At 42.8% G+C, this 61,416-nt stretch overlaps 5 protein-coding genes across 10 annotated transcripts; 4 read left to right on the top strand and 1 right to left on the bottom strand.

Annotated features, from left to right (window-relative positions):
* Window positions 1-3,198: 3,198 nt before the first annotated feature.
* Window positions 3,199-15,565, top strand: RB195_017828 (uncharacterized protein; the record flags this gene model as incomplete). 3 transcript variants are annotated; one of them, XM_064184994.1, is made up of 17 exons in its annotated part: window positions 3,199-3,351; window positions 3,436-3,607; window positions 3,669-3,806; window positions 3,871-4,055; window positions 4,120-4,258; window positions 10,871-10,944; window positions 11,013-11,153; window positions 11,212-11,269; window positions 11,379-11,735; window positions 12,274-12,427; window positions 13,182-13,216; window positions 14,336-14,450; window positions 14,507-14,624; window positions 14,732-14,936; window positions 15,014-15,070; window positions 15,253-15,368; window positions 15,452-15,565. In XM_064184994.1, the coding sequence occupies 17 exons, from the start codon at window positions 3,199-3,201 to the stop codon at window positions 15,563-15,565; spliced, it is 2,331 nt and encodes a 776-aa protein (XP_064040875.1). The 3 variants fall into 3 exon arrangements, with proteins under 3 accessions (XP_064040875.1, XP_013296893.1, XP_064040876.1); XM_064184995.1 differs by lacking the exons at window positions 3,199-3,351; window positions 3,436-3,607; window positions 3,669-3,806; window positions 3,871-4,055; window positions 4,120-4,258 and adding an exon at window positions 10,807-10,810; XM_013441439.2 differs by lacking the exons at window positions 10,871-10,944; window positions 11,013-11,153; window positions 11,212-11,269; ... (7 more) ...; window positions 15,253-15,368; window positions 15,452-15,565 and having other exon boundaries at window positions 4,120-4,401.
* Window positions 15,566-20,213: 4,648 nt separating this feature from the next.
* RB195_017829 (uncharacterized protein) lies at window positions 20,214-24,304 on the top strand (the record flags this gene model as incomplete). The annotated part of the gene is made up of 10 exons (XM_064184996.1): window positions 20,214-20,294; window positions 20,364-20,448; window positions 20,629-20,694; window positions 20,755-20,919; window positions 20,979-21,115; window positions 21,979-22,110; window positions 22,167-22,363; window positions 22,480-22,595; window positions 23,984-24,132; window positions 24,200-24,304. The coding sequence occupies 10 exons, from the start codon at window positions 20,214-20,216 to the stop codon at window positions 24,302-24,304; spliced, it is 1,233 nt and encodes a 410-aa protein (XP_064040877.1).
* A 5,732-nt stretch (window positions 24,305-30,036) lies between these two features.
* On the top strand, window positions 30,037-38,540 carry RB195_017830 (uncharacterized protein; the record flags this gene model as incomplete). Of its 3 annotated transcripts, XM_064184999.1 has the most annotated exons (12): window positions 30,091-30,117; window positions 30,202-30,286; window positions 30,675-30,740; window positions 30,803-30,961; window positions 31,018-31,154; window positions 34,152-34,283; window positions 34,345-34,541; window positions 34,688-34,781; window positions 35,050-35,144; window positions 37,604-37,644; window positions 38,219-38,367; window positions 38,436-38,540. In XM_064184999.1, the coding sequence occupies 12 exons, from the start codon at window positions 30,091-30,093 to the stop codon at window positions 38,538-38,540; spliced, it is 1,287 nt and encodes a 428-aa protein (XP_064040880.1). The 3 variants fall into 3 exon arrangements, with proteins under 3 accessions (XP_064040878.1, XP_064040880.1, XP_064040879.1); XM_064184997.1 differs by lacking the exons at window positions 35,050-35,144; window positions 37,604-37,644 and having other exon boundaries at window positions 30,037-30,117; window positions 34,688-34,803; XM_064184998.1 differs by lacking the exons at window positions 35,050-35,144; window positions 37,604-37,644 and having other exon boundaries at window positions 34,688-34,803.
* Window positions 38,541-42,897: 4,357 nt separating this feature from the next.
* On the top strand, window positions 42,898-54,836 carry RB195_017831 (uncharacterized protein; the record flags this gene model as incomplete). 2 transcript variants are annotated; one of them, XM_064185001.1, is made up of 20 exons in its annotated part: window positions 42,898-43,009; window positions 43,521-43,598; window positions 46,204-46,320; window positions 47,637-47,755; window positions 47,812-48,009; window positions 48,100-48,222; window positions 48,392-48,526; window positions 48,696-48,806; window positions 49,964-50,076; window positions 50,145-50,294; window positions 51,489-51,559; window positions 51,655-51,773; window positions 51,842-51,943; window positions 52,002-52,064; window positions 53,645-53,765; window positions 53,903-53,997; window positions 54,271-54,371; window positions 54,436-54,555; window positions 54,612-54,676; window positions 54,751-54,836. In XM_064185001.1, 20 exons carry the CDS (start codon window positions 42,898-42,900, stop codon window positions 54,834-54,836), a joined length of 2,199 nt encoding a protein of 732 aa, XP_064040881.1. The 2 variants fall into 2 exon arrangements, with proteins under 2 accessions (XP_064040881.1, XP_064040882.1); XM_064185000.1 differs by lacking the exons at window positions 42,898-43,009; window positions 43,521-43,598 and adding an exon at window positions 45,068-45,158.
* Window positions 54,837-58,315: 3,479 nt separating this feature from the next.
* Window positions 58,316-60,023, bottom strand: RB195_017832 (uncharacterized protein; the record flags this gene model as incomplete). The annotated part of the gene is made up of 3 exons (XM_064185002.1): window positions 58,316-58,422; window positions 59,708-59,783; window positions 59,847-60,023. 3 exons carry the CDS (start codon window positions 60,021-60,023, stop codon window positions 58,316-58,318), a joined length of 360 nt encoding a protein of 119 aa, XP_064040883.1.
* Between the last annotated feature and the right edge of the window lie 1,393 nt (window positions 60,024-61,416).

The following is a 61,416-nucleotide window of genomic DNA, read 5'->3' on the forward strand; positions in this document are numbered from 1 at the left end:
CGAAAAAAAAAGATTCTCAATCAACAATATTATAATTCTTGAAATAAATGTGTAGACCATCGAAGGTACAACGATTTTTAAAATATACATTTAAGGCAAATGAGGTTCTCACTATGGAAGAGAAACTGGAAAACACAAAGACACTCAAAAACGCACAACTCGTTTTAATTTCGCTTCTGTTCAAAATTTCGAAGGCAGCATATCCTACAGTTGAAGATGTCGGAATCTGTGAGCAAATAGATTTGAATACAGGAGTAGTTCACAAGGATGAGCGCGTTCACGTTCGATTCTCCTAATGATCCAGAAAAAGGTATGTGAGACAGCTTTGGTTGTATACGTGTTCCTAACGATGCAACTCATTACGAACGATAAGACGCAGGAAATCCATAAGGTATCTGCCATTGTGCAGGTGAGGGAGCTTCCGTTGCTTGTTTGAGTTCGATTATGAATGTCGAATGACAACGGACCCATTCTGTTCGGACCCATTCACGAAGCATTCGAGGAGGTAAAGAACGCTGTTTCTCACGCCTTTCTTTCTTGATCATCAGGGCGGAATTAAAAGCGACCACGCTCACAGCTGTGAACTACACTTCTATCTCTATCTGCTCGTGGGGAGAGCTGAACATTGTCAATTATGTTATCTGCTGGCTTTATCTCTTACCTGGTTTTCCACGCTTTGCATTTTGTCTGCAGTAATTTAGTAAAAGCTTTGCATTTTTTCCGCAATAATTTAAGAAAAAATTTTTATTTAAAAGGTTTGATTTAAGAAATTACCACACAAGTCGTCCCTTGCAAGCCCCCGCGGCACCTCCCTGATTCTAGTCGCTAGGATGAAAGATAGAGTCCACTTCGATATTTTCATTGTCATCTGTCTATCAGATCAGTAAAGAATTCTACATCGGAAAATTACTTCAATGACAGCTTTAAAGTGTAAATACTAGTCATTTTTAATGAGAAAACTAAACTAATGGAATAAGATCTTTTCTAACCCTTGTAATGAGAGTCGTTAGTCGCTTCGCATAGACACTGAACAAAATACTAAACAGATCATGGCGGTATAGTGTATGTATGTACTTACAAATAATGCCTCATATTTTCCACCCTATTTCTAACCTCTTAAGAGAGTTTCACCACAAATCAGGATAAAAGCAGCCCAAATAGTTGTGTTTACCTCAGTGGTGGTATCACCGTGTTGTGAGAAGAGTAACGCTAAGAGGAAATGATAAGCTTGCTCCGCCGAAAATTATTACGATTACATCCTGCACATAAATGAAAGTGGCTTGCTAAATGAAAGCGTAAATGTTCGGATATGTTTGAATTTTAAGGTGTAGTCAACTTATGCAAAACAGAGACCAAGATTGTTAACAATCTATATTATGGTAATTACGCTACGCTAGTGTCGCTGGATTCGTCAGAGCTTGGAAAGGCAGGGACATTGAAAGGTTAGCTGTAATAAAGACTTTAAAAATCCTGATACGAAGTCACTTTGCCACAACAATGCACCTATTCCTGAAACTCTGTTCCGAATTATTTACCATTTACTCGCTACGAATTCAAAGTTCTGTGAATCGCAATTTGCGCGCAAAGAGCTTTCTTGTTGAGGGTGTAGCGCAGCCGGTGAGAGATTCACCTGTGACTCCCCGATCGACAGTTCGAAACCGCCTAAGCGCCAGTCTAGTACTTGATCCTTCCGAGATCGAGAAATTGGTGCCAGACTCGTTCGAAAGGATAAAAACACTGACTTGACACATCGAGTTTAAAAATCGTACAGCGCTGAACACCTCTTGGAAGAACAACTAAGGATTAAAAGCGTACACCACTGACCAAACCGACCAAACCCCACACGGATTCTTCGATCCGCTTCTTATTCTTCTGTGTTCTATTGAGAGTTAAGCAATCCCAGTGCTTCAACCAGTGAAGAGTTTGCGTTGTAGATTACAGCAACGAGCATGGCTTCGTCCATTTTCCGTACAAGAACGGTGTGAAAGACGCCGTTTTCTCCTACGAAATCAGTTGCAACGCGCCACCTTTGTTGCCGCTTCCACGAGCGAGCGGTCGAAGATTAAAGGCATCACCCTGCGAATCTGGAGTGGTACGTATTTCTGGTGGTGTATTCGTATACGGGATCGTAGATTACTGAAAGAAGAGTGATTCCGTTCATTTCTTCCTAATTGCCGTAGAAAACGGCCCAGGAGATACGGCTTCGAGCGCTTCGTTCCTTATTTTCCACAAGGAGTTCGATTGGAGCGCGCCAGACTAGTGCACGCGCGCATCTTCCGGGCCGTTTTTTACGGCAATTAGGAAGAAATGGACGGAACCACACCCCTTTCCATAATCTACTGTCCCGTATACGAATAATCCACCTGAAATCCGCACCACCTCAGATTCGTGGTAAGCTGCCTTTAATGAAGTTTCCTCGCTGACTTGCTCAATTAAAATCAATAAATACGCTGCTGAGAGGACCAGAGCGTGGACAAATGTTCTAACGCACCTCGTAGGAACAAATACAATTCCCACGCCATTATTTTTAAGGGCGGCTAAACGGAAATGAGCCAGGTGGCCACGCTCGTTTCCTTAATCTACGGCCCGAACTCTAAGTTTTCTCTGAGGTTTCGGTACCAAACAAATTTCGTGATACGCTGCCGTTAGCTACTACATATATTGTAAGATATGCATTTGCCAATCGCTACCATATCTTCACTTTTCATTTATTTATTTTTTAAGTAGCTTTTGTGCAGAATCCGACTTTAGCCGGCGTATATTCGATGCTACAACCAAAGATAGCGACTTTCGTTTCTGAGTGACCATTGCCTTCAGGGAAACTTCCGAAAACCAACAAATTTAAAAATTCCCCTCTCCTTTCAGAAGAAATCTAGAAGGACGAGAACGTAGAGCTTTTGAACGGTAATTGTTAGGTTGTACGTGCTCAAATCTAGCCAAAATAACTCCTTCACTACACACCTCATACTAAAGATTCATAAAATCATCAGTGGCGGTGTTGTCGAATGTTCGCCCATGTTTCGGCGATGATGACCCAATTTCTGCGAAATAGAAAACTTACCCAGTTCGCAAAAAACGGAACGGGTCACACACGCGAAGCACCGCCCTGCTTCCACTAATTCATTTTCCTACACGCGGTTATCCTCCCTCTCGGTTAATTTCTGACTCGGTTAATTTCTGTGAGAGTCAACTCTCAAAATGGACTGGATACCTTGTTCGCGACAAGCAACATTTGCTGCTACTGTTCTGTCAACCGTATCGCTTATTGCGGTTATTGTTGGACTACCGATTATGCACATGCATATCCAAAGAGTGACTTCTGCGATGCTTAGCGAAGTGGAATTGTGCAAAGTGAGAATCTATTACAAAAATTCGCTCTTTCTCATAAAAAAAATAATCTTTACTGTTAAAAGAACATTCATTTGATTTATTCAGGGAGAATCACGAGACATCTGGAAACAGATGTCATTTACAAAACCGGGAGATATCCGCACAAAACGTCAGTCTCCCTATGGAAACTATGGCGCAATTCCAGCTGGAGCTTGTTGTGCCTGCACTCAGGGACCACCTGGTCCTCGCGGTCCAGCTGGAGAGGATGGGCAACCTGGTAATTTTACTAGCATTTTTGCGCTTTGCACACTAAATAGCTGAGCTTCGCTCTATTGCAGGTGTTGACGGATTCCCTGGTCGAACAGGGCTGAACGGTCGAAATGGAAAGTACCTACCTGCACCACCCCCAGGAACGAATGCTTGCCAAAAATGCCCTCCAGGCCCACCAGGACCGCCAGGATTGCCAGGACAAAAAGGTACTGACACTACTTAATTACTGCTCATAGATAACGAAGGTTCTGATGGCAACAATCCACTCAGGTCCCCGCGGACCAGCAGGGAGACCAGGTACTCCAGGACGATCAGGAGAAGATAACCGACCAGGTCCTCCAGGACCGCCTGGAATTCGTGGAGAGCCCGGGCCACCCGGTGACAAGGGACCAACAGGTGATCGTGGAAAAGTTCTGAACGGTGCACCACCTGGCCCACCTGGTCCTTCTGGAAAGGTATGTTTTTCACGGATAAAATCGTCTATGTTAGCCTAATTCATACATATGTCGCGTTTTTTAGGTGGGTGCGCGTGGTCCTCCCGGAAGCAAAGGTCACGACGGAAAACCGGGATTGCCAGGCAATCAAGGTATTCGTGGGCCAGTTGGAGCAAGAGGAGATGCTGGAAATCCAGGATTGCCCGGACCTCAAGGACCGAAAGGTGAGCCAGGACTGCCGGGATCGTGCTCACATTGTGAAAAGCGTGAGGCAGAAGCTGCGAAGCCCGCACGAACCAGACCCAAACAAGGGTACCAGGAAAGCCCTCCGTCAGATCGTCAAGATTTCCTCTGGATACATAAGTAACTTTCTGAATTAGTTGAGCATGCACGAAATAAAGTTCGAGTTGCATATATACTTATCAGTTGCGTAGGACTGACAAACCTCCACCACATTCTTTTTTAAATTTTCAGTTCTTTTCACGATAACAATGTAGCAACATATCAAAGGTGTCAAAGGCCCACCAAATATATTTGAAGTCCTAATCGGTTTTCAAACGTCTCTGCGGTCGAAAAGGCAAAATCGACGACATGTGAATTCTCCTCAACATCATTTATTCGTTAACTACATGCTCAGATGGGCGGGTGTGGTGTAGCGGTTAGAGGTTCCGCTTCCTGCACGATCGATCGGAGGTTCGAATCCGCCCTAGCGCTCACCAAGCCTTTCATCCCTCCGGGGTCGATAAATTGGTACCAGACTTGTCTGGGAGGATAAAAGCACTGACTTGACACATCGGCTAGCCACCGCAAGTCATTGTATAGGCCAGATACACGTTCGTAAACCTCAAACGATTCTGAATTGAAGTGAACGTGGGGGCGCATCCCAAGCGGATTGATTAACGCCAGAAACTTTATCCTTTATCCTTTACATGCTCAGAATGACAACCTCATTCTTAGGAATCAGGATCAGAAACATGCGCCACCTCTTCTCCAAAGGCGCATGTGCGACGAACAATTTCTATTTGATTTTCATTAGTTAATGACTTCTTACCTGCTTTAAAGGCACCACTGAGGTGGTACGGATTTCAGGTAGAGTATTCGTATACAGCATAGTACATTATGGGGAGAAGAGTGATTCCGTCCATTTCTTCCTAACTGCCGTAAAAGACGGCCAGGAAAATACGGCTTCGGGCATTCTGGCGCACTTTTTTCTACAAGGAGTTCGACTGGAGCGAGCCAGCCTTGTGCGGCACCGCATCGCCGTTTTTTACGGCAATTAGGAAGAAACGAACGGAATCACCCTCCTTTCCATAATCTACTATCCCTTATAAGAATTCTCCACCTGAAATTTGCACCACCTCGGAGTCGTTGAGTGATGCCTTCAAAAGCACCATACCATCAGAAAAAATTTCCAATTCCTGTCGCATTTATATCACGTTCAAGTTAACTTCTTTAAGTTGTCTGAAACGAGGCTTACCCACAACGTTCGGTGCTTCTGATTTCCACATTTTGACGGTAGTGGTATGTATCCGTTTAGATTACTATAAAGGTGAGAAGCGCTAAAACAAACCGCAAGAAATTTCCGATAGGAGAAGGACCCTTAGTATAAAGTGTCCTGCGTGTAAAGTTGGAAATGAAAATTTATCATCTATACTTGAATCACCTCACATCAAAAGGTCAAAAATTCGAGACCTCCCTTCTGCTTCACTCACTGCAACAGCCTCATATTCGTCCATGCGTGCTTAAGTACTATGCGGATTTTACACCATAAATCAAAACGTCTTGTTCTGATTGCAACTGCGAAAATCTGGTGGTGGACAAGCACGGTGAGAAAGTATGGGTTGAAGGCACGCGCAGAAAGGGAAGGACGTGCTAGATCAGGCAACGATAAAAAGGTGAGAGTATGGATCGACGGGAGGAGGACTGTATCCTGATGAACGTGAGAATGTGTAACAAAAAGCAAAAGTTAATGAGAGCTAAGAAAGAACCACGGAAAGACACTTGTGGTTGGACACCACGAACACAGATGAGTAGTAACGACCTCTCCACAAATTGTTAACCATGAGAAATACAATCAAAATAGTTTGGAAAGTTGTAGCGAGAAGAAGTGAGAAAAAGGCTCGGTTTATATATCTAATATATTATAATACGACCTTTCTGATAGCATAGTAGTACAGAATATGCTTCAGTTCGTGTAGTAGCTGGTGGATCCATCAGCTAAACGCAACCATTGTTGAACTACTTATTTGCAAGTATGACTGTCGTAAGCTACACAGGTTTGAAGAGATTTTCCAGAGATAACATCTTGGATCTTAGGGTCAAAAATTGGGTTAACTTATGTGAGTGGGTGACTAGAGACTTAGGGATTTTATCACCCTAGTTGAACAGACCAAAAGCGGTGGTTCAGTGGAATGTGTTTATTATATGAATATAGGTGAGCAACAGGGGGAACGGTCAAGAGGTACCCGTATGATGTGCCGCCGCGTATCCAGGAGGCTAATGAGCGTCGTTAATTGCACCGCGCGTCTCCTGATACCGTCATAATCGCTACAGTGGCCTGACTGCTCCTCTTGTGCTACGTCTTCAAGATGCCCCGCCCACGCCTCCCTCCCCTCCCATTTCGCCGCGTCTACCGCTCTTACGACGATTTTTTGTCGCCGCACCTACAGCTCTTATGATGCGCTTTTAAAATCGAATGGAAAGGAAAGAACATGATATTGATGTTGTTCGAAGGTCTACATAAAGTGTGCTTGCAAGTTAATATAAAAGAAGGAAAGAATGAAATAGATTTGTATAAGTGATATGCGATTTGAAAATGCGAGAGAAATCGAAATTATCCAGTTTCGAATTGTTAGGTGGAAAATACTCATTCATCTCTGGGAATGCAAGAGATGTTTCAAAAAATGTCCCACTGATCGGTGTTATGCTATCATTTTTACTTTTTTCTTCGCTTTCTAAGGATTTCTTTTTGTTCATCTAGCTGGGTAAAATTGACGTCCAACGATCAACGAGGCGCGAATAATGCCTCACAGACATACACTGTACCTAAAGGTATATCTCGAAGATACAAAGGTCTCTGTTCGCCACTAATATACCTAACCTGTCATATCGATTTTATACAGAGAATAGATAGAAATGAAGCGATAAAACGCTGTTGAAAGAAGTTTGAAGAACCATACAATTTCAAATTTCTATTATATAAAACTGTACAAAACGTACAAGCATGTATTGAAATATTTGGCATGTGCTGTATATAAACATTATATCTATGTAAAATTTTGAAAAGGTAAAATGTAGAAAGGAGTTTAAAGAATGTATACAAAGTAATAAGCGCATAAATTTACTGTTATTATAGCTGCTGCAGTTGAAGCTGAACACGAATTCGCTGAATGGCATCGTGACAAACAAATACTTATGCACTGCTAGTTTATATCGAAGACATAGGGCATGAAATGTGTTAAATTATGAGATGTGTGGAAGTATATGCATGTTATTCTTTTCCCTGGAGCATCTTTTTGAGATAATTTCTACTTATGTAAAGTTACATTGGATAGAAGGATCTACTTCTTCTCTTTTATTCCCAATAATATGCGCTTAGTTTACTATATCCGTACATCAGAATTCGCTGCCTCAATTCGTTCTTCACTCCCTCTCCAAAATTCGCACTATCTACCGCTTCGTCGCGGCGCGAACGTCGCGCGCGGCGTTGATCAGAGAGCAATAGGTAGGCAGGGTGTAGGTGATCTCAGGCGGTCGTGGAGAATGTATAGCTGGCGGAGCGGCAGTCGTAATTACGCGACGCGGAGGAGCGCGGTGCTGAAGGGAGGACAGGAGCGGTCAGCCGGTTTTCACGGGTACCGCTTGTCCCGCACCCGAGCAACAGTTGCCAGCAATATGATCGAATGAAAGAGTGGGCAGAGCGTTGCCTGCCGCACTCTTGGACGGTACAAGTGGTTATGTGCGCAAATAACCATAACAGCGAACGGTACTTTATACCACGCTCCTTATCCATCATCGGGATCGATGATATAACTCGCACCACAATCCTAACTCACTAGGGCGCTTCCTGAAGAGACGTGTGATATTTCGAGAACCTGATGGAGATCTACGCCGCACATGTTCCAAACGTCTTCGAACCAATTTGGAAAAAAACAAGTGGAAATGAGTAAGCTATGAGATTACAATTACTACATTATAGATTTAACAATAATCAGACTAAAAAAAGGTCGATATTAGCGTTAGCACACTTAATACGCAGTGCACACCAGTGAAATGACCTACAGACACCTTCACCTATAAGAAGCATAGAGAGAAAAGTCACATCTAAATTACCTCAGGTAGCTCCAAAGGAATGAGAACCATAGTTAGTTCGCACCTAACAGAGCTGCAGTTACTTCCAAGAACCAACATGTTTTTGCTCTGGTCCGATGGAGCAAGACCCTTATAAAACAAGGTCTCCGTGGAAGTTTAAATGCATACTGAATATGGGTACTGCTAGGGTTCCAAAGCATTAGTTTTTGACGTTCCATGATGTGTAGGCTAAACCTGCAAAAACTTTAAACAATAGTACTTCCAGCTCTATCTTCTTTTTTTTCCTTCAATAGCTTTAGCCTACATATCACAGATCTTCAAGGAGTAATGCTTAGGTTTTAGCACCCTGACTGACTCAGCCATTCACTTTCAGTGATGAATTTTCGATTGATGAACTACCGGCTTTGAGTGCTTCCTCCTGGCGAAGGGATCCTCATCACTTGAGCCTCACCCCATGAGCTAGACCCCCTTCACCTGAGGATGGTCTGTCCTTCCTATCGCACCTATGTTCACCTTTGTTCATCAGACATAAATACCACAGTTGGGACAGAACGACCTGTCCTCGGGTGCAATTGCGTAAAGGAGGTGGGACACTCGTTATGTCGATCTGAAATGCGGAGCAGAGAACGGTCACATCGCACCACTTTCGCTAGAAACAGTTTATGCGGCTGCAACATAAGTAGGTCGCTTTTTCTTTTACTGGTGGAAGTGCTCCTGGACCGAATGATTAGGTGGGATTGAGAGTGATCGTGCTCAGACTCGTCAACTAAAAACGCTAACCTAATAACGTCCCCACATCTGGCAGCAAGCGGACAGTCAGTGAGCTGCCGACCCTCTCTCGCTGGAATCCAACATCTGATCCTGTCTCTCCTACTACGCCTCGACCCTATCTATTCTTTGGGTAACCCAACCCACTATCAATTTCGAGGTGTGTTACCCTTAAGTTGGTGAGAAAGCTCTGGGTAACAGCTCTTGAAGTATTTATTTCGGCCCGCTTGTGTTGTGACTTCTGTTTCGATCCGCTAACCTCTTGTTCCATTTTGTTTCAGTTGAATTGCGTTTCTACCGGTTTCCTTATGTCTGTTTGTTGATTGATTGTTATTCGCGCCTCTTCTTCCAATAGAAAAAGTTAAAAGCATTACCACACGAATCTGGGGTGGTGCGGGTTTCAGGTGCGGTTACGCCTATACGGGGTCGCAGATTATGGCGAGGAGGGTGATTCCGTCCATTTCTTCCTAGTTGCCGTAAAAAACGGGCCGGAAGCGTGTGTACAAGGCTGGAGCGCTCCAATCGAACTCGTTATAGAAGATAGCGCCCTGGAACGCTCGAAGCCGCATCTTCCTTTTTTTTAGAGCAATTAAGGGGAAATGGACAGAATCACCTTCCTCCCCATAATCTATGACTACGTATAGGTATAACCCACCTGAAACCCGCACCACCCCAGATTCGTGGGGTGATGCCTTAAGCATCACGAAAATAACTTGATGAAGTTACCCAGTCACATTAACTACATTCTCCAGTTATATAGAATCTGCTTCAGATCACATCTATTTCATAGTTTGAAAGATCGAATATCAAAAAGAACCATGAAAATTTATGGAATGCTCTCATAAGTGGCAGAACAAGTACGAAGAACAACGAGCTTGTCAAAAAAGCTAAAGAAAAAGCACGCCTAAAAACTGATATATTCGCTCAGGGACACGCTCAGCAGCTCCTCCATCTTGTTAGAAACTGTAGAATGTGAAGAATTCTCTTACAACATCGTCATATTCGAAGATATCGAGGAGGGTGATCATAACCAATGAATTGACAAGCTCCAACATTTGTTGTTAGAAGAAAGGAAATATGCATGATGGTTGTATGAGGATGCGACATTCAGCAGCATAACCATCCAATAGACCTGGACCTGATCTGTAAGTGATGGATAGCAGGACATACATCCACCTGAAAACACCCAAGTTGCACATCCTTCCGCCGAAGTCAAGACAAAGGAAGAACTAGCAGCATCCACGCGACGCGCAGCAAAGCACCGTATCTCCCAGAGCATTTCTAGCGACACTGTGACTACTTCTTGCTCACTTTTTCCTTGCATAACACAAGATCTTCCGTCTACGGATGGACCTACTTTAAACCCAACAAGCATCAATCCGCGAACAAGAACCCAACCCGCGGTGGCTACGTATCGAACGGCGGCCGTTGCCGCCACATGATGTTCGGTCCTGCAACGATTAATGCGCGCAGCACGGCGCCGACCCGCGTATCGACTCATTTCAGCGTCCTCCCTCCTTCATTGTGGTTGTATTGCTCTTTATGTATATGTGGCTTTAGTTTTTCATTGAAATATTTGTTATTTTTTGCGCCAAAGCCTATCGTGTTTCTACGGTCTTAATTGTTGCTCGTGTAAAGTCGAGAGGTCTTTCAGGAATAGTTGCCATCAGGAAGTATTAAACGTGGAGTCAGAATGGGTAGGTTCTCTTCTCCGGAGAATAGGTCTCTCGGCATTGTTAGTATTGTTGTTTTTGCAGCATACAACGGTTCGTACGCAGATCCCAATGCTGCTGCTGCGGGTGGAGATGCCTATGCTCAAGCTGACCCTCAAGTGTGTATTTTGCATTGTCTCCTTTTTCTAAGATAAGTGAGGATCTTTTGATTAATTTCCTGTTTCAGGCTCTAAAGGAGTACGAAGCTGCATGGGCTCAGTACTACGCGTCTCTGGGGCAAACCGTCCCCGCAGCTCCAACCGCAGCTCCTGCCTCGGCACCTGCTCCCGCTCCCGCTGAAGGACCTGGGAATGGAGCTGGCGCTGATGTGAGTGATTTGAGCAATGGAAGACAATGTAGATAACGAAAATATCGTTTGTTTTCAGTATAGCGGGTATTACGCCAACGGGGCCCCTCCGCCTTCTGGTCCTCCAGATGTAAAAGGTACTTCTTTGAAATATTTCTCATGGGTCTCTAGCCTCATTATCTTTAACAGTAGCAGTGAAATCCCAAGATATTTGTGTGTGCCATGAACAAATTTTGTTCTTTTCAGCTGGACGTGGTGGTCGTGGTGGTGGACCTGATGGATATAGCACTCGTGGGGGATATGAAGGTGGTCGTGGAGGATATGATGGAGGAGGACGTGGCGGGGGATTTGATGGTGGCCGAGGAGGCTTCGGCGGTGGTCGTGGTGGCTACGAAGGTGGTCGCGGTGGTTATGATGGCGGCAGAGGCGGATACGATGGTGGTGGTCGTGGAGGATATGATGGAGGCCGTGGAGGATTTGGCGGTAGCAGAGGAGGCTATGGTGGAGGTGGCGGTGGCGGTGGCGGTTACGATGATGGAGGACGTGGAGGTTTCGGTGGAAGAGGAGGTGGACGCGGAGGACGAGGAGATTTTGGTGGAAGAGGTATGCTACTTTCCTTTTTCAAGAAAAGAGGGTCATTCCTCATTAGGATTTTGTGAGTTTTTTTTTGGAGGGGGACTGAATGTAATTTACTTTGGCATCGACATGGTGGTGTCGTACAGAATGCTTTCAGCGGCGTTTCACTGATCTTAAAAATAGCGTAAAAGGCTCGCTTGACATAGATATGGTTGAATAAATGAAGTCACCCAAAAACCGCCATTATCTATTTTCAATATTGAGGCTAGAACAAGACTGAGCAGATGTGCGCTTTGTGTTGCACTTGCATATATAAGTTTCATTCGGATTTTTCCCTGTTTTCTCGTGAGAATCCATACGACTAGAACGACTCGGTATGATATTAAACACGCACATTCTGGGCTCATTTTTAAGTCATTGTCTTCGATGCTCAAGGTGGGGCGAAAAGTACACAAAGCAAATGAAACCAGTATCTTCGTGTTCATGCTTTCGTCCGATTTTCAAGTTGGTACATCGTATTATTCAATCCTAAAGCCTAGATGCAGGCACAATATTTTGTTTGTAGGTGGCCGTGATGGCGGATTTGGCGGCGGCCGCGGAGGTGGCGGCTTCGGTGGAGGACGTGACGGTGGTTTCGGTGGTGGCGGTGAGCGCCGTGGACCCAGTCGCTGGGATGATGGAGGACGCGGAGGTGGCAGTCGAGGCAGCTTCCGTGGCGGGTAAGGAGACTTTTATTTATTGGTACGACGTCGCAACCTCGATTATCTTGTGTGCTTTCAATGTTGGTACAGCCGAGTAACTGCTAGAAAGGAACTTCATGTGGTGATGTAAAACTTTGTTCGTGGTTAAAACTAATGTTATAGAGTTTAAGTGTTCTGGCCAACTGGGCCACTGATTGCAGACGGTTATTATGAGTTACGGTGTTTGGTGAATTGGTGATGCGGTAAGTTTTTATGGACAAAGTGGAGGTGACTGTTTTTCACTTTGTAACTGAATGCTAAAAAATTTTGGTCGGGCAGTTCAAGTATGGCGGGTCGACGAAGAAATGTAATCAAATCAGATATCCATCTTTTTTCTCTACGAATGATTCTTCTCGACCCCTTCTTACTTTGTGTCCGTTGTATAACTTTTGATGGTATTAGCAATAATTTATGTTGAAAATCCCGAATGGGATGTATGAGGTAAACGAGTATGCTTTAGAGTTCCAGGATAGGCTCAGTGAAGCTCAACATCACCACCACCGTAAACTCGAAAATGTCTGACGAATTGTGAAAATCGAGTCTGAAGATTCTGCGCGTCTTCTCATGCGGAAATTGCAAGCCCTTCTCCGCTATTTGTCCGAAATCCAAAATTTCATGTTGATCATTTGCGGAGAGGGATTTGCAATGTCTGGGGCACAGCGCAGTCCTGCATGGACCATCTGGTCCAGCTGCGACTGCGTTCGTTGCCCTAGACTGACATCTTGTGTTTCAGCCCGGGAGGTCCCGGTGGAAGAGGAGGTTTTCAAGGTATTCTCATAGAAATAAGTGTTATTACTGTCATTCTTTAAAAAAGGGAGAATTTAAACGAAAACGGGAGTATTGTGTCTTAGTGTATGGATCTCTGATCCTGTGTTTAAGTCCTGTTCATTGGTTTACTGGGGAAAACAGCTAGGTTAAAATGCAGTCGGCTTCAACGACCAAGCGTGATGTGTAGTTGCGGACTTTTTGAGAATAACAGAATGGTGCAAAGTTTAGTTTTTGTTCGTGTTTTTCTCATAACCCTTAACATAGGTGCGATAGGGAGGAGCCGAATACTCCTCATGGGTGCAGCGTAATTGATCCCTTCGAAAACCGTCCAGAAGTGAAGGAGGTCGGAGCACCGGCTCCGACTATCGCACATAGGATTCTTAAAGTTTGGCAATTGTGCCTACGGAATGCTCCTGTGTCAGATTAAAAAGGAAGAAGACAGCACAGTGCTTGTCATGATTGTCAATCAGTTTCTATAGTCTCAAACATCGGCATTCTCTTATGCTACATTACCATGGCTGTTCTCCAAAGTGAGGTCCATTCTTAACTCGAATAACGTGTATGTGATTATTTGATTGAAGTCAGTTACAGCAGAGTGTCAAACAGTGTGCAAATGCAGATGTTCCATATTCGAGAGTACTCATTCGCGCCATGATAATGTTCCCGATAAAGGTTTAAAAAAATCAGTTATGCGAGAAAAACTAAAGAAAGTCTATAGGTTTGAAAATTTCAAGGATGAAGTATTCGTATTTGGAAAAGAAATAGAGTATTGATACTACTTCATGAATTGAATCAGTAGCAAACTTCTAACGACCTGCATTCTTTTAAAACAATGGACGAAAGTGTTACCGTAAAATTATGCATGTATACGAGCGTATAAGGTGGTATTGAACAAATATGATTTACTTCGACAGAAATAAAGAGGATCCGTTTGGTTTTACCACTGTCAGAATCGTCTATTTCACATATGGTAGCGAAAAATCTGAGCAAAGGAAACAAATATTCGGTTAAAATTTAAGACATGTATTGTGTCCGCAGTTACACATCATTTATCTTGAACGTTGACGTTGATAAATCCAACTGTATTAGTTCGCTTTATATCAGTTTTCAAATATTTAGACCGTGGAGGCCGTGGTGGATTCACAGGAGATAGAGGAGATGGTGGAGGATTCAATCGCCATGATGATCGCGTCGAACTAAAAGAAACAGTATTCGTACAAGGAGTTCCTGTCACGTAAGTGTTAAGGGTGCTTCATGTCGTATTTTCTCGAAAATTGTCGGGCATTTTAGTGCAAATGAAACGTACATAGCAGACGTCTTCAGCACTGTCGGTGACATAGCTAAGAATGATAGAACTGGAGCACCTCGGATAAAGATCTATACGGATAGAGGAACCGGAGAACCAAAGGTCAGTTTGTTTGGTAAGAAAATTTTTGCACAAGTCTTTCGCAAAACGACTTGGCGCCCCATGGAATGCCACTGGATGCCCCTAGTACAATAGTTGTAATTTTCTAGGGAGAGTGTATGATTACCTTTGCTACCGCCGAAGTAGCTCAGCGTTGCATTGAAATGTACAATGGGCAACCGTTTCCGGGTGGTGACCGTCCAATGACCATTTCCATTGCCAAATTCAAGCCTATGGATCCTAGTGCTCGTGGTGGTGGTGCTGGTGGTGGTTTCCGCGGTGGCAGAGGAGGTGGCGGCGGCAGAGGCGGTTTTGGTCAGTAGTTTTTTTTTTTTGATAGAAACTTTGATTTTTGCTGCTCGAAGTTTTCCCCTGAATGTTTCTATCTTCAGATGGTGGATTTGGTGGTCGCGGAGGAGGAGGAGGCGGTGGAGATCGTGGTTTCCGCGGTAAATTTTCCATTTTCTCGAACTTTGCGGCAGTTTTTTTGCGGAAGTTTCACTATTTTTCTCATGAGGATTTATTTTGAAGAGAAATGTCTTTTGTTAATGTCATAATTCTTTGCCAGTGTAGCTGTACGCAATTTCAAATATAAATATAAGAAGTCGTCAGTGTTACACTAGTCTTTAAGGTGGTGGACGTGGCAGAGGAGGCTTCGGACGAGGCGCAGGAAATGCGAATATGGAACAGCGCAGCAGCGACTGGCCTTGCGAGTCTTGCGGAAACAATAATTTCGCCTTCCGTCAAGTGAGTTCCTTAACTGTGTGCTGCTTTTGACGCCGTACGTTTTGCAACCCACTTCTGATCATTCGTTCTGAACCTTACTTCAGGCGTGTAATCAGTGTGGAGCTCCTAGAGGAGGTGGTGGCGGTGGAGGTGGCGGAGGCGGAGCCATGCGTGGAGGGCGGGGAGGATTTGGTGGTGATAGGCATAAGCCGTACTGATTTGTGAACGCCCACCACTAATAACCTGTTTCCTCATTGTAGAAAAGAAGCATCGTAAGATGGTTTTTCAACTAATTCGATGATCTGTGTTGTCTGAGACATTAACGTCGCAGAATTGTGTTGTTTGTGGAATCTGTTCGCGTTTTGACCTATTTACTATATGCTAATGCTATCTCATTTGTTGAGCACAGTCGTCTATTGTTATTGCTACGGTTCTAATTTTTATTTCCATGTTTATTTAACTCCAAGTCAGTCAATGAAATGTTGTGCGGTATTAACCAGCAGTACTAAACGTTAACAAAGGTTGCAAACTATATAAGCTGTAGATTAGTTGAAGGGCCTATGCATTCTTGAGAATTAGAAAAACTCTGGATTTTGTGAAAATGACTATAGTCACCTGGCACACATGAAGTTGCCAAAACAAATTGTACAGCGGAAATTGGATTGAGGAAGACTCACGCTTTCTCCCCTATGAGACACTCGAAGTTTGCAAAACATCGGGGAACATCAACTAACTCTGTGCAAAGGTGGAAAAAACTAACTGTTTCGCTGCTAGTATTAAGAATCTCCCAAATTCGAAATATGAAAGTTACGAACCAGTAGACTAGGCGCTTCGATGGGAACGGAACCACAGTCTAGTCGGGTAAGAATGACATGGAGCAGACAGCTGTGGTGGGGAAAGGCTGCCCGCAGAGTTCAAAGCTGTGTGATCTGGCGGCTCTGTAGTTTTGATGGTTATTGAACGCTACTGTGAGTAGTCAATTGCCAACAGAGCCGCCAAACCGCGAGCCCGCGCAACTCTGCGAGCAGCCTAACTGCATCGTGCTTTATGTCCTTTTTTGACCCTATTATACAACAGAAATGTGTGCCGCTGCAGCTACTGCATTTCACTGATTCAAAAACAAAATTAGAAGAAAAACACAGGAAGACATTGACTTAGATTACGAACAGACATTATCCGTTTCCTTTTGGATATTTCATGCAACAGATCCTTTTTTTTTCGAAAAATCCTCCGTTCCCTGAGATCTCTTCCTTGCTGAAAGATTTTTCAAACGACACGTTATCTAAATGATCTTCGAGAACTAGATAGGGTCTAAGTTACAAGCTTTCCAAAGAACAACACAATAAGGATGTATTCTGGAAGAATTTATCTAGGATAGGATAAGAAATAAGAAATGACGAGGTGGGACTCGTGGTGCAAACTTCAATCAGTTCAACTGAGAATTGGCATGGCAATGTTTCGCAAGAAGCTTGAATTTTACCTCTATACGAAACTCATGGTGCGCCAAATGAAGAAAGAAAAAATTTGTACATTCATTAAAAACCTGAACATGAGCCCAATGAACTTTCCTAACTATAGATCGGGATAGAAACAGGGTTGATCATGAAGTACAACACAACAACAACAACAGCCGACAGCGTCGAAACTCACATCTGTTATTTTGCTATGCTGAAGCCTAGTTCAGTTGTAACGGTTGGGAACTGAGAGAATCCGACTAGAACTACGATATAACATGTAAACACAATATTTTATAGCGTTGAAGGGTGGTGTTGCGAAATGATAGGAGATTTCCAAAATCCTGAACTGAACCCAAATGTGTCGGCACGTCCAAGAAATATCCAAGAATCGCAAGCCAGTTTACCCTTTATTCTTTCACGCGGAAATGTTCAGAAGAAGAACAATAAGAACAACTACCTGCGAGACATTTGTTTATCAGTTGTTTACATGTGGTTGTGACCCCGCTCCGCCCGGAGAATTATCACGAGACTACAGCGTAGGCATCGATCGATCAACCACTTCTCAGTGTGATACATTGTACCCTATCAGAATGTATGCACTTCGTTTAAATTTCATTTGTGGTTACTCGATTACTTTATCTATTTCTTTTCCAAATTGTTATATTTTTTAGATCTCCCAATTTTCCAAATGTTATTAACTCTTAAGTCTGATCTACACTCTCTTTCTTTTCTGCAGATCTGATATTATCTTAGAGAATAGATCTGCACTCCCGATTCGTTCTTAGTGAATCCATTTCATGTTGCTCATTTGGCACCTCTTCTTCCATTGTTAAGTATTCGTCTATCCACATCTTTCCACATGAATTCTCCATTTGTTGTGCGATACATATAGGAAGACACAAAAAAAAAAACAACGCAACGCGTTTGCAATAGAGACGAACTTGTGTAAATTATTGTGTTGTAGTCGGGTCAAAACGACGTGAAGTACTGTGCATCATCATGAACTGTATCGACGACTGGTGCTCGTAGAGGTTCCTCCTTGACCCTAACTGCTACCTTCCATCGTGCCACTTACCGCAGCCGCTTACGCAACTGCTCGAATGTCGTGTTGACTCGACCATATACTCGCTTTTAGTCCGCTATTTCGTCGGTGTTTTGGAGAACATTTTGTTTTTTTTTTGTACTGTTAGTCCTTCTTTTCTGAGGTGTTTTTTGTGCACCCCAGAAATTGCTTGCAACCCTCTGGGAAAATTCTACCATGCCAACATTTGCATTTGTCTGGCCCGCCACTGCAGAAATCCGAGGCGGTCGTTAGATACCAACAGCCGATTACGTGCAGCCGAATAAGTGCCTACAGAAGAGGCTGCCGGTGGCCCAGAGTAGGCATATCTTAGGCTAGCATGCGTCCACCCATCACCACTTCACTCAGGTCATGCGCTGTGTTTGTATCGTAATTACGTGATAGAGTTGGTTTCTAGGAGAGTTCAAAGAACAAAAAGGTAACAACGTAGTAACGTGGAAAGTGAAAATGTAAAAGAACGAAAATGCTGGAAATGAAGCGAAAATTTCTCCAAGAACAAAACAATATCAAAAAACATGAAGCAGATAACTTTCCAAAAGAACTTTGCAATGGTTGTTGCGTAACAGCTGTAGTAGTCGGAAATTTTGTGAATATTTAATCAGAATATCACCATATTGACCTGCGGCTCCGAAACAAACAAGTCTGGGACTTTCTAATGCTAACTCGGTCTTTGGTCATCTTTCTCTTCTTCTTCCTTCCGAAACATTCTCTTCTTTTTTAAAGAACTAATCTGACGGAATCCAAAGTGATGCGTTTGTCAAAATGCGAATCTTATAGTCAAACACGAAACTCTTTGAACCAGTAGCGCACTATGGCACATTCGAAAGCATTTTCAGCATCTCACACTCTGATTAAACTTTGAATTGGAGCTGTTTGTGCTTTGTGGGCAAACTTGAATTCATCAAGCAACAACTGTTCGAATTTCGTGCTTTGAGAGCATTTATACGGATTCTCTGAAATCCAATAAAATAAAGTCTCACGAAATATGTTGGTTTTAATTGTTTGTATTGCATGCATTATCTTCCTGAAACGTAAGATTTTCGATTTGTTTGTTTTACACAAATAAAATACACTATTACTTTCTATTTCTGGCATTTCGTGTGCAATCGTTTGACATATCTCTACACTTAAAGGCAGCATATCACGAATCTGAGGTGGTGTGGATTTCAAGTGGAGTATTTGTACACGAGATAGTAGATTATGGAGAGGGGTGTGATTCCGTACATTTTTTCCTAACTGCTGTAGAAACGGCCCGGAAGGTGCACTACAAGGCTGGCGCGCTCCAATCGAACTCCTTGTGGAAAATAGTGCGCGAGAACGCTCGAAGCAGTATCTTCAGGGCCGTTTTCTACAACAATTAGGAAGAAATGGACGGAATCATCCTTCTCTCAATAATCTACGATCCCGTATACGAATACTCCACCGGAAATTCGCACCACTCCAGATTTGTGGGGTGATGCGTTTAAACGATCGATACTCCGTAGCGAAGCAGTAGCAGAGATAGCGTGCTCCTGCGAGGCATATTTCACACCTTACTGGATGAGGGACCTTAATGGACTTCGTGATGGGCGTGGCATAAGGCGAACGCAACGCACTGCTCTGCCGATGCCGTTAACTGCGACACCGCGCAATTAACGATCGCCGTTGCCAGTCATTTTCCTTAAGGATAAGTTGTGGGTACCTAACGATACGCACCCCAGAAATTCCCCTGCGTTCCATTCAGCTTTCAGGACAGCTGGCTGCCATAGTGTCCCCTCTTTGGTTTCAGCCCTCCACCTTGCACACTCGCTCCTGGTTTATCTCGTTTTTCTCATCCCTATCTACCATAGATGAGAAAAGCGAAATATTTTCGGAAGAGATTGCTCGAAATAATCTGTATGTAGTTGAAAGCGCAGGCGTTAGTAGTTGTATGCATCTGAAAAGGAGATCTGGGAAGCGTAAATATCTAGTAGTTAATAAATAATAATTAGTAATTGACTTAATTAAACAATTATTCATGAAAAAAGATACCATGTTGTCTTTTGTTCTAACTCATTCACATTTTGATAACTTTCATTTTCTTTTCGTTCATTACACCAACTACTATAGTCAGGTCGAAACGACATGAAGTTCGGTGCAGTTGCGTAAGCGAATACGAATACTTCACCTGAAATCCGTACCACCTCAGATTCGTGAAGTGGTGCCTTTAAGTAGAGAAAGGGCATTCGCTGCGGCAACATCGCGCACTCGCTTGGTTGAACACATTCGACAGAGGCTGTTTTACATAGTCGCTAATTCTAATAGTTGCGTTTTCAGTTATAAGCTAACCGGATCTGCGGAACGCATGAGATGAAATCCCACAAACTAACATGTGAGATTTGTGAGTCACCCACGGCAAGATCAGTACATTTTGGTGCCCGTTCATGCAAAGTCGGTATTTTTCCATTTACAAATTCCAGCTACAGTTTTATAGCCGATTTTATATTTGCGTGTTTCAAGGCGTGTGCCGCGTTTTTTCGCCGAACTGTGGCACTCAATGTTGTCTACGAGTGCAAGGAACCAGCGCCTTGTAGAATTCACTACGGTGAGTTGTAGAACACCGCACAGGGTTTACTTCTCTCCAGGTTAAACGTGCAAGGAAGTGGATGTGTATACATTGAGTTTTTGACATCGGTAACTCTTTTTCTGTTAAAATGATGTAGGCAACTTCTGAATGGATGTTGTTGAACACATCTTGTCGTCTTACAAAGGTTAACTGTTCCAGAAAAGCGTATGGCCTGTAAGAAATGTCGTTATGACAAATGTATTGCAGCCAACATGAGTCGTGAATGTAAGCTTGTTTGTTATCAAATATTATTACTTCAACAACTATAGTGCGGATTCCTTGTAGTGGTGAGATCTACAGGAGGCGCTGAAAGGATTTCGCCTGCTAGGAGGGAAAGTACATCAAAAACTCAGGAGACTGCATTCGAATTTGCGGAATTTACTGAGAGTACAGCTGCGGGGGACTCGCTAGGACCAACTGAATATCCGGAAGTATTGCGTATTCCTATAGGTAGGCACGACTTTAAGGTTAGTTCTGATGTCTCAGTAACTGATGATTTTTGTTTTAAGCCCCAGAACAAGGGAAGGAAAGCCGCCGGTGGGTCATTGATCACTACAAACGGATAGAAGGTACTCTAAACAACCGACGAAGAATAATGTACACTGATGCGAAGATGATTAATGTTTTCTCGACAATGTGCGAATGTGTGAGTAATTTATGTATCGATGTATGCATACACTCCAACTCCTCTTTATATTCCGAGAAAAAATATTCAATTTAATTTATTTTAAGAAAATGAAAGTAGGCAGGACGGGAAAGTATGGTAGGGTCAAAAGGACATGAAGCACGTACGCGATTGCGTATGTGTCTTCTCTCGATAGTAGCGTGGTGAAACCCTTGCTGATATTACCCGTCGCTGCAGTTTGCGACGTTCCTACCTCGGTTCCAATTGCTGCTCCCATCGCTGTGTTTCAAGCGCGTACGCAAATGCACCGCAACTTCACTCGTGATTCATATCGTTTTGACCCGACTATAGTACTTGGAGGACGGTCATAGTGCCACTATCAGAAACTAGTTTTTAGCAGTGCGCTTTTGTGACGTCAAAATCATTTTCGTTTTTTTTTTTACGGAGAGAGGTCTTTTTTAAGTACAACTTTCCTTGTAGTCCTTTAAAACATCACAATAAGGTTGGAATTCGATGGCAGAAGTGTGCAGCTCTATGCAGCTCTTCTATGCAGCTGTGTTCGAATTTAGAAATCATTCTGCACATCTATTGACAGAAGAAGAAGATGCAACCCTATGTGGTGTATGTACGTACAATTTGAAACTAGTAGCAATAGTCGTGAATTTTCTGACCTATCTTGTTTTTTCCTTTTCTTCATTTCTTCTTCCTTTTCGCTCCGGAGCTTACATTTATCCAGTTATTCTTCTGATATGCAGATTTGGTTCTTAGACCCTTTTCAATAACTGGTGAAAAAAGAGATGTTGAAATACTGTCATTGTGATATTTCTGATTTATGATTTGCTCGTACCAAAAATGTTTGGAAAAGTGTAATTGTAATTGTTCAGCCGTACGAGAAACGACATCTGAAGCCTCTGAACTACAGAGAGTACATTGGCAACAATAGGTCAGACTTCATAATGTTATACGATTATGCTATCGCTTTCCTCCAGTTTGATGACCTAGAACCATTTGAAAAGGTATAGAGAACTTGCTTATAATTTTGGCTACCCACATTTTCACACAATAGTTCCAGCATGCTCTTTATCGATACGTTTGCGGTGTTGATTCATTATTAAACTCGGCTTATTTCACTTGCTGTCTTTCTTACGAAGACAACTGGATGGTGTTAAATTCTTGTGAGTACATTTGTGTTGACCCGATGCCGATGACCGGTGATGAACCGTGGGCTCAACATTTGTTCGCCAGTAAAGAAGACGAGGCCAAGTACAAGTATGTTGTTGTGTTGCAGAATTCGCACTTTTGAGGAGAAGTGCGGGATCAATTGTTTTTTCGTCAAACTGCGGTGTTCAGAATGTGAATTGTAGACAGCTGAAGTTCCTGTTCAGATCAATCGTACCGCGGAAAGCATCGCTGTGGCACAGTTTGGTAGTGCCATTTCATCGGCTCAATCTTAAGTTCGATGAGTTTTGCCTTCTAAAGGCACTCATTTGCTGGCATATTGGTGAGTTTCACCTCCTTAGTTATTGCTCTTGTATATGTTACCTTATTCATTTCAAGGCTAGTTGACATGTCTTCCTCGTTGCGACTGTAAGTGAAGGTTGACTCGTTTGCAGACTTGGCTTCACCCTCCTACCTCCTAAAATGGACTTCGAAAATTTGGAGACTTTTGATTCACTCAATTTTGTTCTTCTGTACCGCTAATATTCCTTAAGCTTCTTACCCCAATTACTGTTTTCCAACGTTCTTCACAACGTTTTCATCTTTGTCCTCTATGAGAAGAAATTTTTGGTACCGCGGCTACTTCTCGTTCATCGGCATATGTCCCATTTGGCGAATTTCCCGGCAGAGATGTGACGAGAAGTATGTGAACTGCTGTTTTCCATTGTCATATACTCGCTCAGGATGGATGCCAGCCAGTTGCATGTGCAGCATGTCAGCATGCATGGTAGTGTGTGTTCAATGACGGCGAGTTTCGAGTGTCTTTTTGGCTGCATTTCACTGCTCTTCCGCAAGATTATCTCGACTTATCACTCTTCTCGTTATCATTCGTTTTAGGACTGATTTATTTTCTCGATTGGTATCCACAGAATTGACTCTGGCGGATTTGACTAACAGGAATTGATTAATGAGAAGTTCTTTCTGTTGTTGATCTGTTGAAATGCTCTCGAAATAGTTAACTAGTCGCTTCAACACATTCCTTCATCGGTCTGAAGGTTTCTACGTTCGTGACTGTGGCGAGAGGATTTTCTAACACCCTTGGTCTGGTGGTGGGGAAAGCTCGCTAGTTGGTAGATGAGACCTTCATCATCTCCCGTGTCAAACCCTTTATAGACGTCATAGTAGTGAGCGGCTTTCGTTATTGCCACCGTCTTTTTCGCCTTCCCACAGTCTTATTGTTGACGAATGCTTAGAAAAGGCATTTCTTCCTCTCAATCTTCACTTTCGCATTTTCTGTTTAAATTCACGTCTTTTCCCCCATCCTCTGACGACAGTGCCGTGTTGTATGTAGCACGGAGAGAGCTGCTTCAACCACTTGATTGGCGAGCCGCCAGGTATCTTCGAAAATAAGGACGGGCGAATGTCAGTTGCATAAGATAGCTTCTACTTTTTTCCTTTTCACACATAAGTTAAGGCAGAACTGCAATGACATCAGTAGTCCATTTCCGTTCGGCGGTTTTCTCATAGATCACTTCAGAGAACTCGTCTTTGATTTGAGTTGAGCTGCTCATCTAGCAGACATGCGACGTCAAAGACTGAAGTCGTGTTTCGATGGTAGTGACAGTGATTAGTCCCATCAAACGATCGTTGATGCGAATCCCCGTTTTTAGTGTATGCACTGTCGCTGCATAACATTTTGAAACTATGGGCGTAGTATTTAACTCATTTAAGGTCATTATAAATTTGGCGACAATGGGCGAAGAATATGTTGCAAACAACGTAATTTGCTTATAAAGTGCCTCAACGACCTTGCTGTTGAAAGAACGAATTGTCCAGAAGAGCGAATCGGGGACTTGATCTTGTTCATATCGTGCGTTTTTGTGAGTTTACCATGTAACGTAAATAATATTTTGAAGAACACCATCATGCATATTTCCTTTCTTTTAGCAACAAATGTTGGAGCTTGTCAATTCATTGGTTATGATCACATTCTTCGATATCTTCGAATATGACGATGTTATGAGAGAGTTCTTCACATTCGACAGTTTTTAACAAAATGGAAGAGGTGCTGAGCGTGTCCCTGAGCGAGTATATCAGTTTTTTAGGCGTGTCATTTTTTTTAGCTTTTTTTTTGGCAAGCTCGTTGTTCTTCGTACTTGTTCTGCCACTTTTGAGAGCATTCCATAAATTTTCATGGTTCTTTTTGATATTCGATCTTTCAAACTATGAGAGAGATGTTGATTTGAAGCAGATTCTATATAACTGGAGAAATTAGTTAATGTGACTGGATAACTTCATCAAGTTATTTTCGTGATGCTTAAGGCATCACCCCACAAATCTGGGGTGGTGCGGGTTTCGGGTGGGCTATGCCTATACATAGTCGTAGATAATAGGGAGGAGAGTGATTCCGTCCATTTTTTGTGAACCATCACCATATTGATTTAAAGGCATAAGCCCACGAATCTCACGTGGTATCGATCTCCGATGGTCAAAGACTCTACGGGATCGTAGATTGCAGAAACGGGTGGGATCCCACTCATTTCTCCCTAATTGCCGCAAAAAACCTCCCAGAAGATGAGGCTTCGAAGAAGAGCGTTCTGAGGCGCTATTTTCTAACAACGAATTCGATTGGAGCATGCCAGCCTTGTGCGCATGCCGCATCTTCCGGGCCATTTTTTACAGCAATTAGGAAGAAATCAACGGAATCCTCCTCCCCATAATCTACGACCTCGTACAGGCATAACCTACTTGAAACCCGCACCACTCCAGATTAGTGGGGTGATGCCTTTAACTGTTCAGCAGCATTTGGGGACTCTTGATAATTACTTGTCTGAACTGCTTGCAGCGTCTTTGCGCACTTACCGTTGTAGCTAGACCAGTTGGGGACCAGCTGACCGTAGGAGTATCTAGGGCCAACCTTTTGCTTACCACGGCCATAATATCCGGTTGCAATGCGATTTCTAGTGATGCACAACTTGTTGAGTACGAATTTGTTTCTTCTTTCACAAACCATAACTTGGAGTTCATATGAAACTCGTTCTCGGAAATACTGGCTAGAAAAAGCACAAGGAGGAAATTCACGCTTTTCTGCGTCTTTTGAAAATAGAGGATCTTTCCACTTTTACCTTGATTTGATTGTACTCTGGTTGGCCCATGCTTCAAGGATTTATTCCGAATGATATCTGACTTCAGGAGAAGGAAAGCTATTGCTTCAAAATTTTCCTATCTGAGATTCTAAATATCGGATGTGAATATGCAAAATGAAGGAAAATGAAATTGCTAACTTATCTATCTACCTTAAAATGGATGCAAAGTTCATGGTGGCATCAGATAAAGGAAATGCAAGAGGAATTACAAGGCTGCTGTGGCAATAACCACGCCGTCTGGATCTGTGCAGCGCAATCTTCGACGTAACCACCCGAGGTACGTGGCGGCACATCAGACGGATATCTCTAGATGCGCATACACAAAGAAATCGCAGAATAATCGGCATGCTAGAGCGTAGTTTAACGATCACCAATTTATGATGTGATATATTATATCCTAGAACTACATATACGGTTAGCATTTCTTTTAAATTCCGCCACTAGTTGCCGTATCGTTAGTGGTAATTCAATTTTAATTCTGTAAGTCATTTTCAAAAGGTTTTTGGACTGCTCGTTTTTTTCTATCACTTAGATTGGAGTCTGATCTACACTTCATGCAAAACACTCAATTTTTCTGAAGATTTGTGGTAATCTTCCTAAAGAACTAGTCTGTACTTCAATTTTTTTTTTGTCAGTAATTCCTTTTTAGGCTGTTCAGTTGTCACCTCCTGACATTGTGAATTACTCGTCTCACCACATCTCATTCCAGTTCGTGAATTCTCCATTTCTTTTTTTTTTACTATGGTGCAGTTCACAGGGAGGGAATACAGACAAGAATGCAACATTCCGAGAAATGCGCGTTTTGCTTTAGTCGGATCAAAATGACATGAAGAATTTGTGTTGGTGCATTTGTGTGAGGGGTTAAGTCAGCGGTTGGGATCGAGATGGGGCCGTCGCGAACTGCAGCGATGAGAGATGCTGTTAAGGGTTCCACCTCGACCGTAGCTGCTATGCTCCACCGCTTCTACCGCAGCAGCTTACGCAACTGCATTGAGCTTCATGTCGTTGTGGCCCGACTATGGACTAGTGGTTTATGCTTGATTCGGTTCTAATTCTGTAGTCCATTTTTATAAGTTTGTTAGACAGTTTTTTTGTCTGCTAGATTTATCTTTAATTTCATTGATTGGATTTTCTTTCTTGCAATCCCCTACACATTTTTCACAACATTTGAGAGAAATTTTCGTGAGGAAACAGCTACTCGTCAATTTCTATGGTTTGAGAAATCCGAAAGAAGAACAAAAACATGTCCTTATGTATGTATGTATAGCATATGAGGTACAGTTGGCGCCGTATGTGTGGAGATACTTTTTCCTTGATGCGCTCTGCCTGGCCAGACCAAAATCCTTTTCTGTCGTATTGTATTTGTACCTGCCCCTGCAGGTCAGCGATCACATACCCGGCAAAAGGTGTGTTTAGTGAATTGATGGTGCAACGTCGCTATAATGCGCTCTTTTTCTCCTCTCGACATATACTCACCTCACCTTTCCCCAATCGAAAGCGCACTGTGGTGACCCAGTTGTACGCGTCGTTCGCCATCAACTATATTCTACTCACTGGCATCTAAGTTTGAGTATTTCATCATTGTGCATTTCTCCATGTGAGTACACATACGGATAACACTACTGACGAATAATCACGCACGGACCTTTTGCTTCGTTTGTCTTGACAGAAGCTCTCTGCATTCTTTGGTTATAACGGGTAAAGTGTCGGTTGGGGGGGGGGGGGGGGGGGAGGGTGCACTTAGTGGCGCTCTTATTTTATGTTAGTGGGTGACTAGAGACTTAGGGATTTTATCACCCTAGTTGAACAGACCAAAAGCGGTGGTTCAGTGGAATGTGTTTATTATACGAATATAGGTGAGCAACAGTTGCCAGCAATATGATCGAATGAAAAAGTGGACAGAGCGTTGCCTGCCGCGCTCTTGGACGGTACAAGTCGTTGTGTGCGAAAATAACCAAAACAGCGAACGGTACTTTATACCACGCCCCTTATCTGTCATCGGGGTCGATGATATATTTCTCGAAGTAAATAACCAAATCAATTGGGCCAGTTAAGGCCAGTTTAGAGGTTCCATGACATGTAAACTTAAGTTACTAAGAGAAAAAAGTAAGTTAGAGCTTCGGGAAATAAGGGCGCCACTGAGTGCGCCTCTGGAAAATTGTACTTAAGTGACAAGTGGCTTTCGGGTTTAAAAAGGTTCCGCAGGTGGGGTAAAGTCGCTCCTTCTACAGCAATTCACGATCAGCGAGCCATTGGCCGATTTCTTCCTTCGACTTCGATGCAAGCTCCGGCCAAATGGTAATCAGTAACCTGAGTGAAGTCACGAAGAGTCAGGAAGTTAGAGGCACCCATTATGCAAATGGAATGGTTTAACGACGGGAACGGTTAACGTGTTCTATGGACATCTTTGCGCCTGTTGTGCTCCATTACCTTTTTCGCGCTCTGGGTGCAGGTATAGTACTGGCACAGTGGAAGTTCCCCCCATGAATCACCTCAAATAATTGCACAAAATACAGTAGGAAAGTAGTTCGACTTGGGTGCGTCGGAGTGTCTCCCCCCCAAAACTACATTTTACCCTGCCTATACGGGGTCGTAGATTATGGGGAAGAGGGTGTCTCCGTCCATTTGTTCCTAATTGCCGTAAAAAAAACGGTCCGGATTATGCGACGCGTGCAAAAGGCTGGCGCACTCCAATAGAACTCGTTGTAGAAAATACCGCCTCGGAACGCTCGAAGCCGCATCTTCCGGGCCGTTTTTTACGGCGATTGGGAAGAAATGAGTGGGATCCCACTATAGTCTTTGACCATCGGAATCGATATCATGTAAGATTCGTGGGCTGATGCCTTTAAATCAATATGATGATGGTGTTCACAATATTCTACGTCGATGCGAATTAGATAAATTGGTAGCAGACTTGTCTAAGAGGACAAAAACAATGACTTGACACATCGGCTAGCCACCGCAGGTCACTATAGGCCAGTTCCACGTTCGTAAACTTCAATCGATTCTGAATTGAAATGAACGTGGGGGCGCCTCCCAAGTGGATTGATTTACGGAAGACAATTTTATCCTTTATCCAATTGTGTGAGTGACTTTTCGAATGGCCTAAATAATTGAATGCCAGATAATTTCGAATAGTTGTTTCGTTACAATAAAACTCTATGAGTATAACTAGTTATGGTTGGTCAAAGGTGTAACTAAGCGGCTTCACTCAAAGGAACACGGTTAAGCAGGTGGGTGCGATAGTGGGACCAAACCTAGCTCCGAAGTTCGAGTGGAATTATGAGTTGTGCTACCAAGGGTCTGTCATCGATGCCAACCGCCAGGATCCACTGCGCCGCATCGGTCGCAGACGCTTACACAACTGCGGCAATCTTCAGGTCGTTTTGGCCTGACCATAAAATCTGAGATGCTGGTTCAATTTTCAATTTAGTTGTGTCCTGGGCTACTTCGTCTTGTAGAGATTTTTTTGGCAGGTTCTCGCTCTTTCGGTCACTCTCCTTTCGAAGTTGTCGTTGGTTTTGGGTTAGATTTAGAAAACGCGCTATAAGCATATAGCAGGGTCAAAACGACATGAAACACGATGCTATACAGTCTGCGTAAAACGTAACTGTAAGGACTTGACAGCCGCGCTCTCGGTGAGCGCATGCACTGCGCTCTATCCAAACTACGCGGGAATGTTAACTATGTACATTTACACAAAGAGTGGGGTACGAGACCAATTCCTGCAAACTGAGATCTTTGAAAAGATCCCCTCTGATCGGGAAAAATAGTGAGCGAAGGGAGGCTTCCTTAATATTACGACTAAGAAAGATACCAATCGTGTACAATTACACAGAAAAATGGAAAGAAATCAACACCCTTACAAGCTGGAATTATAGACACATTTTCGGAGCAAAACAAACGATGAAACTAATTTAAAATGACTTCACTACGACTATTTAGTCCTGCTCATCCACTATTACATAAAAAGTGAAGAAAAAAAATATACAAGCAAAGGAATAGGTACGGAGAGTTTTCCGCAAACTGGAGAGAGATCAGTGCACGTTCTCACGGAGGACCCGTGATGACGCTTCGCGTCAACTCGTAGCAACATGCTCTACGTGCACTGTAGCCACCGTCGAACGTGGTCAGTCGGATGAACGTTATTGAGTAGGACACAGGGGAGAAGTGTGTTGGTAGAGGAAGGGCATGCATTGCGTGCTCGCTCTGAAGCATTTGGGAGTGACCATATACATGACGCTTTACGACTTTGACGTGCTGCGGAACCCACTGCGAAGGCGTAGAGTTTGGTAATCAACTGCGAGCGGTCGAAGGTGATGTCTCCTTCACCAACCTATTCAAGCGAAACTAATGATTAGCCTACTAATGAGGGGACAGGAACGTGTTCATGTAAGCGCGTTCTAACGTTCCTCGTAGGAACTAAAGCGGTTCCCGCGCCGTTTTTTTACGACTTAGGGAGAGATGAGAGGAACCATGCTGGGTTCCGCAATGTACTACTCGAACTCTACCCTTTCGCATTGTGTTCCGGCCCACGTCAAAATCGTGATACGCTGCCTTTAATTACTATCTGTGACAGTTATCTTTTCTGTTGTAGTTTAACCGAATATACTGCTACTGGAGACTGCAGCGCGTAAGATGAGATCTCACAAACTAACATGTGAGATTTGTAAATCGCCCACGGCAAGATCGATGCATTTTGGAGCTCGTTCGTGCAAAGTCTGTATTTAACTTATTCTTCTTACTTTTTTTTACAAATTCCTGTTTCGATCCGATGTCAGGCTTTATTATTCATATTTCAAGGCGTGTGCGGCGTTCTTCCGTCGAACAGTAGCATTTAATGTTGTTTATGAGTGCGAAGCACCAGCACCTTGCGGAGTTCACTATGGTGAGTTATTGAACAGTGCACAGACTTAGTTTCACCCTGGAAACTGGAAGGATATCAAGCGTAGTGGAGTAGAGTGTAGTTTGGGGGAAGGGGAATGGACCGTGCTCTTATCTCTGGAAGTGAATAGCTAAATTAGTGGATGCTGCAAAATCTAATTGCTAGTCTTAGAGGATCTATCACATGTAGGCTAAAGCTACTAAGAGAAAAAAGAAGGTAGAGCATCCAGAAATAAGAGCGCGGTTGAGTGCCTCCCCCTCACTTCCTAACTACATTTTCCCCGTGTAGTGTATGTAAAACTTGCGAGGAGGCATGGATTGTATAAATTGGTTGTTTGGCGTCCGTTGTTGATGACGTCTTCATATTGGATTACTGACGGTAATTGTTCCAGAAAAGCGCATGATTTGCAAGAAATGTCGTTATGATAAATGTATTGCAGCCAATATGAATCGGGAATGTAAGCTTTTTGTGTTTTCAAATGTTTATTATTCCAACAGCTATAGTGCGGATTCCTTGTAGTGGTGAGATCCACAAGAGGCGCTGACAGGAGTGCACCTGCTGCAAATGAAACTTCATCAAAAGTCCCGGACATTGCATTCGTCGCTACTAGCAAGGACACAACTGCAAGGGACTCGCTACTACTCACTGGATATTCCGAAGTACTGGGTATTCCGGTAGGTAAGTGCGACTTTGAGGCATTTGGTGTTTTATTTACTGATAACCTTTGTCTTAAGCACCAAATCAAGGCAGGGAAAGCCGCCGATGGGTCATTTACCACTGTAAACGAATGGAAGCTACTTTAAATAACCGGCGAAGGATAATGTACACTAATGAGAAAATGATCAGTGTTTTTACGAAAATGCACGAATGTGTGAGTAGCTTATGAGTGGTTCACAATTGTTGCACTTCATAGCAAGTCTAGTAGGCGTCGCTCAGTAGAAGTACGAGTCTCTCCCATCGAGAGTATCCTTGTGCTGCTCTGGCTGGCGTGGCGGTGTCCGGTGGCTAGGACCCTCCTCATGCGCTCCGAGCGTGGGCTCTTATGAGTCCAGTCGCGAGGTCACTCCGTCTTCATCGCTCAGTCTCACTTACAGTCTACAGAAGTTCCTATTTTTTTTCTTCCTATGTGTAATTTAGTTATTGAATCCTGGTATGCTCTTCTCTTCTCTTTCTTTTGTGACAGCTGTCCAAGGTACATCCTCTGAATAAGCACAAGTTGATATTGAAATTCTTCCCTCGCCATGAGTGATCGCTTTTCGGTTCTCCTTGATTTATGCACAGCCGCTCAAAACGGCCTGAAGCTCGATGCGCGACCGGCTGTGCTCGGAACGGCGCGATGGAACCAACGGTTGAACTACAGAGGCAGTGATGATCCCACCTCGATCACAACTGCTGGATCCATAGCGCCCTTTCGAACACAGCCGCTTACACAACTGCGCCAAGCTTCAGTCCGCTCCACTGCCTATAGTAGGGTCAAAGCCACATGAAGCACTGTGCACTTGCGTAAGCGGCTGCGCTTGAAACAGGGCATTGAACCGTAACGGTTAGGATTGCTTGAGGATCCTTGCTAACACCATCCACAGCTGTAGTTCGCGATAATCCCTTGTCGATTCCAGCCATCTCCACCACGCCGCTTATACAACTGCACTGTACAAGAGTACTTCACTTCGTTTTGACCCAACTACACATGCATTCCAATGCCTTCTCTTCCACGCAAAATCGTCGAATCACTGCCTAAGTGTCAATCAACACCAGGATCTAGCGTGGTGATGGGATAGGGTCTTCACGAATACGACTTTTCCTCCTCCTCCTCCTTCTTCTTCTTCTTCTTCATTTCAATATATTCAAAATTACGTATGCTTCGAAAAGGGAAAATCGAAAATTAGCCGAGAAACAAATGGCAATCTGAAATTCGGTAGCTGACAAAAGGGAGGAAATACCATATAGTAGAAGCAAATCTGCTGAAATGTTATTGAAAACTGTATTCCCATCTAAATTCAAAAGCAACTAGAAGGTTGCAGAAGACAGCGGCATGACAATCTTGTAACGCGAACCTTCCTCTATAAAAAGCGACCTAAAATATTCCTCTAGGTCCTCTTATCACGATGTTATTTGCGATCTTACAGACCTAACAATTTCACAGAATCTGAGCTACTTTGGGCTTTGAATTCTACATGATCCACGTCTAAAATGCTGAGAACTACTTGTAGTTAAATTCTTCACCTTTTAGGAGTAGTTTAAAGCTTCTATCTCTTTTGCAAAAATGTGGCTTGATGAGGTGTGGTTCTGTTGTCACATTGTAACCTTGTAGATCTTCAAAACAAAATGATGCTTCCATGTTACTGTCCTACCCCTAAAATTTAATATAATATTTTGTAATCCATGTAATTGCTTAATATTACGTAATTCTTTGTCCTCGTTATCATGCTATCTTCCATTCACTACCGCCCACTGCACTCCACACTCGTTTATGACCCCTTCCTCTTCGAAGAGGAGCAGCGGGTGAATTGGACCGAGCCGACTGCCCGGATCCTGAGGGACTCGCGCTGTGCTACCCACCAGATGGTGGCCTAGCCACTCCAAATCCTGCCGGCTCGCGCCCAGGGTGCTATCCCTCTGCCCTGCTTCCCTTTCGAGCTGCTCCTCCTCCTATTTCTCTTTGCCAAACACAAGTGGTACGTATTATAAAGTGGTATAACATTAGGCAGTACATGAGTGATTTGCAAATACGGTTTATGCTTAAGACGCCAATACAATGGCAACAACATGTATTATGCACGACACAACAGATGGCAAACGGTATAGATCGGGCTATGTCATAGCGGTTATGCGGATAGTGGTTCTTGCCTTATAAATGGTAGATGGGAAGCGGTTCGGGCCCCAGCAGTGTTGATGCGGTTGAAAGTGGTAGATGGTATGCGCTGGAACACGGGAACATGGCATTACCAAAACACGACGCACACCAAAAAGGTAGGAAAGAAACTACCGCGAGTATTGGGAGCCAGCCCTTAAATACTGCGGTCGGCACGGGAAAGCTACCGTAATTCTTTGCCGCGCTCCTCGCTGGCTGAGAAAGTCATGCAGGGCACGCAAGATATGACCCCCTCCCCCCTTCACAATGGGAAATCCCATCACACGCTTTACCCTGATCAACATTTTTTTGTAAATTCAAATTTCAAAGCATTGTTAGTTTTTCGACTTAATTTTATCTCGTAAAATGAAGAAAAAAGAAAGTAGATACAGGCAAGATGCGACTTGGAGGGTGAGAGATTACTACTATGTTGCTTTCCTCATAATTGCCGTTCTGAGGAGCGTATACAGACTCATTGTCATTACTCTATGAATTCTCTCGTCCTTTCTAAAATCCACCTTTTCCAAAGTACTTCTTCTCTGACGTTCTTGAAAGGACCACAACAGGTCAGAATTTCTTCGCACATCAACCAGCATCAAAGGACAGGGGAATGCAACAGAACCATGTTCAAGTTTATCGCTCGCCAAAGAAATCTACTAACACAGCGTCAGAAAGCTATAACTTTGGACGTAACACGTGCTCACAATTTGAAGTCAGTCGGCAGCAGAGCAGTCAGGCCCATCACCTCGTTTGTTTTTTCGCCACATTTCAAATCCTTCTCCCTTCTGCTCTGTGCCGTTTTTGTTTTCTCTATTTGTTCTGTGTATAGGCAGATTTATGTTATGGCTAGTCCCTAAGACCTTATCAGAAGACAAGGGTTTTGATGAGAGAAAGATGCTACTAGACCACAACATTTCAAGACTTATGCCGTTTGAACCAATTTTTGAACTCACAGAAAATTACCGTAAAAGCGTTCCAGTAAAACCACTCCTGTGTTTTATGGTTTAATTTTTTCAGCCTTACGAGAAACGACATTTGAAGCCTTTGAACTACAGAGAATATGTTGGCAACACCAGGTCAGACTTTATCATGTTGTACGATTTCACCATCGCTTTCCTGCAATTTGCTGAGCTAGAAGCATTTGAAAAGGTATAGCTAACTGATATTTCGATAATCTTTGCTGCACACAATTTTGCACAATTTCTTCCAGAATTTTTTCTATCGAAGTGTTTGTGGTGTTGATTCACTATTGAACTTAGCATATTTTACTTGCTGTCTTTCCTACGAAGACAACTGGATGGTGGTAAACTCTTGTGAGTACATCTGTATTGACCCCATGCCAATGACCGGTGACGAACCATGGGCGCAAGATCTGTTCGCCACCAAGAAGGACAAAGCTAAGTATAAGTATGTTGATTTACGGGAGATTTAAGGTGAAACTACAAATGTATTATTTCTCTTTTGTATCTCAAAATTTCTCTTTTGTTTTCTCTGGCGTTGAGAACGTGACTTGTAGATTTCTACATACGGTTCACGTATCCATCTCTGTTCAGATCAATCGTTCCACGACTAGCAGCGTATTGGCATACTTTAGTAGTGCCATTTCATCGGCTGAATCTTCAGTTTGATGAGTTTTGCCTCTTAAAGGTACTTGTTTGCTGGCATATAAGTGAGTATCACCTCTTTATTTCTGCTGATTGAATGATTATATAGTAATAATACTACAAGAATTCAATTATGTTGTACAGGCGTGTTCTAACCCGGCGATGTGAGGCGTCCTCGGAAAAGGTGGCAGTTAGTTAGTGCACAGTTACGCAATAGTGGAGGACCCGATTCCTGCATAGCGGATTGCGTAGCATAGCTTAGCGGATTGCGGTCGTTAGGTACCCACAGCCGATTATGTGCAGCCATATAGGTGCCTGCAGAAGAAGCTGACGGTAGTGAGGAGCAGGCAAATCCTGGGCTAGCCGAGGTCATTGAGCCACGCTCTCTCTCCATCACATCACTGAGGTCGTGCGCCGTGTTGGTATTGCAATTACGTGATAGAGTTGGCTTCTAGGAGGTTTCAGAGTGTGAAAAGGTAACAGCGTAGCTATGCAGAAAGTGAAAACTGTAGGTGATGAAAATGAAGCAAAAATGTAGAAAATTTCTAGAAAAACAAAACATCATCGAACAAAAAAACATAAAGCTGACAACGTCCCAAAATTTTTGGCTTCACAATGGTTACTGTGTAACAGTTGTAGTAGTCGGAATTTTTGCGATAGATTTTGTCAAGACATCACCATTTTGAATTGCGCCTCTGAAACAGAGGGTGAAATCTGACATTTTCTATTGTTAACCTAAATTAAGTTTACTTCAGACCACCATTTATACGTTATCTTCATTGTGGCCTCTTCTCACACCTCGTCATACCACATTTATTTTATCTATCCTCTTTTTAGTCTGCTCCTGTGAACACGGCTTCTATTTATATATAAATCTGCACCATAATAATGAGACTGAACTCTTTCATCACGGCTCCAAAGATGTGTATTTTCTGCAGATCAAAAACCCACATACGCATAAAACGGAACATCCTTTGATCAAATTTTGTACTCGATCTGTATGTGTGCTGTGAGCAAACCTTAATTCATCAAGAAACAACTGTTCGAATTTTGACAATTTTGACCTTGACAACATTCGTACGGATTCTTTCAAATCAAACTAAAAAGTCTAACAAAATAAGTTGGTATTAATCGATAGGATTTTTCGTTTTGTCTTCTTGAGCCTTGAGTCTTAAAAGTTTTGATTTGTTCTTTACACAAATAAATTACACAACTACTTCCTACTTCTGGCACTTCATGTGTAACCGTCTGATATACTCAATACATAAACGATCGAGACTCCGTATAGAGGCCATAGCCGTGGTAGCATGCCATATTTCATAGCCATATTTTGCACATTATTAGACAACAAGTCTGATCGTCCGGCTTACGCCGGACTCTCAGACTTTGTGTGGTGTTCGCTTCGCTCACTTTCATCAACTAACCAAAATATACTTTTAAATTGAAATTCAAAAATTAGTGGTAGTGATATTTTCTGTAAATAATAAGAGTTCTGTTTTCATGTTGTTTTGTTATTTTCTTCTTTCTTTTTTAATGTATATAAAGACAAAAAATTTCATAGTTTTTTCTAAACGCGTCAGTTCTACATTTTGAGAATATTCAAACTTTAGCTTCAAACACTACTTCGGTTCGAATATAATATATACACAATTTTAAAGCATTACGCGAAGAATGGGTGTTCTCCCTATTTTCCTCAACAGCTATCAAGGAATGATGTTTAACATAAAATAATGTGAAGATCATCGTACTGATAAAGGTAACGTTCTTTGTCAAATTATGTAAGCTGTTAGCTACTATTTAAGCAGCCGGTTTCATTGGTGTTTCCACTTTCTGAGGAGCACAATACCAAGCTGAGGCAAACGTGCAAGGAAACAAACGCACGGAGGAGTCATAGAGGTGATGAACAACGCGCGCAGTAGCCACGGGTATCAAACGGCTGCAACGTGCCATTTAACTTCTGCGACACGCAAAAAAAATTACTCCAAAATAATACTGTACAACAGTTCCACGCTGTCCGTCGCACCCAATTTTACAGCTTTCGGGTTTTCAATGTGCTCCCCTCGCTTGCACAACTCTTCTTACTGCTGAACAGCACTTCTACTGAAATTACTCTGACCCTAAAGGTTACTTTTAGCTCAAAACACTCATTCGTTTTCGTTCCCTACACAGTGTAGACACGATTTGAAAGTGGTATTCGAAGAATGGGTTTTCCTGTTGTTTCTCCCTAACAGTTACGGCAGAATAATGTTTAACATGAAATGACATGGACAACATCATTGTACTGATAAAGATAGCGTTCCACGTCAGATCACATAAACAGCGTGCTACTATTTAAGCAGCTGTTTGAACGTGTATATCCAGTTTCTGAGGAACAGCGGAGCCGAGTAGGTGGAGCGCAACGCCGAAAGTGGTTACAACTATAAAACTTTTACAACGTCCCTAGCTTTACGACGCCGGCACACCAACTCGACGCCATTGGACCCGTCATACCCCCTAAAGGTATCTATCATCGGCACAACCGACGCATTGGACCCGTCGCACCTCCTATAGGTATCCGACGTCGTGGGACCCGTCGCCCCCTTCTATAGGTATCCGACGCGGTGGACCCGTCGCACCCCCTTCTAAGGCTATCTGGCGCCGATGGACCCGTCGCACCCCCTTCTAAGGTATCCGGCGCCGATGGACCCGTCGCACCCCCTTCTATAGGTATCCGACGCCGATGGACCCGTCGCACCCCCTTCTAAGGCTACCTGGCGCCGATGGACCCGTCGCACCCCCTTCTATAGGTATCCGACGCCGATGGACCCGTCGCACCCCCTTCTAAGGCTATCTGGCGCCGATGGACCCGTCGCACCCCCTTTTAAGGCTATCTGGCGCCGATAGACCCGTCGCATCCCCTTCTATAGGTATCCGACGTCTTGGACCCGTCGTACCCCCTTCTATAGGTATTTGGTGCCGGTGGACCCCTTCACACCTCATTTTATAGCTTCCTAGCTTCGAGGCATTAACTCGACGCCGGTGGACCCGTCGCACCCCTCATTTTGAATTTCGTGACTGACACACACACACACACAGACACACAGACACACGTGACAGAATAAGCCCGTTATTATATAGTAGATGACGTTAATGGACGTTTCTTGGTTGGGACATGAGGCGAGGGGAGCGCAATTTCCTGCTGATGCTGCTGACCCAATGTCATTCCGCCTAGGGATAGTTTGTCGCCGGAGCTGTGGGTACCTAACGATACTCACCTTTTGTCTAGGATCTGGAAGTTTTTGGTTGACTTATTCATAGTTTTTTCATTGTTGTAGACATCTTGCATCAATCAGTTAATCTTACCTCTTACTTCACTCATCAATTTCTCTCTCAATTTTTTTTTCGCTGCGCCCCTCTTTGAAGCCAATCTTTGCTAAGTCCGCTTTCACCAAGTGATATAGAATGAACACAGAGATGTATCATTCAGTTAACTACTTTGAGGTTATCATAAATTTGGTGAGAATGGACGTCGAATATGTGTCAAACAACGTAATTTGCTTATAAATTGCCTCAATGACCTCGTTGTTGAAAGAACGAACTGTCCAGAAGTACGCATCGGAGACTTGATCTTATTCATATCCTGTGTGTTTGTAAGTTTTCCACCAATTTTCCAAACATATTTTGAGGAACACCGTTATGTGTATTTCCTTTCTTTTAGCAACGAATGTTGGAGCTTGTCAATTCATTGGTTATGATCACCTTCTTCGATATCTTCGAATATGACGACGTTTTAAGAGAGTTCTTCACATTCGATAGCTCCTGAAAAAGAGAAGTTCCAGATGTGAATGGATGCAGATGTACTGAATATATCAGTTTTTTGGACGTGTTAGTTACTGACTTTTTTGAAAATCCCTTTACTTCTTGCTCATACTTTGTTAATTTTGAGGTCGTTCTATAAATTTTCATAAATCTTCTTGATAATTCGATATTCCAAATTACGAAATGAATGTAATTCAGAGGCAGCATACAAAATTGACGATATTTGAATCTCTCAAACAAAGACAGAGTTATCGCTGTAAATCATGCGGACGATTCGATCACGTTCACTATCCCTAACTGCTCTGAAAACGGCGTGGGAAACGGCCCTGTCGATTGAATTTTCTTACGAGCGGAGGACACAGTGTCAGCAGCCCATTGGTTGCCCGCGTGTTAACAAACGTGGGGCGTATGCCTGCAGTCGCATATGTGATACGTTGTTAGGTGACACGTTGTTAGGTCGTGAAAAAATTCGATCAACTAAGCCGATTTTCCCCCACGTCTTTCAAGAGAAGAAATTTAGAAGTAGAGCGCTCGTACTCCTGGTCTAATAACCTGCCATTTCGTGGATTAGTCCCCAAATCGTCGTCGTTCCGCGGTATGCTGTCTTCAATGCAGACTCGTTGACTGGGAGGGGTTTTTACTAAGGCAGGCCGACCTCGTCAGTTATTCAGTGCCTGGAACTGGAATCGTTCTGTCGAGTACAAGAAAATAAGTTGAGCTCAGGAAGAATTTTTCTCAGCGGTTTCGTACAAGGTACCGTAGTGAGACAACACAAGTCATTTCAATTTCATCATTTCTTGTTTTATTACTCAGAATGGGATCTTCACTCTTACAGAACAGAGGAACAGAATTAAGGTCTATCTTTTTTTTACCGTAGCTGTTAACACCCGATAAAACCGAGCAACGGAACGAACGAGAAGACAATTCATGGGATCTATTCACAATTCACACCAGCAGTTACCATTACCTAGTCGATCAAAATGTTAGTGTTTGTGTTCAGATCTCTAGCTCAGTCTCCCTTATTGAGGTGGCAGGCCCCTAGGTATAGTCGGGTCAAAACGACTTGTAATATATTATGCACGTGAGGAGGAACGAACATATTTATTTGTGAAATCTGTCAAATAGCATCGTATCCAATCAGCTCTTAGGCGGTTCCAGACTTGTCAAGGAGTACAATGACACTTCTTTAATGCATCGATTAGCCCAAGTATTTCACTATATGAGGTGGTTACAGTTTTATGATTATGGTTCGTAAACCTCAAACGATTCTGATTTGAAGTGAAGGTGGTGGCGCATCCCAAGCGGATTAATTGACGCCAGACGCTATCCTTCATTCTTTTATCCAATCCTCGCCGGTGCCACAACATAGCCGGATTCAGAGCGAGCGGTGCCTCTGGTGTTCTCCATTGAATCCTTGATGTTCTTATACGTTCCTGCAGCCGCTCGTTTCTCCTGCGCAGAGGCTAGGTTGTTTTTTTACGTTCATTCTCGACTTATTTATACGTAAAAACGGACATATTAGATATGCATTCTGATATGTTCGTTTCCGCGTATATCTGGGGATCCAAGGCTCAACAACGCTTCTCATGAATATTGTCTTTCGCACATTCAGCTGGAAACCGATTTCTCCTGACGTTTGGTCGAATTCGGACAACATTCGTTTTGCTTCGCTGTTGTTAGATAGTACCAGAATGTTGTCATCAGCGATGCGCAGGTGGTGTTACTGCCGACTCTCGTCCTATTCCAACTTTTGCCATGGGTTCTTGAAAATTGCCGTGAATATTTTACATTAGATTGTATCACCCTGTCAGACCTCTTCACACCGATGATGAAAATTTTGTAGAATGGAGAAAAAAATCCGTGAAGCCGTGAAGTTGCTGTACAACTCTTGAAGCGCCTTTTTCTATTGAGTAGGGAGTGAGTACTGAGTGCCTTGGTTGTTGCAGGTTTCCAGGACCGCTTCATCTGGGTCGAATGCCTTTTACCCGATGAAGGTGAAACACATTCTGTGTCTGAGCGGGATTTTCTACTCTCGCGATACCTCGGTGAGTTTTGAAATAGTGTGAATGTGGTCAATGGTCTTGAAAGCTTTTCGAAACACTGTTTGCTTGCACGGCATCCTTCATCTAATTTTTCAATCCTGTTAAGGACCACTCGTGAAAAGAGACTATAAGACGGGCAGTGGGCAGATTGGGTGTTGATGCCATGTGCATGCTCCATCTTATGCATCAATATAGTCTTGCTGGTATTCCGCGGGTTAGGAGCCTTGCGTTTGCGCAGGTAACGCGCTGGTAAGGTCTGGGGAAAGATTCTACAGATGTTCAGGTCTTATTCTCTCGAGACCGATTGCCGTACCATTTCTTATCGAAATCATAGCATCTCGTAATTCGGACGTAAGCTCATGGTCGGCTGCGGCTCATACAGCTCAACGTTGACGCATTAACAACCTCTTAATCCTTTTTTAAAACCTCGGCATTGTGAACAGTGTTTATGTTTTCTTATTATGCCAGAGATTTTGAAAACTTTATTATTGGCCTGACGTTTCGACAACTTCGTTTTTATCAAATACCTGACAATGGTTCGACGTCTTTGATGCTGCGCATATCACATCAAACTGTTCCTCTCTCCTTGCCAAGCCTCGTTGTCATTCTAAATACACTACACAAGAACTCCAAAACGAAAGCAAACTGACTGGTCTCACCGACTAGCGGGTCTTGTGAACCACCGCGTTCTTACAGATTGTCACCCAAGGCGAATGAGATCTACGCACTGTACTCTCAAGTATCCTCAAGTACTGAGTACTCAAATACTAAAGTAACGTTAAGAAACTGCATGTGGGACTATTGTTATTATTATACAATTAAAATTACTATGGACAGCTGACGTATTAGTTGAAAAGCTTCTGAAGAAAGGCGCCTCTTGATGGTTTTGAAACATTCAGTCTTCCTCTTACAGTTTGGTGAAGGTGTTCAGTGGCGAAGCGAGCGAGAAGTCCCAGTCGTTGGTGATCTCGAGACTTTCAGTGCAAAGAAAAATCTTCTTTGGTAGAGACTGTAGTAAGATTCCGTGTAAGATTTGGTGCCATAGCGACATCCGCGAAGAGAAACCCCTAACTGACAATGATGTTTTCTATTTCGTTATAGGCCTTGATAATACAAACCAGACCCTGCACAGTAGAGACAGGGAGCCCTATCTGGATCCAGCTCAGTTTCAGGGCAGAAACAACAACAAGTCGATATTGACTGATTAGCCCCACGGAAAGCACCACACTCTCGCGACTAATCGAACGCTATCGTGTGTTATAGTGTGGCGTACCTGTGGGACTCTAGATCCCTGCTACTAGAAAGGATTTGACATTAGGAAAATCCATTTACCTACCTTTAAAAAAAACTACCTTTAAATCAACATTTTACTGAAGCTGATTCCGAATACCAGAATTTAATAAACTAAATTAATTTTTAATTGATTTATTCGGGTTAGATAAGTGTATATGCAGCTAGCTCTAGATACGAAAATGCGCCCGGGTGTAAGTTTGCATCTTAAAGGCATCATCCCGAGGTGGTACGGATTTTAGGTGGAGTATTCTTATACGGCATAGTAGACTATGGAGAGGGGGGTGATTTCGTCCATTTCTTCCTAATTGCCGTAAAAAAACGGTCCGGAAGATGCGACACAAGGCTGGCGCGTTCCAATCGAACTCGTTGTAGAAAATAGCGCACCCTAAGGCTCAAAGCCGTATCTTCCGGGCCGTTTTTCACGACAAATAGGAAGAAATGGACGGAATCACCCCCCTCTCCATAATCTACGATCCCGTATACGAATACCCCACCTGAAGTCCGTACTACGTCAGATCCGTGGGGTGATGCCTTTAACGAAAACGACAAATGACTCTTCAGGAGTAACCGTGTATCATTGATCCAATCATGAAAATGCACTGTTTATTTTATTTGTTTTTCTATAATTTTCATATGGCTACAGCACTTGAAAATCAGGACGTAATGATTTTTTTTTGATTTGTCGTGGTAACTTTTAGTAAAAGGAGGTTGCTTGTATACCAAGGAGTCCTTTGTTATGGGGACTGCAATTTCTTTGGCTTTTTCTGCAGAATTCAATAAAATTTTGGAAATTAAATTTCCAATCTAATATTTTCCAGATCACACTTTATTTTTCTATAGCAGCTTTTTTCGAAGGGCATGTGGACGGATGCACCCACTCGTTCTACTTCAATTCGGAACCATTTGAGGTTTATGAATGGGAATGCAACTTTACTTTGCGAATGAATTGCCCGGCAAAGCGATGCATCAAGTCAATGTTTTGATCCTTCTCATCTAAGTCTGATACTAATTATCGACCCCGGATTGATGAAAGACTTTGTTGGCTCTGGTGCTGTTCCCATCGTCGGTCGTGCCGTCACTAAACCTCTTCGGTGTAGCGCATTCGTGAAGAAGTTCGGCAGTGAATGCACGATAGACGGTTCGAAACCGGTCTGCGCCATGCCATTTCATGCCAATGAAACAATGCTGTGATGGGCAAATTGGTACCAGACTTGTCTGGAAAGATGAAAACGATAAAACGATGACTTGATACATTTTCTCACCTCCGAAAGCCATTGTATATTAGGCTAGACACGCGTTCGTAAATCTCATACAACTCTAAATTGAAGTCGAACGCGTCGAATCCCAAAGGGATTGATCAAAGGAGTGGGCCTTACTCTTTTCACTTTTATGGTGAAAAATCACATTAAATTCGTTTCCTCCACACAAATACTTCGTTGTTTTAAAGCTTGTTTGGCTTTGACACTCAACAACGCAGTGCCATTTTTTCCGAGCAGATGTTATTTTTCGTATAAAAACACAAACAAAAGGAATACCCTTAGAGGCATCGCACAACCTTCAGCGTTCAATTTCTGATTATATATGAACTGCTGTTCGCTAGTATGTTCTCTAGCATATCTCGACCACCTCGCTCGAGCATTTTTGACCAGAATCAATCAAATCCACCACACTGGAGGTAATCATTCTTTCGCTGCAACCATCACTTTGTCTCAGTTCCACTCGTAACGGTTAGAATTTTGTTGTATTCTGCTTATCCATTCAAAACTTTTTCTCAGTACTGTGATGTAAGCTCATTATTTTATTTTAATGAACAATTTTAACGTTTAGCTCTCAGTGTGATAGATAAATGCAGCTATGATCAAAATAGTATGCTGCTTTTGTTGAGTAGCTTTTGCTTATCGAAATCAGTTGAAGGTCCTGATATGAGGTCACTTGCACATAATTTAAAAACGGTTTTTCATTTTTAGTCTTTCTTTTCATTGGCTTCGACTTGCTCATTATTTCTACAATCTTGGAAACACATCTAGATTGAAGGCATTGTGCTTGATTTTGATGCACTGGTTACTTTATTGAAACCTTCTATGTTAGATTTACCAACTGAAAGAAGCAGTTTGCAACCACACGCTACATACACATTTTTCTAGGAATCCTTCGCAATTCTTTGTTATCTGCCTGAACTTAACTGCATGTACGTATTTGTTCCGCTTTGCCACCCCTCGGTAGAGCTAAAAACTTTCTTACTATCTAGTAAATTCAGTCCTTTCACATCAATTTCTCAAACAAGATACACATGCTACTAGTTAGTGTAGTTAATTCCACCTTTTCAAGGATCAAGCCCTTTGGCACAGTAGACAGTTGTCACTAAGCAATTGTCCGATATCGAGACAAAGCACTTGATTCAACACGCGGCGACGCTTTGAGATTCAATCCATCATTGAAAAAAACATAGCAGATTGACTCAAAGCTCATTTTAATCGGACATGAATGCTCGAGTCTTCTGAGTAATCCGTAGAACTCTTTAAAACCTCTACCTGGCGTCTACTTTCGAAGCCGACAGTAAAGAGTTGTCCTTACGCGTGTAGATCAGAGAAGTGAACAGAGAAGTGCCCACGATATTAGTGACAGGAGTATGCCAAACCGTCAAATGTTAGTAGATTCGATTTATCGGCTAGATGATGGGGGTTAAACCTCTAATAGCTTTGGATTTTCGCCTAACATCTATTAAAAGGGACTTCTTCTTTGCAGAAGGTTCGCGATTCTGGATGACGTGATGTTTTGAGTGGTGGAATAGGGATCGTCATCGGTAATGGCTATCTGTAGTTGACATTTCTAGTGGAGATGTAAGTATGCGGGAGAGCCGACTGCAGCTCTTCAGCCTAATTGCCTGTCTCTGACAGCAGCAGCTCACTTCGTTCGCTCACCGTACCGCCATAGCTCCCAACAGCTCCCAACAGCTACAACTTTATTCATTTTTGAAAATGGTTCAAAAATTTATCACTAACGTCATCCTATTATACTAACTCTATTTTTAGCAAGCATTATTTGTGCACGTGTTAGAACCAGCCTTGTGCAAGGATTTATCGAATTCTGAGAGCAGTCGTAGTAATTCAGAATATGGGATCGTTTGCAGAGAATCATAGGTGCATATCATAAATCATGTGATAAATCCAGCTTTAGCCTCTTACCTGTTTACTCAATGGTTTATGGGCTCACTAACGCCTTGAAAAACCTTAACACTTATTGTCAAGAAAAGTCTACTAGAATCCGAGACTCGCTATCACCTGCACGTAAGTTTATATTGCTCACTTATCTTTGTATCACAGCGTCATGAGAAACTTATGGTTCAGTGAAACTCCATATGATAAGCTTAGCTGGCATATTTTCTAAGCTTTAGAGGGTGATTACATTGGCAGTCTATGTTCCCCAATAATAGAATTTGGTTCACTTAGAGAAGGTCAGATTTGAATTCCATTTGTTCTTTGTCTCATTCGCTACTATTCAGTCTCTTCGAAGACACTGGATCAACTTCAAAAATTCAGCGAATTTCAAGTTACTAGCATGTTAGACTGATATATATCTTTCGCTAATTTTCCTTGTAATAAGATATACGATCGATTTTACCAGTGTATTGAAGTCTGCTACCGAGAATGAATCCATCCTTTTCGTGGTGAACCCACTTGAGATATCTGGGAACATCTGTCTTCCAAATTCTGAAAATCTTTAATGTGAGGTGAAAGGAGGATTTTACGAGTATTACTTCCATAGTTTCTTTTTTTGACAATACAATATTAGGGTCAAAACGACATGAAGTTCGGGGAAATACGTAAGCGGCTGCCCTCGTAACGTCGCACTGAAGCGTCGCAGCTGGGATCGTGGTAGGATCATAGCGAATGAGTGCTGCTAGAAAGAGTCCTCCCTCGATCCTAACCGCTATCCAAAATTTATGCAAGAACAACTCGTCATTGCAAGTTGTTGGAATCCTGGTCGTTTCGTCCTTGTTCGGTTGTGACTCGAGCACCATGCCGCTTTTGAGGTGGTTTAATCTTTGACTGTACACTAGTCGGGATTGCTGGAAGTGTATTTGAATGTCTTTTTCTTTTAAATTGCGAGTTCTGAGTTTCGCAGTGAACCCTAAATATTATACCGATAATTTCGCGAAGATTTCCGGTCTAAAAGTGATGTGCTGAACAGCTGCCAAAACAGGAGGAGCACAGATATTACTTGTACTATTATAAACGTTACATCCTTACAACAATTTAAGAGTTTATATACGAGGATTTTTTTAGATGATCCATTTATCTGCTTCCTTCTGTAATTTAACTATGTTTCTAGGACAGCCTTCTGTTTCCTCCACCCCCACGATGATTCCGTCACCACCATCAATGCCAAGTAATAACACCGCCGAGACTCCTATCGAGGATCCTGTCCCGATGCCAGAAGGTAATAAAGGTGAGTTATTCTTTTAGCATCATTTTCTGTTGGGGAAAAATGGCATAGGATTGCAAAGAAATGTTGACGCTACGGTTGAAAAAAAATTCTTAGATTCTCATATCTACTTTGAAACCGAGGAGGAGAGGTAGCAGTCCCTTGGCCTAGGCATTTCACCGAAGTTATTGGTAATTGAAGAGATATTTAGTCGAGCCAAATGCACTTAGAACGCAGTCTTTCTTCTCAGTGCTCTCCCCTTCCGCATCCTGATCGAATGGGGTTTCGTGGCCAGCCGGTTGAACCAACTTGGCGGAGACTATATATTTTGATTTGAGTCCATTGCTCTAACTCGAAAAGTTGAGGGTCTACAGAACCAAAGAGTCGAACTTCCTAGACGTGCATATTTACTGTGGCATATTTATATTTACTACTTGGCAAACTCAGATTTTTTTTCAGGCGGCCAAATTTTCAGAAGAACTCGAGAACTCTTTTCCACATAATCAGATGATTTGAATTTAAGGAAGTTATTCAAATGTTCATTTGAACGCAGAGATCAATCCAAAGTGTTGTGAATACAGTATGATGGAAAACTTCTATCAGCGAATTATGAACAAATCCTTCATATTAAATTCTTGCTGTACTGATGGCGTTAAGTCGTGAATTTCTAAACAGAGACATATCCAACGGAGATCTTTTTCTTATAAATATCTATTTAAAAGTCAGTCGTCGAGGCAGGACGACAGGAAGCACAATGTAGTTGCGTAAGCGGCCGTGTTTGAAGCGGCGCGGTGGAGTGTAGGGTTTGTGATCGAGGAGGGACCGATGCTAGCACAGCTAATCCTTGCAGTTCGCGTCCAACTGCCATCTCCTCCGCGCCGCTTCAAGGACAGCGGCCTATGCGACTGCGCCACGCTTCATGTTGTTTTGACTTTCTTAAGAATTCGCGAGGTTTCTCGATCGGCACGGGAAGTTGTGAAGCGCAGCACGCACGTGCGAAATTTTACGATCAGAATAGATTATCGCCTTGGAATCCCTCATCATGGTGCTCTTGTTAAAAGATGTGAAGAGCTAGAATGATTTTTTAAAACCTTTAGTAATATTGGACCTTAGTAGTTCGCGGTGCCTTGGATCTTGATAGCATGTTGTCTTCCGTGGATTCTGTTCCTGTATCCGGAACCGAGATTTGTAATCACATTTGTTTCGAGCGGTCATTTTCTGCTCCATTATATAATAGAATCCTACTTTCTATAATAGAACAGAAAATGACGTTTCTCACTTTTTTTCGGCAGAAAATCAGAATCAAATGTTTTATGTTATTTACCACATTGAACTTTCAGGAATGAGTCGAGCTCAATTTCGGAGATATGGCAAAGAGACTGTGGATTACATAGCTGACTACTTGGAAACCATTCACAAAAGACGTGTGGTGCCTGCGATCGAGCCCGGTTATCTGAAGGTGGACACAGAACACATGGGATTATTCTAAAGCATAACCCAATACGTTGGTCTTAGAATCTGATCCCCGCTGAAGCTCCAACTCGAGCAGAATCGTGGGAGACAGTTATGGAGGACTTTGAGAAATTGATTATGCCTGGAGTTACACATTGGCAACATCCACGATTCCATGCTTATTTCCCTGCTGGAAACTCTTATCCGTCGATTCTCGCCGATATGATTAACGATGCGCTGGGGTGCGTGGGATTTAGCTGGGTTAGTGTTTCTGACGTTTCTATTTCTGTAACATTTCCGCTTTTCAATATTTCATTACCTTTTCAACCGCTAATTGGATAAGATTTGCAGGCAGCTTGTCCAGCTATGACGGAATTAGAAATGATCATGTTGAACTGGTTTGGAAAGATGATTGGGCTTCCCAAGGAGTTTCTTCCGCTAACTGAAGGCGGCAAAGGAGGAGGTGTGATTCAGGTAAGTGAATTGTGGTAAACGGCGCAGACTCCAAAGTGAATGATAAAGGAAATGAAATTGGAACCATCTCCTGCAGGAGATGAACAAAACCCTAATAAAATCGTAGAGTTTGGCGAGCAAACTATTCTTAGCTGACCGTTTCTATTAGCTGCAGTTCACAGGATTTCAGGGTTCTGCATCTGAGTGCAACTTCGTCTCTTTATTAGCAGCTCGATTTGAAGTGATGAAAGAACTTCGCCAACGGTTCCCATTTGTTGAGGAAGGGCTACTGCTTTCGAAGCTGATCGCTTATTGTTCCAAAGAGGTGATTAAGTTTTCGAAGTGACTTCTATAAGATAAAAGCGCAAACGCTTTGGAGCTCCAGCCGCCATGTGCCGTATTTGAAGGGTTTGTCTGCAATTTTTGCAAATTGAATCTTGGCAAATAGTTCTCAAGCATATTCCCGACTCAACTTCTCAATGCAAGTTTTTCAGGCACACTCGTCTGTAGAGAAGGCCTGCATGATCGGTATGGTGAAGTTGCGAATCCTCGAAACAGACTCCAAGTTCCGCCTCCGGGGAGAAATCCTCCGAAATGCAATTCAGGTAATTCCTATTAAATTGACTCATTTGCTTTTGTATAGAGAAGTAGTAGTGAAATTCCTTCTAAGGTATAAACAACTATGAAAAATGCTCCCTTCTGAAGTTACATGACTTCCATCGTAGGAGATGCAATCGACGCTGAATATGTTAAATCCGATGAGAAAACAGAGAAGAGATGGTATGCATGTGAAGCAGAGAAAGGATGTGTGTTGTTGGTATCCGCTTGACCACATATGGTGCCGAATATGTGACCCACCCATTGATTTTTCTTGGTCTGCTTGACTGAATCACCTGGAGGCAACATACAGCGAAGTGGTTCCGCTCACCTCTCCCTAATCTTCGTGAAAAAACGGCGTGAGAGATGACGCTTTTTACGAGGATTTCAGCTGCAAACCACAACACAAATCTCTTCTCAGCAGCCTGTTCAGGTGAAACCAGGTTGCTGTGAACATATACATGGAGAAGCGTTCTGACGTAGATCTTAGGAAAAAACGATTGTAAAGAATCGTAAAGCTGTTCCCACGCCGTGTTTTACAGCGATCAGAGAGAGATGAGCGGAGCCGCCCTGGATCCACAATCTACAGCCTCGTCTCCAGCTTTACCAGCGGACTACCACGTCAGATTCGTAAAATGTTGTAGTTAAAGGCATCATCCTACGAATAAAAACGGGTGATTCCGTTCATCTCCCTCTGTATCGGTGCAAACGGGCGACCCCGAAACCGTTTCATACGACGGCTTCTTTTTCAATGCGCAATCCCCGCCTGCGATTCGTCCGAATGAGTTTTCGACGAATCGCAGGCGGGGGCAGGACCTCTTCCTCACAATCTACGACCCCGTATACGCATTACTCTCTTTAAACCCGTACCACCCCAGATTCGTGGAGTGATGCTTTCAAGTAACAGCTTTGGAAACGTTGGATTTTGACCGGTTCAGCAGAAGTGTTGTATGGTTCGGAAGAAATCTGCTACTTTACTTGACGACGCTTTCCACCTCTGGATGGACCTACGAATCCTGACAACCTGGTATACTCTTTCGCTCAACGAGATTGTTTCCCTCTGTCGCAGGATTTTCTCTGGGATTGCGCCCAAACATAATGAAAACATTGTTTTGTGGTTTTAGAAATTTTGCCAGGAGAATTAATCCGACGTACACATTTTCAGGAAGATCGAAATCTCGGGCTCATCCCATTTTTTGTATCCACCACACTCGGCACAACATCGTGTTGTTCATTCGATGTGTTAAGTGAGATTGGTCCAGTTTGTGAAGAGAATGAGTTCGTACTTTTTTCTGTTCAATCTCTCTTAGATTTTCGCTTCTAGCAAACATTGAAAGAAATTCCAGACTGTGGCTCCACGTTGACGCAGCATACGCTGGATCTGCAATGATCTGTCCGGAATTCCGTCACCTTATGAATGGTATCGAATATGCAATGTCGTTCAATACTAACCCAAATAAATGGATGCTTGTGAATTTCGATTGCAGCACAATGTGGTAAGTGCCGCGATTTTCCTCCTCGTCAAACTTCTCTCAATAACAGCTGGCGAGAAAATATAGCTGGCGTCGGAAGTATTCAGCCAGAGGGTCGCGACGCATCCATAGCATTTCTTTTCCAACTCTTTTTCAAGTGACTCATACCCGCTCTTTTCCTTTTCTTGTCGCTGTCGAACACACCTTGCGTTTACCAAGTCAAACTGATTCGGCGCTGTCTACAAGAGATTTCACACATAACCGACTACCTCAAATAGTCCCCTTCGCAAGTTAAGTAAGAAAGAGTTAAGTAAATCAAGTTCCGCAAGCTTCGTGTTATTTAATTACTTGGGATAAATGGAGGGTTGATGTTGTTTCTGAACAATACTGTTAAAATAAAATCACGTAGCATTAGGTGGTCATAGGGTGCAGCACCGCTGCGGGACCGATTTTGTCATAAGGATCACTACCTGAACGCCAAATTGCCGTGCGCAACTTTTTGTACTCGTTTCGTATCCACGCCAAGAAACCAAAAATGAATTGAGAGGAGGAATAAGCGTGGCCTCACTCAACTTATTCCTCTTATCGTCTTTAAAAAGTAGCACGGGAAGCGGTGTTCGTTCCCACTAGGGGCGCCGCTTCTGTGCACTCGCCGAGAGCGAGCGGTTGAAGACCAATGAGTTCTCCTCACCAGCCTATTCGAGCAAAACCGATAGATAGGCTGTTGAGGGCGCCTTAGTTTGTACAACGAGGGGTTGTAAAGTGCCTCGTAAGAGAAAAACGCCGTTCCGAGGCCATTTTTAAGGACTATTAGGGAGAATTCGACACGCTCCTATCCATGATTTGCTCCGCAACCTCTGTGTTTTCCATCACCTTTCCACACTTCACCAATTTCGTGATGCGCTGCTTCTAAGGTTCGGTTTGCACCTCCACGTCTAACTAAATAGTCTCGAATAAGGATTGGGATTTTCTTTGGAGGGCGCATAAAACCTCTGTCCGTACAAATCACTTTTGATTCCACCACCAGCTTAAGGCTCGTAATGAAGGCGAACTCCCCCTTTAGACGAGAATAGAGATTGTAACAACCTCGAATGCGGCTCAACCCAAAGAAATGTATATTGAAATGCTGAAAGATCAGTCCTGTAGCTGCTATGACCAGGAGATCCTCACAACTCTCGACGATTGCATCTCAAACTTTCCGCTAGTATTGATTTTTAGGGTGAAAGATCGTTTCAAATTAACCCAAGCGCTCGTCGTTGATCCACTCTATCTCCAACACAGTTGGATGGGTTCGTTAACATTTTCCATATCACCTTCGCTGTTGAATTTCAACAGTGAGAGTTCACAGTTCCTCAAACAGCAGAATAGTTTTTCTTTCTTAAAGATAAATCTATTGACTACCGTCACTGGGGAATTCCGCTGAGCAGACGTTTCCGTTCATTGAAATTGTGGTTCGTCATCCGATGTTATGGCGTAGAAGGACTTCAGAACTACATTCGTGAGGTTCATCAACTCTGACCTTGTCGCTCAAGCACTGCGCCGCAATGAAAAAAGAAAGGAGTTTTATTCAGCATGTTCGACTAGCAAAAAGGATGGAAACACTGCTACGAGCCGATCCCGTTTTTGAAATTATCGGTGATGTTATCATGGGACTTGTATGCTTTAGGATGCGGGTATGTGGTCCTATGATTTTGATGTTAAGAGTCAACAGTTATAACCTAGTGCTCATAGGGTAACGACGAGCGTAATCAGCAACTGCTAACTCGCCTTAACAGTTCAGGAAGGATTCATATGGTGAGTTCTGCTGGCTGAACTCTTCGCCCGACGATTGTTATGGATGTAGATGCTAACATTGCTAAGCTCTTACAAATTGAGAAACTACAAGTGGACATTGCAATCGTCCACAACGTGATTGCACTGAGGTGACAGAGGGACCACAAGGGGCCACCACATCTTTACTTTGTCTATAGTCAAAAAGAGTTTCGGTGCATCTTCTTCATGATAACGCGAGTCTAGGAGATCCATCCGAAAATCGAAGGGCTATGGCGGGTCACAGCACCCTACATCGCTATTCTCCTGACATAGGCCACTCTGGATTTTTACTTACCTTATTCGGACCCTGAAGGCTTTTTTGGCAAGGAACGCTTTTTTGACAGATTTTCATTGTATACTGTAAAAAAAATAAGATGTATAAAAATAAAAGGGAAAAAAATTGAAAAACTTGCAAGATTTTCTTATCAAGCTAATACCTTCGTAATGCCAGAAGTGAATACGATACGGTGATAGTACCTGGGATCTCCTCTGCTTCCAAGAAGCCAGTACCGGAGTTTTCCCCCAAAACAACAACAAATTACGGCCGTTTCATTCTTTTCTTTGGGAGACGTTGCCAAGCGGGTGTCGTTGCCTTGAAACAACGAATCAAGCGATTAGGTTGAACTATGAAATTTTTGAATGGAACGTTAAAAAGGCCTTCCACAGTTTGAAAGAAAGTTTTTGACAGAGTTGCAAAATTTCCATCCCAGTGATAAGTACATACTGTAACATGCATCCAGGAGTGGAATTTGGCATTTGATTCTTAACGGTAATTTCGGACGAGATGCAGTGTAATGTGGAGCTAAACAACAGTGGTTTCAATTTCAAACTTTTTTTTCATATGCTAAGAAAATGCTTTTTATATCCATACTATTGGCATTCATGTGAAAAATATTCTCAGAAATGTTTCTGTCTCAGCTTCTTGGAAAATTTGCACATTGTTAATCCAGGGCACAAGCGGACTCAAATGAAGCGATAATATGAAAAAAGTATAAAGAGGGGCTAGTGTTCAGCTTGATGCCGCGTATATAAAGGATAAGGTCCATGGTGTTGCTCAATGTCTACGGATATATGACAACGTGTTAGACTTCAGTTCAGAATCGTTTGAGGTTTATTTGGGCGCGTGCAGCCTTACAATGACTAGTGGGGGCTAGCCGATGTGTCAGGTCATTGTTTTTCTCCTCCTAGAGAAGTCCCAGATACTAATTTATCGATCCCAAAGGGATGAAAGGCTTAGTTGGCTGAGGGGTGGTTTCGAACCAACAATCGACCGCGCATTCTCATTCTCGCATTCTCTCACCAACTGCGCTTTAGTAATTGGGCCCACCCAATTACTAAAGAAGACGTGTGGGATTTGGTGGATTCTATCAAGCCAGTACAGTCTCAAAAAGGTGGTATCAACGTGATACTGATGAATAATTCAGGTCATGCCATGTGGCGAGTAAATCAAAACCTTCCCTTTCTCTGGACAGTAAGATGCCCGTTGGCTGCATGATTGCCGACTTTTATCCTAAACACTTGTCCACCTGGTGGAAACGTCCACCAATCATTTTTGTTTCCAGGTACCTGCTTCTTTGAATGATCGCTTTGTTATTCGATTCTGCGTGTGTGCTGAAAATGCAACCGACCAGGACATTGAAACTGCTTACGCTATCATCAGCCAAACTGCTCAGCATATTCTTCGTAAGCTCTTTTCTATATATTTGTAGTCAAACCCTAATGCACTGTACAACAGCTGTCACCGGTCACCTCTCATATTTTTCCATCTGATGCAGTTCAAGGGGAATCCTTCCTCGTCTTTACGTATTTTTTTCCTGCAGATGAAGGGACATCACTTCCGATCGTCGAGGATGCGGAGGCGGAACATCTTGAAGAAGCAGGATACGACGTCGAACTTGCGCCAGTCTCGAATGTGGTTTGTTTTTAGTCGTTTACTTTTGAATTTCAATTAACTTGTCGGTCGCTTCTTTATAATTTGACGCTTCGAAAAAATAGTTGCCATGTGTTAGGGCATCACTGCGTGCCCAAATTAAAACACAGCTACCTCAATGTATCACAGAAACTTTTGCAAATACTGTTTTTTTAATGGAAAACGTGGCTGCGTGTAAAATCCGTCCTAATTTATTAATAGTTCCTTTACCAGTATAGAGGTGTCTGATAGTAGCAGCTTCCACTACTGCTGTTTTAGACCGTCGTGGATGAAACTAACGACGCTCCGTTTAACGAAGGACAACTGACAAAAGAGGAGCTTATCGCGAAGAAACAGAAGGAAAGTCTGGCCAAAAGAAGGTCAGATTCCGACACGCCTGCTCCGTTCCTGTCGAATGAGAATGCGAAAAAATGGTTTTTCCAGATCGTTCCTTGTGCGAATGGTATCGGATCCTAAATGCTACAATCCAAAGATCGTTCGCCACTTGAACATGGCGAATCATCGGAAGATGAGCCAAGATCTCTATCGCGATAGGACCTTAATGCAAGTGCTGTTAGGCTCAGTGAAAAAGATCGCTCAGTTGTTCTGTACCAGTTCAGGCAAACTATCTCCCATAGCCAGCGTCCCTGTCGGTTGTCTCAGTCGCCTGGATCAGGCAGCTCTTGTGAGTTACTTGCTTTAGGAGAGACGATCGGGTGGATGTTGCACTATTGTCGTATTAAACCTATGCGTTTGCAGCCATAAACACAAAATTCAACTTTGAAGAAGAAGACGAGGGAACGCGCATCGCCTTCTCGCAGACCGGACTGCAAACTCCCATCTAACCCGTAACTGAAGTTGTTTTCAAAAAAGTTGCATGAGATGTAGAGAACAGTTTAGTGCTGTGATATGGTTCTAGTTTTGAAGCTATTTTTTCTTATAACAAAATTAATTATACGCGAGACGTTGAAGTACACATCTTACATTCTAATATACTTTTGTAATGATTCTTTACATAATTGATGCAAAAGAAGATTTTGAAGATAATTTTAATCAGTGCTGGACAAACGTGGACGAATTGAGGATTTCTTTGTAGGATCTCTTTTGTTTTAAACTAAAAAACAAACAAGTAGCAACTTTGCGTAGCCTCTCGAGCATTATTCTATGTTTCACTGCAATCAAGAGAAAAAATTGGAGGACTCTGAAATTTCCCCACTTTTGTCCAATGCCGCACAATTTTACTCACAGGTATTGAGATATTCCAATGTATTCTGCACCTCAGTTGCGGTCAAGGAGTTTCTTGCATCGAAAGTTCTGACATATCGAAACTACTCCGTAGTTTTACTTTGATTTTTCACTTTTTCATCGCTGGGATCATCGAGAAAGAAACAACCTATTGTATTTTTGTTATTTCAAAGGAAGTTGTGCCTCTTCGCCTTCTAAGCGTTCTGAATAGATAAAGTAGTGATGAGAATGCAGATATTCGCTTGAATTCTAAGACTATTGGTGTGGACGGAAACTCAGTGATAGCAGCTTCTGTGGAGAATATTCCGATGTAACAATGTAACGTACTAGTTGGCCGGCACAGCTAGTTTCTGCTATTTTGACACCACGTTTATGGTAAAAATCTGTGTTGTGTGCATGTGCATGTGCTATTGTTTGGTATTTTCCTTGTGAAATGAATTGATGTAATAATAAAGCCTTTTTTATGGTTATTGTGTTGTACACAAGGACAAACAGTGAAAATACCATAATATGAACCAATTCTGAGCAAAAGTTTCGTTTTTTCCATTCAAAAAGTTTCATTCGTTACACCATTATCTCCCGAAAATGCTATGTAGATTATTACATTAACTACAGAGTGATAGAGGAAGATAGTGTAGCTAATTGGAACCCTGGCATGATTTTTGACGACGCTGCATTACAAACACCTCCAAATTCCCGCTGAGCAGCAGTCGCACTATCAGCATTTCTCTAAAATGACTTCACAGCAAATGCGCTTTGTATACCGATCCACTGGTCCATGGTTACTCAATAGCAATTTGTTATACTGAACGATGTAATTGCCACCAACTCCTGAGGGCTGCTAACACTACGTCAGAAATTCCCCGTTCTCCTGTGTCACCTCGTATATCCGGCACTTGCATATTTGGACGCTAACAAAGCAAAAAATGGCGAGTCCTCTTTTTTTATTGTTGTTTTGCGCCAGGTGTAACTGTAACTCACACAGACATTTTCTTTCTCACTCTCTCTATCGAAGGTGTTTTATATCTTTTGAGATCCTCTGTGCCTTTTGGTTCACCCGTAATGGATCTTTATAACCTGACCCGTCTTTATATAACCTTCAATATGTATTCCGCTGGATTGAAAAGACGGAATATTCTCTCTTAAAGGCATTAAAAAATTCGTATACAGGGTCGAAGATTATGGAGAAGAGGAGATTCCGTCCATTTCTTCCTAATAGCCCGGTAAAAAGCGGCCCGGAAGATACGGCTTCAGCGTTCCGGTGCGCTATTTTCTACAACGAGTCCGATTGGAGCGTGGCAGCCTTGTGGATGCGCCGCATCTTTCGGGCCGTTTTTTTACAGCAGTTAAGAAGGAATGGACGGAATCACCCCACTCTCCAAAATCTACTATCCCGTATAAGAATACTCCACCTAAAATCCGTACCACCTCAGATTCGTGGGGTGATCTTTAAGTCAAAACCACAAACTACGCGCTTTTTGCGCCCATAAAAAAGAACACATTTTGAACGATCTTCGGATGGTAAGTCTTTTTGAATGTGGCAGAGATGTTCTCCCCTCATAGAAACCACATCTCATTTGAACATGGGGTTTTTCTCAGTTGCATGCTTATTGGAATCAGGGGTTGGCTCAAGTTTTGGTTGTTATTTGGATTTTCATTTGCTGTAATGACACATTGTAGAAGTACGTATTGGTCGGGGCCTGCAGAAAAAGGCTCAGATCTAACCATCAGGTTTATCAAAAAGTCTTGCACCGAAGGAAAAGTTTCACAGCGTTATTTAAACCATCAGTTAAGATTCAACAATATATTCACAATAGACATTTATAACCGTAGCTCATGTGTTGGAGAAGGCATTGATGCCTTTGCACAGAACTCGGGTGGCCGCGCCCCCAGGACGAGTGTAGTGTAGCGGTTAGAGGTTCCGCTTCCTGCACGATCGATCGGACGTTCGAATCCGCCCCTGTGCTCACCAAGCCTTTCATCCCTCCGGGGTCGATAAATTGGTACCAAACTTGTCTGAGAGGAGAAAAACACTGACGTGACACGTCGGCTAACCACCGCAAGTTATTGTATATGCCAGTTACACGTTCGTAAACCTCAAACGATTCTGAATTGAAGTGAACGTGGGGGCGCATCCCAAGCAGATTGATTGACGCCAGAAACCTTATCCTTCTATGCTTTATCGCGGCCTCCCGATTTGCAAACCACAAACTGCGCTTTTGTGGTCGTCCTATTTGTCGAACTTCCTCCCGTGTGGTTCATGTTTCAGCGGCCGGAACAAGAAGGGATCTAGCGGCGCAAAGTCCGGCGAAAACGGCGGGTGGACAGCTGGGCGCCAGCCGAACTGTGCAATTTTTGCACTGCCGCGCGTTGTCATGAAGCGAATAGATAGTTTATCCTCGCTCTCACCCTCCCAACTTGTTGTTGCTGTCTGCCGCTGCTCTACTCACGTTGAGCTCTTAAAGTTTACACTCAAAGTTGTTCATCATTTATGATGATTCCTAAACTGACAAAAGTCCCCACGCGCACTGTTATATATCATATTCATATCATTGTACTCGTGAAGGGTTATTTAAATAAAATCTTTTACAAATGTGGTCATGATATATCATATGGAAGGTTTTTCTTCCTCGATTAGTTGATGCTGTTGTCTTTTTTCATATAGTTGGTTTCATATTTGGAAGAACGTCATATTTGTAGATGTTGTCGAAGCAAGAAATTCGCGTAATTTTACTGCCCAAGTTCAAACTTGGACATAATCCGGAATGCTAAAGAATGCTAGAGTATTCTATTTGATGCAAGATTTTCAAAACAACCTGATATTTCGGTGTTAACCGAGTCGACTAAGTGGAAATTTCCATTTCTACGGATATTTAAAAAGATTATCACGTACAGTACCCTATTATATATGTGTAGTTGTGTCATATATGTGGTTCCAAGGGGAATTTTCAGAAAGAAAAAAAAAAAGAAATTTACGTCAAGGCTCCCTAAATCGATATGGATGTGTATAATTGTGCTCATTTAGATAGAAAGAGAACAGATCAGATCTTTTGATCATAATTCTTGTCGTGGAAAAGATTTATGGAGCTATACATGTACATCTTGCACTTGATGCTATCCCTTCGTAGCCGTATCTGTCGAAGTGGTACACTTCGTATCCATCCAAGCCAAATGCACGATGACTTCCTGAAAAAGCCGCTATTTGTGTACAAGCTTTCGTGAAGTATACGCTAAAAAGGCAAATGTCGTGATTTTCGGTAGAACGGATTTGAGGTGGTTTGTGAAGTATCAATGGGAGGTATTCTCCATCCAATGTTAAGCCCCCGTGGATTCCACTTATGTAGGCTTTAGACGCTACCACATTGAGAATCAGCAACGCGTTCGCGGGAGAGGGTCGAGAAGTAACTGTCTGATGTGTCGCCGTCTGCCTAAATCTTGATAGTTGCTCCTAACAGCTTAGTTACTGTCACAACCGTTTTGTCGTTCCCCTTGTCCTCTGTCAGGATGACTCCTCTCCTCTCCCTCATTCATCGCAACCAGCTCCGTGGAAGAAAAAGACGTTCGTAGGGAAAATCACATGTGCTTGTTTCTCAAAATTAGACAGAGGAAGTTTTTTTTAACATGTTCGTAACCAAGAAGCAACTCAGAACGTTTTCCTACCCAACGTCATCTGTGGATTCGAGAGTTCCACTGTTTTCGGAAATTGAAGAAAGTGCCGCATCGGAAGTAAATAGAAAAGTTCACATTCTAACCTGTGAAAAAATTACGGGGAAAAATTTCTTCGTGAATCTGTTCTTGACAACAGGTCAAATTGTAATCTTTTTATTCCGTAAAGTATATTAATATTCAAATATGGTGGTGTCTTTGTGGCGCGAAATCGCTAGAGAAATCGCCTAGCGGAAGTGTGGGATGCCCGGCGGACAATGCCTGGGTAAGAATGTACACTTCTCTATTAACTTTCAATGCGGCACTTTCGTCGCTTTCCGAAGAAAATAGAAGTCTCGAATTCACGTATGCTGTGGGATACAAAAACCTTAAATGACCTCAGGATTATGAATGTGCTGAACCTTCTGCTGAATTTCGAGGAACAGGCGCAACTCCTACAAACACCTTTTCTTCCATGGAGTTGTACGAGAGAGATGAGCTTGTGGCAGGACCGTGTATGCGGGAAAGTAATCATCTGAGGGTTGCCAGTTTTGAGCACACATTTGTCAGAACTAAATTTAGAAAATATCTTTGAAATCACCAGCTCATTTATTTCCTACTGGCTCTTTCAACACTCAATTTTGCCCAATGCCAAGGGCCCCGACGGTCAGCAGTGGATTAGCCCATCGGACATGGATTTCTAGACATAACTGAGTAGATGTGTTCTAATGCTCTAATGTGTTACATTCCACCTACTTGCTTGCAATGTTACATACGAGAGATACAGTTTCGTGATTTTTCGAACGGCTCTAAGAAACAAACCTACCTGTTTGATTATTGAAGTCCCACAATTCGAGCAAACAGCCCGCCCTAACCACGGCAACCACGGGCGCATTGTCCCACTGAAGAAGAAAACATAACAAGAACACCGGCTTCTGGTTTTCGCGGTAAAGAAAGAGACCTACTATAGCACCGAGCACGCCGTTGCCATCAATTTTCAATCGAAGTGCTTGCTTCAGATTGCAGTCGGAAGTGGAGAACAGCACGGAACAACACCGTGTGCAATCGGAAAGTACGTCACTTTCACAATTCGATGTCGTGAATCTCACAAGAAGAGCTGCCACAATGCATCGTATCAACATCTGCAGCACTAGGTGGTGCTCGGACTCATTTAAATTCTGTAGTATAACGGTACACTTTTCATTATTTTCCATTTTCACACGAATTCAAGATTTTATAATGACACATAGGCAATGAATAAAGAAATCGGCGGAATTCTTTTGGGAAATAGAATTCAAGAAGCAAGAAATTTGCATAGATTTTCTCTCCCACGGCGGTGTGGATGGTTCGAACAAGGCATGTCTTTCAATTAAATTCGTTAGAAAAGTGATGGATGCGTATTTATTGAAGTGCCCAAGAAAGAAGAAAAACAACTTCTAAGAAATCACCAGTGCCTCTCAGTGTTTGATTGTTACTGGTTTCGGTAGAGTCTTCCTCAACAAATAAACTATTCGCTAAGTTCGAGGTCATCAGCCATTCGGTCGCCAACTTCTCTGACTTCCGGACTCCCCATTTTTAGAAGAGGGATATTGCTGGCTTGCCCATTCGGTGAACAACATTAGTGATTGGTGGGTCCAATCGAAGTACCGTCCGTCAACTTAAACTTTCATCTTGTCCCATTGAAACTTTCGTTCTCGTTGAATGCAGAATAAATGCATTAGGAGAGAAAACATAGAAGTGTAAATTGATGAGTGGCGTGTTCTGTACTATTTTCGTTTCATAAGACGACATACGATTCTTAACTTGTAACTAAACTTGTACTAGTAACTGTAACTTTTAACATTGAGCACAAACGTTAACTGATGTGACGTGATTGCTTACCAATTTCCATAGCGTGGATGTGAACGTCGATCTACAGGGGAAACTAAAGAAGAGGAAAAAAATGGATAACTCATTTCAGGAGTCCCCAGGAACAAGGCGGATGAAATGGAGGAAACCGGTAAAATTTAGTCACCACTCCATTAGACTGCTGTCCTTCTAGTTTTGAATTCTTAGAAACACGTTTCGTTTGTGACGTTTCGAAAACAACACGAGAGCGCGGTTAAGTGCTATCGCATGTACCAGCAAGATCAGGAATAGACCATTTCACGCAAGCGAAGTAAATTACCTGACCTCTATTTTCAAAAATTGTGAACACTGGAGCAGTCGCTTCCATGAACGGTAGAACTACTTTAAAAAACATTCTACGATTTAATGACAACTGGTAATGCCGTATACATATGTATTCCCACGACTTACACGGCATTGAAGATGCACGAAAAAGTAGCCACCCGATTTTCAGATTTTGTGACGAAGAGCTTTTTACAAAAAAAAACATTGTCGTTTTTGCCTCTTCGAGGGAGTAGAGGCCATTGACCATTCACCAACCCTGTCACGGAACGATACAAGTGAACAAGCGACTAGCCGAGCAAATCGAAGATCAGCGGAGGTAAATGTTCCACATGTGATGTCCCAACTTTAAAAAAAAGACTTCTA

Source organism: Necator americanus, chromosome II (genome assembly GCF_031761385.1).
Source record: "Necator americanus strain Aroian chromosome II, whole genome shotgun sequence".
Lineage (NCBI taxonomy): Eukaryota > Metazoa > Nematoda > Chromadorea > Rhabditida > Ancylostomatidae > Necator > Necator americanus.